Source organism: Tasmannia lanceolata, unplaced genomic scaffold, assembly GCF_043159265.1.
Source record: "Tasmannia lanceolata isolate RefF3 unplaced genomic scaffold, GAP_Taslan_0.1 ptg000020l, whole genome shotgun sequence".
NCBI classification, from domain to species: Eukaryota; Viridiplantae; Streptophyta; class Magnoliopsida; order Canellales; family Winteraceae; genus Tasmannia; species Tasmannia lanceolata.
In genome coordinates this window covers 22,882,139-22,953,475 of record NW_027518697.1, presented here as the reverse complement: position 1 = coordinate 22,953,475, position 71,337 = coordinate 22,882,139, and the positions used below count along the sequence as shown (strand labels likewise).

Here is a 71,337-nt window from a genome sequence, read left to right as displayed (position 1 = left end):
AGGTGAAATGTTTGACATAGAATTCCAAGTTCTGGATATCAAGACCTCCTTCTTTCTCCTTCTCGGCCGACCTTGGCTTCACAAAGTCGGAGTGGTTCCTTCCACTGTCCATCAGAAGCTCAAGTTCATCAAGAATAACAGAATTATCACAGTTAGAGGGGACCCAGAACCAGAGGTTGGACAGATATCCGAAGAGCAGACTGGTTCAAGCACCATAGATGTCAGTCTGACTGGGTTTTCACTCGAAGTTTCGACCATTACTATGGAAGAAGCTATGAGCGAAGAAATTCTGTTTATGTCCAGTGCAAATGCGCAGGTAGCCCGAATAATGCGCAAATATGGGTATATTCCTGGAACTGGTCTAGGGAGAAATCTGCAGGGTTTAACTGAGTGGCCGGAGCTGAAGGTCGCAAACAACCTGTTTGGGTTAGGATATGAACCCACCAAGAAAGAGATCAGGGAAAGAAAGCAGTACATGCTGAAGTGGGCAGAGTTGCGTCGTCGGGGCCTAGAGCTGCCTATGGGACCATTCAGTCTGTTGATGAATGGTAGGTACAGGAAAGAAGGAGCTTATCGCCTGTTCTGTGGTTTCCCCGAGCCGTGGTTGGATGAGTCTGGGAAAGAGCTGCCAGGTTTTGAAATCTTTTTCGCTGATGAATTGCCGGATGAGTACTTCCATGGGCAGATTACAGCTGTCGAAAAACAGGAAGTTGATTGGGTGGAGAACTTAGAACCGCGCCTTCTAGACTCCCTCTTCGAGGTTGAGGCACCGGTCATTGCCATGATCGGAGAAGATGCGCACATCCTGAACCCTAAGGGCCGAATTACCCCAGCTGAGGTACCCCTTGATAACTGGACCTCTCAGGTCATTCCTCAATTAGTCCTTCAGCATAATCACGTTCCTCCAAAAGAGTCTAAAGTTTCTAAGTATATGTCTGTTTCCGAGTCAAATATAAAGTCTGTTATTTCTAACAATTCTTTGGATGCAGGTACCTTAGGAAGCTTAGACATTCCTGGTGTGGGTGGCGAGTCCTCCGGTATAGATGCTGTCTATGAAGATGAGTCTGTTATAGAATATACCACAAAGTCCATACATAGTCCAGTTGAGTCAGGTGTCAACATTTCAGTTGGCGATACAAACTTTTCTTTTGAGCATACTGTAAAGCCTGTTGTGGGCCAATTGATCAATGATGTAAATTTTGATTCTATGAATGAAATGAAAGACTCGTTTCAGTATCTTCCTGTCTCTGTTTCTGCTTCTCAAATTGATAAAACTAATAACAATGATCAAGACTCCCCCTCTTATGAGGACGCCGACGAAACTCCCCCTGAGATCAAACACATGATCACTCAGGAGGAGCAGCGTCGGGCTAAACCACTTGAAGAAGAAATTGAAACCGTCAACATTGGTGATGAAACCTTAATCCGGGAAATACGGATTGGCAAAACGTTATCCCCGGAGGAGCGTGAAGAATTAATCACTTTGCTTAAGGAATACAAAGAAGTTTTTGCTTGGTCCTATGATGACATGCCGGGATTAAGCGAAGACATTGTCCAGCATCGTCTTCCCCTAATCCCAGGTGCCAAGCCGAAAAACAAAAACTTCGAAAATTAAAACCAGAATGGGAATTGAAAGTCCATGATGAAGTCAAGAAGCTGTTAGATGCGGGCTTCATTCAAGTGGTTGAATATCCGGAATGGCTGTCTAACATAGTACCGGTGCCCAAGAAGGACGGAAAAGTCAGAATGTGCGTGGATTTCAGAGATTTGAACAAGGCGAGTCCCAAGGATGACTTTCCTTTGCCGAGCATCGATCTCCTGGTGGATAATACAGCCGGTCATGCTTTGCTATCCTTTATGGATGGATTTTCCGGATATAATCAGATCAAGATGGCCCCTGAGGACATGATAAAAACTGCGTTCACCACTCCATGGGGAACATATTGCTACAAAGTGATGCCATTTGGGCTGAAGAATGCTGGGGCAACCTATCAAAGGGCGGCTACCACCTTATTGCATGACATGATTCATAAAGAGGTCGAAGTTTACGTCGATGACATGATCGTTAAATCCAAGACTCGACCAGAGCACGCCATAGTCCTGGGGAAGTTTTTTGAAAGGATCCGGAAGTATAAGCTTCGCTTGAACCCGAGCAAGTGTGTATTCGGGGTCACTTCAGGGAAGTTGTTGGGATTCATGGTCAGCGAAAGAGGGATCGAGGTAGATCCTCAAAAGATCAAAGCAATCCAAGAGATGGAGCCACCGAGGACCGAGAGGCAGATCCGTGGTTTCCTGGGAAAGGTTCAGTACCTCAGAAGGTTCATAAATCAGTTGACAATGACGTGCGAACCCATCTTCAAGCTGCTGAAGAAAAATTCTCCAAAGAAGTGGAATGATGAGTGTAAGGAAGCATTTGAGAAAGTCAAGCAGTGTCTAACTTTGCCTCCTGTCCTGTCACCAGTTATTCCAGACCAGCCACTGTTGCTGTACCTATCTGTCACTGACACAGCTATGGGTTGCATGTTAGCCCAGCAAGACCCTGAGTCGAAGAAAGAAAAGCCTATCTACTACATCAGCAAGAAGATGCTGGAGTACGAAATCTAAAAATTCTATCTTGGAAAAGACTTGTCTGGCACTGGTTTGGGCAACTCAGAGGCTTAGGCATTACCTGCTATCAAACAAGGTTCTCTTACTCTCACGGATGGATCCGTTGAAGTACTTGTTCGAGAAGCCCGCCCTCACCGGGAGAACATCCAGATGGTTGCTGCTATTGTCTGAATTTGATATTGCCTATGTAACCCAGAAATCAGTTAAAGGGCGTGTGATAGCTGAGCAGTTGGCTGATGCGCCTGTGGATGAGAATGCAGTTCTGACGGCAGATTTCCCTGATGAAGAGATCATGACTATAGAAGATGAGGTCCCAAGCACCAGGTGGTTGATGTATTTCGATGGTGCTGTGAACAACCGAGGTCAAGGGGTTGGGGCAGTGTTGATATCTCCGAAGAAAGAGTACATCCCCGTATCCATCAAATTGCAGTTCAAGTGTACCAACAATGAGGCCGAATATGAAGCGTGCATTGCTGGTCTCGAAGCAGCCTTAGCTTTGCATATTCAAGAGATAGATGTTTTCGGGGACTCAATCTTGATCATTTGTCAGATCAATGGTCAATGGAAAATAAAGGAGGATAGATTGATCCCGTATCACACGCATCTGGATTCCCTGGTCAAGAGATTCAAGAATGTTACATTCACTCATCTGTCGAGGACAAGAAATCATTTCGCGGACGCTTTGGCTACACTGGCCTCAATGTTAGATATCTCTGCATCAATGGAAGTTCAGCCTCTAGCAATGCGGTTACAATGGGCTCCAGCGCATGTGAGCGCTATAGAGATAGCAGCTCGATGTCCAAATGGAAAGCCATGGTACACTGATATAAAGAATCTCATTCTAGGCCAAGGGCACCCCCCTGAAGCATCAGGAAAAGAGCGGAGGTCTCTCCAGAAGTTGGCGGCTAACTTCATTATCTGTGGCAATGAGCTCTTCAGGAGGTCATTTGATGGAATCCAGCTTCTTTGCGTAGATGAAGATCGAGCAGCTAATCTCATAGAACAGACGCATGAAGGAGTCTGTGGGCCTCACATGAACGGGAAGATGTTGTCGAGAAAGATCCTGAGACTTGGGTACTACTGGTCAACCATGGAAGCTGACTGCTTCGCATTCGTGAAGAAGTGTCATAAATGTCAGGTTTATGCGAACCTCATTCATGTGCCGCCTTCTGAGTTACATTCTTTGACTTCGCCGTGGCCGTTTTCAGTCTGGGGAATCGATATTATCGGAAAGGTGTTTCCGAAATCTTCAAGTGGGCATGAGTACATCCTGGTAGCCATCGATTACTTCACTAAGTGGATCGAAGCCGCATCGTTCGCATCGCTGACTTCAGCCTCAGTTGCCAAATTCATTCGAACGAACATCATCTGCAGATATGGGGTACCGCATGAGCTGATCTCAGACAATGGATCACACTTCAAGAAAGAAGTGGTACGCCTATGTGAGGAGTTCAAGATTAAGCATCACAAGTCCTCACCATACAGGCCCCAGACAAATGGAGCCGTCGAAGCTGCAAACAAGAACATCAAAACCATCATCAGCAAGATGACAGAGACGTACAAGGACTAGTCAAATAAGCTACCATATGCTTTGTGGGCTTACAGAACGTCGATCAGGGCCTCTACGGGAGCTACTCCATATTCACTAGTGTATGGGATGGAAGCGGTCCTACCAGTTGAGCTGAGAATTCCTTCGTTAAGGGTAATGATGGAAGCTGGTTTGCCAGAATCAGAATGGGCAAGGGCCCGGTATCAGGAGTTGCAGATGATTGATGAGAAGAGGCTCAGAGCTCTGTATCATGTCCAGGGATATCAGCGTCGAGTTGAGAAAGCCTTTAACAAGAAGGTGAAGATCAGAGATCTCCAGAAAGGTGACCTCGTTTTGAAATCCTACAGGGCACCGGTACATGATCCCCGAGGGAAGTTCAGACCAAACTGGTCGGGTCCTTACATTGTCGATGAAGTCCTGCCTGGAAAAGCCGTCAGACTCCTTGATCAAAATGGTGAAAAACTAACAGAACCCACAAACCTTGATCAACTTAAAAAGTATTATGCCTAAGACACCAGGAGGCCGTCCTTGGTCGATCTGAGCTTCAAATCCAAAAATCCAATTGAAAAACAAAAGAGAAAAGTCAAAGACCGTTTGCAAACCCTTTGAGCCAATAAGCAAAATCAAAATTTCTTTGTCACCCTCAAACCAGGGGCATCTTTTATGACTTACGCCATAAAAGATGCAAAGCCTGAACTACGCCATGACCTGATCCCTTTCCACAGGGTACGTAGGCAACTTGACAACGTCGGGTTCGGTAAAATCTTTCAAAGCGGTTGAAAAGAAGAAAAAAAAAAACAAAGGAGAGAACTTTCAAAAAAAAAAAAAAGGAAGAAGTCAAATCAAAACAATCTCAACCCAAAGTCCCCAATGGGCGAACTACGCGGACCTGATCCTCACTCTTTGGAGGTACGTAGGCTATCTGGAAGGGTCCATATTCGGTCCAGTCAATGCAAACACCCTGATCCAGTTCTTTCAAACCCTAACCCACCTAGAAGTCCTCCTGGTGTGATAAGGCAAAGGTTTGTGGAGAAACAGAAGAAGAAAAAAATAATAATGGAGTCTTAGACCTGCTAGACTGAAAACCCGAAAGGGCGGTCTAGGCAAAAGTTAGGGTCATTCACCCGCTAAGCTGAAAACCCGAAAGGGCGGCTTAGGCAAAAATCAGGGTGCAGAGCCTGCTGGATGGAAAACCTGCAAGGGCGGGCAGTCGAGGCAAAAATTAAGGCAAGCGGTCCGCCAGAGTGAAAACCCAAAAGGGCAGTCTGGTCATGGCAGTGACTTCTCGTAAAGGACTAAATTTCAGAAGCTAGCAAGACCTTCATACCTGTATCGGCCTCACTTCAAGGTCTGAATAGTGCCAGCAAGGCTTCCTTTGATATTCCTCTAAGCTAGGGGTTAAAACCGAACAATCCAAAGAGTATAATAACCAGGACTAAATACCAGAAAGAGGCGAAATCACCTTAAAACACGGTATTCAAAGAGTTCCAAGAGTGGTAAGCTGTACCATCTTAAAACAATTATCAAATTAAGAAGCAGATTCGGTCTTTCCTGAAAGTCAGTCTTGTAACTCGGTTGGGTACTCACCAAAAGTCCTTTGCCAAACAGTTGTCAAGGCCATTCTTTGTCAAGTCAAAGTCATGTACTCAGTCGAGTCAGGTGTGTCCCAAAATGACCTGTTTGGTCCAGTATCCTTTCAAAAGCTGGGGTAACAGGTACCAGAAAATGAAGTCGCATCTCCCGAAGGCGAAATGACATATACATGGTCTAGAAGCGCGGCAAGCTCTCAGGCCCATTTGAAATTTCTGCAGCAGGCAGGAGGTTGAAGATGTGTCAGGCAGAATCAGTCTGCTTGGAAGTTGAAAACCATTGCAACCTGAAGTTCTGACAGTTGGTAGAAAATTGAAAGTGTTTCAGACAGAATCAGTCTCTTGTGCATTTTGAAAGCCTTTGAGGCCCGGAGCCCTGCTATTGGCATAAAAGTGGTAGACCTTTCGGCAAGAGTCAGTCTCTTGTTCCTTCAAAATCTTTGTAACCCGAGTTTCATAAAAGAAAGCTTGAATCAGTTTGAGTTTTGTTAAGACTCCTGAACTGGAAGCGAAATTATACTAGGGGCATCTTTTATGTCCTGACGAAAGTCAGACCATAAAAGATACCTAGCATGCATTGATGTTTGAGATATCAGTTTTAACGAATCAAGATTTGAGAAAACTTGAACGCATTTTTCAAATCAAATTTCCAATTTAGGAATGATCATGATGCTGTCTAATCGTTCCGCTTCGTCGATCTGTCAAGATGCTGTCTTCTCAGATCCTAAATTCAGGTTTGATCATGATGCTGTCTAATCATTCCGCTTTATTGATCTGATCAAGATGCTGTCTTCTCAGATTCTAAATTCAGGTTTGATCATGATGCTGTCTAATCATTCCGCTTTGTTCATCTGTCAAGATGCTGTCTTCTCAGATCCCAGTTTAGGTTTGATCATGATGCGGTCTAATCATTCCGCTCTGTTCATCTGTCAAGATGCTGTCTTCTCAGATCCCAATTCAGGTTTGATCATGATGATGTCTAATCATTCCGCCTTGTCGATCTGTCAAGATGCTGTCTTCTCGGATCCCAATTTAGGATTGTCAAGATGCTGTCTAATCATTCCGCTTTGTTCATCTGTCAAGATGCTGTCTTCTCAGATCCCAATTCAGGTTTGATCATGATGCTGTCTAATCATTCCGCTTTGTTCATCTGTCAAGATGCTGTCTTCTCAGATCCTAATTCAGGTTTGATCATGATGCTGTCTAATCATTCCGCTTTGTTCAACTGTCAAGATGCTGTCTTCTCAGATCCTAATTCAGGTTTGATCATGATGCTGTCTAATCATTCCGCTTTGTTCATCTGTCAAGATGTTGTCTTCTCAGATCCCAATTTAGGTTTGATCATGATGCTGTCTAATCATTCCGCTTTATAATCTCCAAATCCCTGAGTGACTTAATTAGAGGCTGTCTAATTATTCCATTCTGCAATTTGTGAGAGTCTGTCTCACTACCCCTTAAGAGTCCATCTCAGTTTTCTTTTCGAGAATCTGTCTCGTCAATTCATCTTATCATTCCCTCTCGATGAGAATCTGTCTCGTCGATCCATCTCGTCCCCCCCTTGCATCCCTTCCGTTTGAAATCTTGGGCCAGTCAAAATGTGCTGTCTGCTCGGCTTTGGCTTTCGTGCGACAAGCGCACTCTGCCAAAGAGGGGCATCTGTAGACACCCCATTTTGACAAGGCCCTAAAGTCCCCAAAATTGAAAATCCAATAGAATTCCCGAATTTCGAGTCCCCAGACGTCCCGAAATTAATCTCGAAATCCCTGAGGGGTGGCCCCAAAATGGGAAGAAGGCTCGTGCTCTGGGCATCGGGTTGTGCACATTTATGGGTACAAATCCCCCAAGAGGTTGTTAGTATTCTCGAGAATCCCCCTGCAAAATTTCAGGGCAATCGGGCGAAAAATGGAGAACAAGACGGGCGAGTGTGTGCCATCATCAAAACTGGCTGTGCTCATATCATTCCCCTCGTTCGATGCAAAATGAGGGTGCGCCCATGTCGGCCCATTGGTCAATCGGTGTAAAAATTCGGAACAGGTTAGCGCGGCTATCGAACCAGGGTAGTATTGGTGTTATCTCTCTTTATTACGAAAGAGGGGGTTGAAAACAACCAAGTGAGGGTGCTCATTGATGGAAATAAAAGCAAGTAGGGCATAATGGCAATAGGGTAAAATCGCTTTATCTTGGGGGCATTTAATAAGGATGGGCATTACTTCCTTTGCAAGCAACATACTTAGGCCATTGGATTAAAGAGATGAGGTGTAGGGCTTAGATCAACTAGGCACTCTATGTTTTTAGGGTTTCTAGGATAGAATTAGGGCAAGGGAGAGGATCAAGGGTTGAGAACAACCAAGGGAAGCAAGATGCCACATAGAGGGTGAGGATTAGAGCTAGGTCCCTAACCCTAGTTATAAAAAACAAAAAAAAGAGAAGAGAAGAGAGCTGTTTTTTTCGTTCAAGCAGAGGGAGAGAAACAGAGAAGGGAGAAAGCCCACCCTCATCACCTTCTTCTCCGGCAAGCTTGCCGGAATCCGGCAAGCCTATCAATCCCCCCCACCTTCTTCTTCTTCTTCCCTTCTTCCATTGCCAGCCACCACCATCAGCCACCCACAACCTCCACCGCCAGCAAGCTCCCCCATCCTCCACCCACCTCCACCATCCTCCACCTCCAGTACCAGCCACCACCACTACTTCGAAAATCCTCCTCTATCTCCACCCTCACCTCCCTCCAAACCCAAAACCCAAACCACCCTCCTCCACAGCCACCACAGCAAAACCCATTTAAAAAACAAACGAAAAAAAAGAAAAAAAAATAATAATATACCAAACACCATCTTCTCCGGCAAGCTTGCCGGAATCCGGCAAGCCTACCCCCCCCCCCCCCACCTTCTTCTTCTTCCCCTCTCTACACCTCCCAAACCCAAAACCCATTTCTGTCGAAAAACTCCTTTCTCTGCAACCACCTCCTCCTCCTTCCTCAGCTCCACCACCACCACCCACACCACCAGCAGCCACCAAAACCCTCCGAAAATCCTCCACCATCCTCCACCTCCACCTTCCACAACCCCCAAATCCGAACCCACTCTCTACACCTACCAAAAATCGAAACCCATAGCCACCAGCCGCAACCCCACCTCACAGCCACCCACCTCCAAGCCGCAACCACACCCCGTCCAAACCCACTTCTCAGCCACCGCAACCTCCACCACATCAAACCCATTCCACCGCCACCATCTCTCCTCCATTAAACCGCCACCCCCTCTTTTACCCAAAACCCAAAAAAAAAAAGGGGAGAAAAAGATCGAGAAAGCAGAGGAGAGGAAAAGAAAAAAAGGAGGAAGAAGAAGCTCCACCTCTCCTTCTCCGGCCGGCGGCCCACCGAAATCCGAACCTCCTCCGGCCACCCCACCGCAAACCACCAGCTTCTCCACCCTCTCTGCATCCACCGTTTTCATTCCCACCACCCCCATCACAGCCCCTCTCCACCGCCAGCCGCCTCCATCCCCGATCACCTCCCCAAACCCTTTTCTTTAAGCCACCATCGCACCTCCCTCTCGGATTTTTGCGATATTTATCGCAAAAGAAAAAGAAAAAGAGAGAGAGAGAGAGAGAGAGAGAGAGAGAGAGAGAGAAAGAGAGAGAGAGAGAGAGGGGGGTCAGTGGTTCGTCTTCGTCTGGTCACCAACCGGATTTTCGCTTCGCAACTCATGCCTTCGACATTGCAGGAATTGGTTTCCTGTTAAAGAACTCCGGCAAAGGCGATCCAAGGTCGTTCCTACTCGGTAATCCCTTTCCTTGCACTCTAATTTCATTGGTAAAATGCTTTGATCTCTAGTTAAAAAAAATCGTAAACTCAGCTTGTTTCCTCTGTTCCAAGTGATTTCTTGTCTGGACACTTATAGAACTGTGATACTCTTTGAGGGAAATGCTAATAATGTTAATGTCATTGGTTAATTGCATAGGCAAAGGCAGCAAAATCTTAATACCCACTTCGCATTCTTGATTTCTTGCACTGCCCAAGTTAAATGGTTTTACACGATCTGCTATGTATCTTATGACCAATTGTATTGCCTGTGGACTTTGGAAACAAAATGCGCGAACTATTAATTCAAGGTATTATCGCAAGGGATGATTTGTTGGCCTCCATCTCCTTATAGCAAGGCTTTCACTTGTATTGTGGTCGGAATCGGAAGGTGCCCTGTTTGGATTTGTCAATTCGCAATTTCACTGTTTGGGCTCATTTGGGTTAGCGGAATTCAAGAGGACTTCACTTTAGCGTAGGGCATATAGGAGTTTTGGATGTAATCCCTTGTTGTAGCTTTTCATCTTGATTTGTGTTCCTCAACGTGAATATTCGAACTATGCAGGCATGGGGTATTTCCTTGGGGTACTCTTTGCATCTCGGCATCCTATCGATTTTGAGAACGCCTCGTCGGGTCAAGGCTATAACGGAATGTATCTTGAGACAACCCCTTCCCTTCCTGCCTTAGAGTCTTCGCAGGTTAAGGGATTTCTTCCTCTTTAGAGTCAGTCCTAGAGAGTTTAGGAGTCAGTCCTACCATCCTAGGGTTTAGGTGTCTGTCCTTCCCCTCTAGAGTTTAGGATTCCGTCCTATCCCTTCATAAAATTTAGGATTCCGTCATTGCATCTTTCAGAGTCAGTCTTCAGCATAGGAGTCAGTCCTTCAGTCTTTCAGGAGTCTGTCCTATCATCATAGGGGTTAGGATTCTGTCCATCCCCTCATCAAGTCATGTGATTTTCATCCGCTCCTGCAAGGTATAGGATGCTGTCCAACCCTTGCAGAGTCGTGATTCTGTTCATTCCCCCCCCCCCCCCGCAAAGCATAGGATGCTGTCCAACCTTTGTGGGGATATCAGGAGTCCGTCCTCTCCTTATGATGATAGGATTCTGTCCTCTTGTGTCGAAAAAAATCAAAAACATCTGAAAAATCAAAAATCTCAAAAATCTCGAGTCATTAGAGTGTAGTTAGGAAAATCTGGTCCGAACTACGGATGGCTTGATCCCTAGCTGAGGGGTACGTAGGCAGCTCAGGCGTGCTGCTGGCACCCTGTGTTCAGTCACTCTTTATTTTTACACACCTTTCCGTCCGAACTACGGATGGCTTGATCCCTAGCTGAGGGGTACGTAGGCAGCTCAGGCGTGCTGCTGGCATCCTGAGTGCAGTCACCATCTTTGTAAATATTTCTCACAACTTTCACAATTTTCACAACTTCAAAACCTTCTAAAACTACAAAATTTCTTCAAAATGACCTTGCAAATCGGTTTCAAAAGATCTTCCCATAGAGTTAGGAGTCAGTCCTAGACTTTTGGGGTGCCTTAGAGTTAGGAGTCTGTCCTGATCTTGTGGATTTGTCATGTCTGGTCGTGTGAGTGTCCCGAGAGTTAGGAGGCCTCAAGTCGTGGTCGGTTAGACACTTAGTCGAGCCGATGGCTAGACTAGAATGCGCTTAGATAGCCCATGGTTTTCCTTAGGACACGCAGCCTAGTCACGCTTAGGGTGTAGGTCCACCTGCATTAGTTAGGGCATATAGGGAGTCCTAAAAATTACCCTTCACTTGAACTTAAGTAATGGCGCAAGAAGCTTTAAAAACTAGTCAGGTCTAGTTGATCGAGTCTTGGATAGCGGTCCTAGAAGGTTAGGCATTGTAGTTTAGCATAGGTCGCCGAACTACGTTGGCTCTGATTCTTCCCGAGGCCGGGATACGTAGTGCAGCTAAGGTGGATGGCCATCTTGGTCCGAGTCAATTATTGCATTAGAGTCTAGGGTTTGTCATATTGTATGTTTTTGCTGTGTTTTCTTACTTTCCTGTACAGATCCTATACCTTTAGTTGTAGCATGCATGCGTTTGCCCATCAGAACATAGACACCAATTAGGCATGACACTCATAACCTAGCTATCTTAGGTGTCATATCTTTCATTTCTTTTTGTGTGTGCTTCTTATTCATCTCCGAGACATGCATGATTAGCTAGACGTTATCTCGGGGATCTTCGTTCCCATTTCACATGATTTTCGCCCAAAATTCTTCAAAGTTAATAATAAATGGCATAAGAGACCAGGTGCTCGCACTTGGGCGAATTGGGGGCGCCTAACCCCTTCCCCATTCGTCATCAGGCACGGACCTTTTATATCTCTGGTTATCTGTTGCGACAGAGCACAGCATGGGATCCAGGGCCTACTTCCTTGGATGGCGACTCTTTCTTTGTTTAAGGTGCGTCTCGAATCCGGGCCAGTCCCCGAATCGAGAGGTATCTCACTTTACATCGCCGCTCATGCTGTGAGGGGCACTCTTTCGAGAGTTCCTTGGCGGAGCTCTCCTTCACGTGGATGATCCTGAGACTCGCGTGGGGGCACGTCCCCCCGCCCCTCTCGGATCGGGGTCCACACATCTTTAGAGAAAATTCCCTACCCCTGTGTTCTAAAATCATCCCATTGTGTCCTATTTCTAAGGGGTATTTTCGCCATGAGAAAAATCCAAAAATCTCGCCATCTGTAAACGGAGACCTCGCAGATGTCGTATATGTCCCTTCCTTGCGATACGTGTCCCATCTCCTCCTTCAACCTTAATACGTGTCCATTCATTTCAGCCACCCATAGTTTCAAAGCCCCGTCTCTCTTTGCAAGGGCAGCGAACAAGAGAGGAGTCGACCATTGTAGCTCACGGGTCTTGCTCTCTCTCTCTCTCTAGATTCAAAGGTTTTTTTTGTTCTCTATGATTTCCTCATTCCAGTTTCTGTGTCTCTCCTCCTTTTACTTTTTTCTTCTTGTGAATGAGTTCATCTTGATCTCTTCTCTTTGCTGCTAGATACACTGACCCCCTTCCCGTCGCATTTTAATAGGGTTTCTGTGCCTTCGTTGAAATAACAACCCTTACATCGTCTCTATTTCCTACAGCCCATATTTAGGGTTTTTTTCTTGAACTAAAATGTTCTTCTCTAAATGCAAATGCATTCATTTTTTTTTCTCATCATGTCAGATTTGATTAGAAATGTTGTGGTAGATGTCACTTCTTCATTATGTTATTTCCACATTATCTCATGACATTGATATTTATATTTATGTTTTGGCAACAGAGCTTACTGATATAGTGGGGGACTTGTGGAGATAGATGGTAGAGAGCCTTCATCAGCTCCTCCTTCCTCAAGCTTTGTGCCAGGTACTGCTCTGATTCTTCTTTCCTCTCTCTTTCTCTCCTCTTGTTCTCTTCAACCTAGGGTTTGTTCATATTACCAATATGATTAATTTTTCTACGCCTGGGTTTTCTTCTCTTCCCACATGTCCCTTTTCGATTATAAAAAAAACATTTCTGCTAGAAATTGGATTTTTCCTTTCACTGTTTTTTTTTAAACTGATTTTTTCCTCTTCACATGGGCCCTGTTTCGATTGCAAGAAATTGGGTTATTTTCCTCTTCCCATATGGCCTATTTCCATTGCAAGGAAAACTTTATGATGGAAATGTTACGAGTATGATTAATTTTTTCTAGGGATGGGTTTTCTTCTCTTCCCACAAGCCCCTTCTCGATTGCACTGGCATGAAAATTAATTCTAGAAATGCTTTTGATCGATGGTAGTGATGCCCCTTGTCATTTACTTCAGATGATTTCCCACGGAAAAGTCTACAACTAGAAAAACAAATGTAGCTAATAAGCTTATTCACAATCTGGAATTGCTTTTATGTTGTTTTCTTGATTTTTTTTTTTCTATTTTCTATTACAATCAAAGTGAGTTTTACTAAATTTATAATTTTGGATAGTTTCTGCTCTCATAAGCGGGTACGAGTGTTGTTTCTTCTTTTATTGGGGCTGTTCTGTTAATTCTTCTTTTATTTGGTCTAATACTATAATATGATTAGCTATGAAGCTTAGGAATGTTGGACTGGTTTATTTGATCTATTAGTGTAATGGGTTTTGAATTTATGAAGGGCGGATTGTTTTTTTTATTCTATCACTATGGAGAACAACACCAATTTGATTTATCGGTTTGTGAGTTTTCAACGTGAGCAAGGTTGGCTTGGTTTATTTTATCTAATGGGGAAATTTAACAGAGGAGTCAAAAATGCTTATGGAGTTGTTTATGATTTTTAAATTCTTGTCTCAGTTTTGATATTAAAAATAGTAGCAGGCACATAGCCTAAATTCTGTTTGGATGTCGTTGAAGAAAATTTAGAGGAAAAAATGGTACATGAAAAAAATATGCATTTCTCATTCTATGCCTTTTAATGGTTCTGGTTAGCACCTTCTTAGTTGCATATTTCTACTATATATTTTTTTATTAGTAAAGAAAATTTTAAATTCTTTGTTATTCACTTATTATGCCAATCTCTATAGCGAAATTCAATGAATCAGAATTTGAAACTTTGATCTATGTTGTAAATGATGATCATTACCTTTTCTAGGATCTTGATGGCTTTGTCATGGGAGAGGGAACAAGCTTGCCCGAGCGAGCCTGCGAATGAGTATACGAATGAGACAGCAAGCAGCAAGCAAACTTACGTGAGAGGGGCCCTCGCGCGCCCTTATTAGTATATTTTGAAAGGTAACATTTGATTCTTTATCCACAAACATGGTTTTAGAAACCAGTATCTACTAAAATAAATTGTTGGATTCAAATAGAAGTGCCTCACCCACTTTCAAAAATGGGTGCAATCATTTTTAAAGGTAACGTTTGATTCTTTATCCACAAACATAGTTTTAGACGCCCTGCTTATGGTCATTGGTCAAACTGTTGCAATGTTACAGCCCCTGAAGATGACCCCAACTATCATTAAAAAGGTCATAATCTCAGCTCACAAACAGTCTATCTAATTGCTTTCAAAACCTGAATTAAATACGCTAGCTTTAAGTTTTCTATTAAAAATTTGAGTATTTGAAGGAATTGTCCTACAAATTTTCTTAACAATCCTTTATGTCCTGTGGTGACCAGTTTCATCACCATCTAATCATGGTCAGATGGGGATGGGGATTGGCAACCTGCAGTGGCATGTTGTTTGATTTTTTAAGCAGTGATGGGAAGCAGGCCCAATGATGATCAGGTTTTGATCCAATGTTGGTGTTTCTTACCACCCTCCCTTTCAATGTAAATCCAGCAGTGTTTACTTGAGCAGCATTTCTCTTTTTGTTATCGAAGAAAAAAGTTGAATAAAGTGATCATGTCTTTATGCAGCTTTAGATCTACTTATTTATTTGAATGTTCAAGGACCTTAGTGAAATGCTATTCTTGCTTCGGGGTAGAGCAGTGGGTGCAGTCCAACAAAGCAGTATTGGAAGGGGAAAAGGGATTCGGAGTTCTACCGACAGGTCTTTCATGCCTTGCAAGAATCCCCTGCGCTTTATTGAGTTCCTTGAAAACATTTACATGGTATGTGTTTTATTTAATGTTTTAGGTGATTAGTTCTTATGAATTGTTTTAAACCTTCCTCCTAGATTATCTTATTCGTGAGTTTACTACCTTATTTTATGAGTAGTGCAGGTTGTATATGCAATAATTCACCGAAAGAAAGTCTTTAAAGCCTCATGTAGTGCAGGTTGTATATGCAATAATTCACTGAAATAAGGTCTCGCTTTAATGAGCTCCTTGAAAACATTTAGATGGTATGCTTTTATGTTTTAGGTGATTAGTTCCCTTGAATTATTTTAAACCCTCCAAGATTATCTTATCCATGAGAACGGAGCAGATTTGAACAATTATCTTCTTTGTAGGTTTTGAATTTCTTCAAAAACCGGATGGATGCACAGCGAATGGATGGTGAATGGTTGGTGAAGAAAGTCCTCCAAATCATAATGATTTGTTGCCGGCATGTGAAGGGATGAAGGTGGAATGGAATTGATCATTTTTAATCCTAAAAAATTAGTCTTCCTTTTATAACTTAAAAGTTCATTTTAATTCAATTAACTACATGAAATCAATCACTTATGTTTAGAATTTGAACAAATGTTTACCCAGTTACAATTCACACACCGAGAAGAACAGGACACGATCTACCACTGCGTTTGCTCCTTTCCGGCTGTCGCTTTCCTACTGTAACATTGATTCCTCTCTACCCGTCGCCTTCCTGACGATCTATCTACCATGCATTGCATTCTGCCAGCCATTCCATTCATACAGGCAACATTCGTCGAGATAGCGAAATCAACAACAGCTGACCACTTAAACAGTAAGTCACACCATTCATTTTCCTAAATCTTTCAAGAAATGAACTGAATCAATGATAAATTTAAAATCTGGTCGAAGTGGTTGATCCGATGTAAAAATTAATGGTGAAATTTGGGTTTGACTCTGTTAAAGTTGGGGTCAACTCGGTGAAAGTTGGGGTCGTGTCAAAAAATTTCGAGTCGTGTCGGAAAATGCTGGATGGTATCAGGAAAGAGTCGACTCAACCCAATTTTTCCTGGAAATGACCCGAAGTTAATTTGGGGTATTTTAATTATATATCTATGATTCACAGTTTTTTCCAATTACTTCCCAATTATGGAAGGAAAATTTTTCATAGACCATATACAATTTTAATTACTGAATTTATCCTCTAATTTATTAAAAAATCATGATTTTTCACTACAAAATTCAATCTTAATGTCTCATATTAAAAATAATCATTATGTCATATCCCTTTCAATTGATTTCATTTGTGAGATTGCCTTATAAATACCTTGAAAGTCAACTACAAAACTTGGGACCGTTTGGTTTTGTAGCGATGAAAGCAGACTAGCCTGAGAAAAGTGGGTTTTGTTTTTTGAAATGTTATACAGATGCAGCTTGTGTTCCAATATCTGAAAACCAGAAATGTCTGTTCATGAACTTCAGAAAAAAGAAAGATGGAAAACCCACAAGATCACATTGGCTGTAGTTTTGATGGGGACTTTTCTGAATTTCTCTTAGTGAGTGATCTGTATAGTGATAGTAGTCTGAAATACATATTATGTAAGTCTTTTGAGAATTGGAGAATCGGATGAATATGGTTTTTTCAAAACTAGGAGTTAATTATGGAATGTATTGACAAAACTGGAAAGCTATACTGTACATTTGTTTTTTTTTTGTGATTTGCTATACTGTACATTTGGAAAGCTATACTGTACATGACAAACAAGTGGGAGATATTTTTAGATCATCTTGACAATGAGTGAGTGGGCTTGACTGTAGTTTCTAAAATGTTTCTCCCCGCAACAACTTATGTTAGTATCATTATCCATTATTTGATTGGATGATATTGCTTAAGCTCTTGGTTATTTGCTTCGGGGTGCTCCTATGGAGATCATGCTGCAATATCTTCATATAGCTTTCATGTTTTAGTAATTCGTTAGTTTTAAACATTATGTTGTTTTAATGATCTTGCCTGCTTCCTGCATTGATGGCAAATTCTAAGATTCCCTATTTTTAGTAGTGTTGTACGTGGTAGCGAATGTGGTTTGCAAAAAATGTTCTACTCACATTGCCTGTCTGCTATTCTGAACTAGATCTGTGTACATTCAAAGTTTATGGGGATTCCTCTATTAGGTGATGAAGTGTATGGAGGAACAAAGAACATGGATTTGTCATGTTATTGGCTAAGACTCCATCGAGTTATCACAGCCACCTCTCACTCTTGGTGTCAAAATTACAAAGGCCCTGCCTCCATGCCTTGTCTCTTGGGTAAAGTCTTGTTCCCTCTAAATTTCTCTTAGGCTTTGTTTCTTTTGACGTAAAATGAGCGTAAAACAAATTAATTTTTCGCCCATTCTTTCACTTTGGTTTCTAGATGATCAACACAACATGGGTTGATCTTACATTTGCCAATGGAGGTACAATCTTGGAAAATGAGTTTTACTGTATTAAAATTTTAGATGCAAAAACATACACCATGTAACTCTCTCGCCTTGTTGAATTACCCGTTTTTTCAAATGATACACTTGTGGGGAGAAATTTCACAGAAAAGTCCTACTTTGGTTGACATAAAACAGGTCCAAAGCTACTTCAACTTCATTTTAAAGATTGAAACGAGAAATTTTGTAGCTGTACTAAACCATGTTGTAAAATATCTTGGTCGCACGTGCATTTGCACGTGCATCTTTTACTAGAATTCATAAAATTGCTAGTGGTAGAAAAATTACCCATTTAAAATTACCTGCACTTTTTATGTCGTAAAATACCTCAGTCTCACCTTATCAAGCAATAGTTTGAGAAAGTACCTGATAAAGCAATAACTAATGAAGATTCTCAATCTGTTCTATATGATTCACAAATATCGTGTCTTTCTTTATTTGTTAGTTGTGGGGAGCTTGCATAAGCAGATTAACTACATGACATTGGCATGTCAATGATTATTTAATTGCATCGTCTGCGTTTAGCGAAGTGAGGATGATGGGACATCACCAATCAGGATGCACATTTTAGAGAAATTTTGTGCAGTTCTATCATCGCAAGGATTTTCAGCGATTGAGGGAGGGGTTGGAGGCAATATCACCAATTTTATTGAGTTCCGGAGGAGGGTAGGGAAGAAATGTTGTGTCAGTGATTCCAGGGCTTTCTATGGATTCCAAGAGCGGCAAGGCTGGGTGACACCTTCAGATTGAATTTCCATGGGTGCTAAAGATAACCATTTGTTTTTCCTGGCTCAAATTGTACTTCTACCCTGTGGAATGGGGCTCAAATTGGACTTCTACCCTGTGGAATGGAGCTGTAATTTTTGTATGGGGTCATAACCTCTGGACTAATGGGTATGCGTATTAGTGATCAAATTTCTCTAATGTAGCCTTTGCATTTTCATGGGTTCAATGGATTTTTTTTGGTTGAACTATGCTTGAATTTAGTATACCTCTGTTTACTGTGAATTTTCTGAAATTTGAGTTAATGGGTATGTGAGAAAGACTGGTTTTCATTGATTTTGTGCTTGCTTTTAAATTTGTTGTATTTAAAGTTTATGCTCATTGGGTCTCCTTGAATTTCAAGGGTATTGAGGATATAAATTCATGAATTTAAGTTTTATGAGTAGGCAATATAATGAAATGATATAATAAAAAATACAATGAACTGTTGTTGCGCGTTTCATTTTCATCTCATGGGGAGCTTGTAGAGGAATTGGGGTGAAAGCAATTGGGGAAGGCCAGAGTTTCATTTTCATCTCATGGGGAGCTTGTAGAGTAATTGGGTGAAAGCAATTGGGGAAGGCCAAAGTTTTGGATATTCATGGAGTGGCAGACCAGTTGGAGATGGGATGAGGTTTTATTTCATCGGAGTTTCTATGGGTGGTTATTCTATTGCCTCAAATATATACCGCACACGCATGATAACACTACGTCACTACTGCTTTCTTTTCTTCTTGGAAGTAATGTTAAAATGAAGGTGCCCTTACAAAAAAGCCAGCTATGCCTTTGCTGTCATTAGTGGTAGCCCAGACAATAAAGGGTTCCAAAGGATCCAAATGTACATAAATGGATGCCTACTGAAGAGTTGAATATTTGCCCGAGGGTTCTAAAGGGGATACAAACGTTAATGGACAAGATTTGTACATAAATGGATTGTGCCTATTGAAGAGCAGAATCTATTCACTCGGACGATTTTATATCAATTAAATTGTGAAAATTTCTAGGAAGAAAATCTTACTAAATTTTGTTATCAAATACCTTAGTTTCACGTGCAAGCGCACGTGCACTTTTACTAGTATTTTAAAAGAATGGGTGTAGGCATCATAACCTCATTTCTTGGATGTAGAGGGGTGTTTAAGGATTTTCACCCTTAGATAAAGTTATATTTATAGTTTATTGCACCTGTCCCTTTTCTTATCTACACAAGAAGTTCTCCACGAATGGCTTCTGATGATTCCATGACCAGTCATTCAGTTTTGCAAGAAGGTGGTGGTGATTCGGATGAGAAGGATTGGCTTTCGCTCATGGTGGAGCCTCGACAAGATGGGTGTGGTAACAAGAAGGAAGAAGAGGAAGGGCATGGGTGTATGAGGAGGAAGGAGTCCTTGAAGGAGAGAGGGTTAGAGAGAGCTTGGGAGATGAAGAAGTATAAGGTCATGGATGAAGAAATGGATAGTGTGAATAACAGCAGTCCAATTGAGGAGAGAGGGATTTTGGTATTTGAAAGGCGCGGAAGGAGCTTGTGCATGGATAAGGAGGAAGTGAAGGCTTGTAGAGATCTTGGGTTGGAACTTCAACAGGACTTGATGGTGGAAATCCCAAGGAGGATTTCATGTTCCGCTTTTGATACTGATAGTGGTGGGAATTCACCCATTGCCAATTGGAGGATCTCTAGCCCTGGTCAGTCACATCTCTCTCTCTCTCTCTCTCTCTCTCTCTCTCTCTCTCTCTTATCCTAACTTATATGATTACAGGAATTTTCTGGAAAAGTTTGGAATGGAAAAAACTCTTTTGCATTTGAAAAAGCTGACTTGAACAAACCCTATTCAATTTTTACTTGGGAGGTCCTTCAATTTACAGTAATATCCCTCTAATATAACCATAATCATATCATATCTCTATAAATTGTGGAAAGAAAAAAAAATCCAAGAAAAATATTTTCATCATATACGTGCTTTTTGCCATCACAACAGAATGTAGTCAGCAGTAACTAGTAACACCCTCATTGATATTTTTATTCCAGGCGTTATGAGAGCAACCATGTTTTGATATTTACACTAACTCATCTAGTCTTTTAGTATCTAAAGAGCTGTCAAAAAATTATCCCAGAAGGTTTTTACAATCCATTTGAAAAAAGAAAAGAAAAGGTAGGACCTTGCAATTATTAAAACATGGTTGTGGTGATATCATTACCCAATAAATATTGTTTTCGGTGTCAATTGAATTTGGCTATCAATAAACTCACAATAAAATTAGTGGTAATTTCAGGTTTGGGTCCAATTGTGCAAGGCCTCAACTCTAATCCAACCCAAAATTAAATCGAGCTGACTTTTCCCACCAGTAACCCAGCTCCACCCGAGCTCAAATCAGGTAAAACCCGTGGGGTTTGGGGTCGGCCCGACCCAAGTTGCACCCCACTTTAGATGACCACTTGCATTCAATCATTCAACTCCCGTGTTATAGCTAGGCGTCTTACAAGCTTTTGGTCACTTTATCCCTCTTGATGTGGCCAAATTCACACCAGCCATTTAGAAGATTGTCCCATCCATAGATGAAAATTTGTGTCATTCGGTATTTGCATCTGGACCGTTCGATTATGGATCGGAATGGTTGGTGGGCCTAGGGCCATGATTGGACGTAAAATTTGTGAATTGAAATTAGGAGCTGTTTCAAGGTAGGGAAAAGTTTTTTTTTTTTTTTTTTTTTTTTTTTGAATTTTTTATCTATGGAAAACCAATTTTTCATTGTTTGGTAAACTCATTTTCAATAGAAAATTTTTTCCAAAATAAATATTTTTCTAGTTTTCATGGAAAAGTGCAAACCTACAATTGATTTTTTGCACTCTTGGATATCCAAAAATGGCCGATTAGATGGACGGTTCAGATCAATCTAGTGGGCCATTTCATTTAATCTGAGGAATTAGGAGCACCATTGATCACGATGACTTAATTGAGTATTATTATGTTAATTCAGGTGACAACCCGCGAGACGTAAAGGCTAGGCTCAAAATATGGGCACATGCAGTGGCGGCGCTCGCCTCATCTTCTCACATCGACGGCTGACGTTTTTCCTTTTTTTTCGTGGGTGGCTTTTTCTCACTTCGTTTTTCAACTATACTTAAATGTTATATTCTGCCTGTAAATAGTATGTGATGAAAGATAGAGATGGAAGTTAGGGGAGAACTAACGACAATTACAAATTTGAAATGACAATTATCTTGTATTTGACTGCTGTGTTAAAGAGAATATGATACCTGCACTCCCCTGTTTTTTTTTTTGTTACAGTGTATTAGTGGGCATGAATCCATAATCATGTGGTTGAAACAGAGAGCAGCTCCAACTCAGATATGGGCCTAAGCCAATCTCCACTCCCTTGTTTGAGAAATGTACTTCTCTTTCTTGAAACTCTTTTTAGTGGTAAAAAAAATTCTAGTAATGATACTCCTCCATGTCCTACTTTTAGTCAGGGTCCATTTCAAATCGAATTTTCCCAAGTTTTTAAAAAAATTACATGTTTGGATGTGCACAAAGTTTTTTCTTGAAAAAAAAAAAGGATTTGCTAGCGTCCATCGCATAAGGCATTTCGCGGATGGCATGTTGCATGTCAGAGCAGCCACCTCATGAATGAAGACAAAATATGCTGAAAAGTGAGCCCATGTGGCTGCTTGACATGCAACAGGCCATCCGCGAATGACTTCTACGAAGGATGTTAGCAAATCCCTAAAAAAAATATTTTTTCTTGGAAAGTTCTATGATGAATTTTATTCTTAGAAAATATTTTTCTACCATTTGGTTCACAACTTTCAATACCTGAAATTTGAAATTCTCACTGGTTGATGATGTTGGTCAGCACTTTCATCAAAATTATTTAGAAGAAATATAAAATGAAGGGTTCCCTTGCAGGATGCAAAACCCCAACGGGAAGGTCACCCTATTAGATCCATGTCACGGCCAACTTAACCTCACAAATATGACCAAAATATTTCTCTCATAAAGAAAGGTCAAAATGCCCTTATCCCATGAAAAATGACCAAAATACTTTTTTGTTTTGTTTTTTGAATGATCAACACTTTTATTGAAAATGACCAAAATACCTTATCCTTATCCTACAAGGACAAAATATCTTATCCTATAAAATGATCAAAATAGCCTTATCTGTTGAAAATGACCTAATTACCCCTATCTCATAAATAATCACCAAAATACCCTTAATTTCCAAGGTAAAGGGCAAATACCAGATAAGAGTATTTTGGTCATTTTCTACGAGATAGAAGTATTTTGGTTATTTTTGTGAGGTACGGGTATTCTAGTCAATTTTCATTAGATATCCGTAATATCATAGAAAGTGACCAAAATACCCTAAATCCCTATGCGGTTGTGAACTTGTGATAAAAAAGGAAGTGATGTATGTACCCCTTTTGATTACTTGGGACACCCAGGCCAGTGTACGTGGCAATCAGCCCCATTGAATCCTTCTGACGTGAAAGACACCAGCCCCTCTACAGTCATTGATACATTGTTGTTGTTGGGTGTCCCAAGTAATCAAAATGGGCGGATTTATCTAGGGGTGGTTATTCAGTTATAACCGAACTGAAATAACCGAAATTTGGTATCCGAAATAATTTCGGTAACCGAAACCGAACCGAAATTTTTACAAACCGAACCGAAACCAAACCAAAAAAAATTCGTTGTGGGAGAAAAAGAGGGGGAAAAGCAAAATCCTGGTTTGGATCGGAGGGCTAGGATCATCCGATCGAAATGATTTTTTGAACACAACCTAATTAAGTTGTGATCAGTCAAATGAACGGTTTTGATGATCCTACGGAGTGCACATATAGCACTTTTTTTTGGAAAAAAATGGTTTTTATCATAATTTTGGTTATTTCGGTTAAAAGAAATTTTTTTTAGATAACCGAAACCGAATAACCAAATCTCCAAAAAAACTAACCGAAACTGAACCGAAATGGAAATCGGTTTGGTTCGGTTCGGTTATTCGGTTATAACCGAATAATGCTCACCCCTAGATTTATCACTACCCCCTAAATAAAAGACGAGGGTATTCTTATTTTCATTAGATATCCATACCATAGAAAGTGTCTAAAATACCCTAAATCCCATTCTTATTTTCATTAGATATCCATACATAGAAAGTGACCAAAATACCCTAAATCCCTATGAGGTTGGGATAAATAACAGATGAGGGTATTCTAGTCATTGTCCAGTGATAGTACTTTGGTTATTTTCCATTAAGTAGGAGTATTTTAGATAATTTTTCATGAGATAAGGATATTTTGTAAGATAAGGGCATTTTATTTAGGCTACTGATATTGGCACTGCTATGTTTTAATAATTGCACAAACTCAACTTGTCTTTTCTTTTTTTTAATTGGCTTCTAAGAGCTTTTTGGGAACTGTAATAACCTTTGACAGCTGTTTAAATAAAAGAGACAAGAAGACAACATGTGTCAGCGTAATTATCAAAACATGGTAGTGTCCAAATCAGTAGTCTTTAGTTATTTTATGAGATAGTGGTATTTTAGCTAATTTTTATGAAAAATGATTGTTTATGTCATTTAATGATGAGATAAGGGTGGCGAAAAAGACTGAGCAGATTCAAAGAAAATGTGTGTGTGTGTGTAGGATAATGTTGGTATTCCTTTGGTCAAATGGGAAAGAGATTGAAGACCTTTTAAGAATGGTGGTCTTGGAATTAGAAGGATTAAGGAAATTAATACCGCCCTTCTAGGGAAATGGCTTTGCACGTTTGGCAAGGAGGCGAATCATTTATGGGTGAAGGTTATTGAGGCCAAGTATGGTGCTTCTCCGAGTCATTATTGGGTCATTGCATATCAGAAGAAAAGATTAGCCGCAAAGGTAGAACTGTTTGGAGGGATATTTTAGGTCTTAAGAATTGCCTTTTGGAAGGCATTCAATTAAGAGTGTGCGGGGGGGGGGGGGGGGGGGGGGCAGGATTCAATTCTGGCTTGATAAGTAGTGTTTGGATCAACCACTCAAACTTGCATTCCCAAGATTGTTTTCTATGGTTGTAAACAAAGAGGGAGTAGTTAAGGATTTTATGGAAAAAAGGGAAGGCAAGGTCGTATGGAAACCGTTATTCAGAAGAAACATTTATGATTGGAAGATTCCATCTTTGGCTCGGTTGTTGAGGACTCTTGAAGAAGGATGTGTAAAGCAAGACGGAGCAGACAAGATGTTTTGGACCTGGGACTCTTCGGGGGACTTCTCGGTTAAATCTTTCTACTTGTGTGGGCTATTAAAGTCCCCCTAGAGTTGGAGTTTTTGGTTGGGCGGCATGCCTCGGAAGGATTCAGGCCGTAAATTTTCTAAGAAAAAAGGAAAATGCTTATTGTCAATCACCGTACAATGTGTGCGGAGGATGGAGAATCTGCGAACCATCTACTAATTCACTATAAAGTGGCGAGGGAGGTGTGGGGCAATCTCCTCACTCGTTTCAGTATTTTTTGGGTCTTCCCTAAATCGTTGATGGAGCTTCTTCAATATTGGTTTGAGGTCCTATGGAGAAAGAAAGGGAAGAACTTATGGGAGATCTCTCACTTAGCTACTAGATTGGTTCTATGGAAGGAACACAATTCAAGACTCTTTAAAGGTTTTGCAAGAGGTTCTAGGTTTCTCTTCAATAAGGTGATGGCTTTGACCATTGCTTGGGCGAAAATCCTTACGAAATTTGCTTTAGTGTCAACTTATGATTTATGGGAAGGATGGAGTGATATTTGCATGAGCTCGGAGAGGAAGCAGAAGATGGTTCAGAAATGGGACCTCCCACTAAATTTTGATGGCTCTAGCTTTGGCAACCCGGGTCTGGCAGGGATACGCTGGGTACTTAGAGATGAGCATGATAATGTTATTTGGGCCTATGCGGGTCCGATTGGGATTGCGGATGCTTCAGAAGCCGAGGTTCGAGCAGCTCGCCAAGGCATAAAAACTATAGCAGAGAAGGGTGTTTATAAAGTGATAATTGAAGGAGACTCTTTAAATGTTATTAGATGGCTTCAAGGTTCTAAGAAAAATCCTTGGAGGTTAGATAACTTTTTTGATGAGATAGCGGACTGTTTCATATCAATATCCATGCCCTTCAAGAATGTTCTGAGATCTGCTAATGAGATGACAGATAAGTTAGCAAGGCTTGGGGACGATAGAATCCTTAGCCCTCTTTGATTCTCTCCCTCCTTAATGTTTTGTACTTTGTGATTCTTGTCCTTTGTTTGTATCTTGTCCTCTTTGTAATCTGACCATCTCAGTCCCTGCTTAATAAAATTTGCAATCATTCAAAAAATGATGAGATAAGGGTATTTTAGTCATTTTATGACATTGGTATTTTGGTCATTTCTTAAAAAGGTTGTTCCAAAATAATTTTTCCCTTTTATAAGATTTTTTATTTTTTTCTATTTTTCCTTAGACATAATTTGTATACACAGATAGATTAGGGTATTTTATTTTCTTTGGCATTTGATCGTGTGAAGGTGCTTCATGTGAGACGATGAAATCGTGGCAAGACAAAGACTCATTTTTTTCTAATTTTAAAGTCTGCTACTTAGGAGAATTTGTATTATTCATTAAATACGTGTATATTTATAATAATATTGACTCGTTTCATTCGTGAGAACTTGGAATGTGAGGAAGCTCTCATGCCTGGTTATGCAATAGAGAAGGGATTGAGAGATGACCATCAAATCCCAATAGAACTAGATTCTGTAAAAGAAAGAATGAAGAGAATATCTTCTAAGCCCAATGGTTCAACCGTTGACAATCTTCTAGTCATGTTTTTGATGATTCCAAACATAAGTTGATTATTTGTGTTACTTAGTTGTACTAATTGCTTTGGTATTTTAAGTTGAATATTTTCTCTTAAGGATCAAAGTCAAGGAAATGGATCTCAAGCATGGAGCAAGGTTGAAGATCAAGGACCCAAAGCCAAGTGAAGAAGATCAAAGTAGAAGGAGACTTGAAGATTTAGATTGACGATCAAAAGACAAGCTTCTTTTGTATTCGAATGTAAAACTCTAATCCCTCATCTAGAATCCACTAGAGGCATTAAGGGGCACCTAAAAGTAATGAAAATAAGTTAAATACATCAAAGAAATTAAGTGGACCAAAGCCCATAAGCCCATGAAAAGATAAAATGGAAAAAGAGCAAATTGACAATTTCTTGGTTGGCCGAAGGCCATTATCTTATGGATAATGGCTATAGGTGATTCTTAAATAATTTTTAAGATTATTTTTAATATAAAGTAAACTCCATTAACTTTTCGAAGATCATAAGATCATCAAAATCAGATAAGAAACAAGGAAGATATGCGTTTTCGAAGTTATCTGCGTAAATATGAAAAGTGAACAGACCCTTCATCAGACATCTGTAAAGACATGTAGACAGTCGTCTAGTGACCCAGATCAGACGCCTGATTGCTATAACTGCTAGATTTTTTTCTAGCCGTTAGAGGGCCGGCTAGCTTTTGCTTGGGTCATCTATATAAAGGGGTTATGCCCCCTTATACCATATACACTTACTCTTAAACATCTTTGGAACATATTATTGAGTGATTTCATACCCTTGTGCCTCTCTTGGACAACTTTTGAGGTATTGGATCTAGGAACCATTTGTATATCTTTTTTCCTGAATACTTGTGAGCTGCACTTGTTGTATTTGCCTTGTTCAAGCCTTTGTTTCATTTTTCATCTTTGTACGACGAAGAAGGGCACCTTGTGAACCCTTTGAGAGTGTACAAGGCGCTGATGATTGGTGAGTGTACGAGGCGCAGAGTTAAATCGGTTGATTTGGCGAGTGTACGGGACATGGAGCCACCTTGGTTGATTTAGCAAGTGTATGAGGCGCAGAGCGACCTCCTTTGATTTGGCAAGTGTACGACGTGCAGAGCCACCTCGATTGATTTGGCAAGTATACGAGGCACTTATCACCTCAAGTTGTAGCGGCTTGGTCTTCACCCGTTAAGAAGACCGGGTTTGGTGAAGCCACCAAAGGATTTTGGTGGAGTGGATGTAGGTCCGGATTTGGACCTAACCTCTATAAAATATTGGGTGCACTCTTTTAAACTCTTCTCTCAATATTCTTTGTGCATTCTTTTTTTTTAAATCTTCCTTAACTTCAATTGCATCATTTCTTTGCATTAATTTCTAATCGATCTTTGAAAAGAAGCAAAAGTTTTTTTAAACCCCAATTCACCCCCTCTTGGGCTGCCACTTGGGCCTAACATATCTCATCGATTTACATATAATCATACTTTGAAACCATTTACAAATAAGAAGATTACAGGCAAATAATTTTTAGATGTATTCTAATTTTATTACAAAGTAATGGAATTTTTGAATTGAGAGCTCTCATCCAAGGGAAAATACTTTTCGACTTTACCCAATTACTTCAATATGGAAGCAAGAATCCCATCTCTATAGGAAAAAAATTTAAAGGTCAGCTAATATAGATTTTTTTTTCAAAGCAACTTTATTAAACAAAGAAAGATATACTTTATTTCATATTATATTCTACATTTGACGTATTCCAGAATACTTTTCTTCGTAATTCAAGAATATAGCTACTCTTGTGAAAATAATGTGTGCAACCCAGGTGATGGCAACCAAGAGGGGCGTGAATTGGGTTTATAAAGTTTTTCCTCTTTTAAAAATATTAATCAAAATTGAAACTAAAGAACAAATTTAACATTGAAAGCAAGCAAGATAAAATTCATTGCGCAAGTAAAAGTGAAGAGCGAAGGTAAAGAATGCACCAAGATTTTATAGTAGTTTGGTCCAAACTTAGACCTACATCCACTCCACCAACAACCGTTAATGACTTTTTACTAAAATCTGATCTTAACTTTGATGAAGATCCCACCGTTACAAAATAATCGGAGAAGGCTCTGCATATCCACCACTTGCACACAAAGATGGCTATGTGTCTTCGAAGACTCGCCCAAGGGGATGGCTTTGCATCTCCAAACACTTGCTAATTTCAAAGAAAAAAAGAAAGAAAGAATGCCTTTAAAGGGTACAATCAAGGTAAAAGATTACAACTTGAGCCTAAAGTTCAATCCCTCATAAAATAACCAAGAGAGGCTGGAAAGCGGATATAATCACTCGTAAGATATTCAATATGAAGTTTAGGTGTTAGGTGATTAAGGGAGTGGAACCCCTTTATATAGAGAGAACAACCCAAAACTAGTCACTATGGCACTTCCAACAGTCATCTCAGACGTTCTTCGGATGCCCGAGTAACTAGCCGTAAGATATATAAAAAATCTGGAAAATCCTCTTCGTACGCCCGAATTGTTCCTTGGACGTCCGAGTAACCTTCAGGTGCCTACGCAATGTGACTGTGAAATTTATTGTTTCTACCAAATTGGCCTTCTAACGTTCGAACTTGTCTTCGGGTGGCAGAGAAAGTTCTATTTTTCGACATTTTACAATCTTTCACTACTAGGGCTCTCCACGGTGGGTCTCCTTCATTTTCCAAGAGTCTTTGAATTTGTTTAGACCTTTTTTAAGTGCCTTTGATGCCTCTTAAAGATCCTTGATTAGGATTGGACTTTTACACACTAAAAGACTTGACTTTGAGTTTGATCATCAACTCCATTCTCTTTCTTTACTTAAAGTATTTATTTCTTCTTCTTAGATTCATTATATTGGCTCTCTTTGATTCTTCAAGATGCATGGTTCCTTAGCCTTGCTCCAAACTTCCTTGACTCTGAACATAGATGAATTTTTAACTTAAACACAAATACCATTAGTACATAAACTCACTTGTGTTTGGAATCATTTGGCTTACATCTTGAACTCCAATGTCTGAGAAAATTCTCTAACTACACCATCATACACATTAAGCCCACAATTTGAACTCTTGTTCTGATTAATTTATTGTCTTGAGGCATCCTAGACAAAATTAGATTATTCAATTTTTCTACTTGATCGTTTGAAGCTTCCACTAAGGCAATTGTAGTGTCCATATATTGCAAATGAGAAATATTTAGGCCGCCTCCTTCCACTTTGACTCATATTGTTAGTGTTATATGCCCTCATTAGTTATTTTGTTTGGATATTTTATTTGAATTACTTGTGATTTATATTTTATGCTTCATAGTATCTTGATTATTTTTGGGTATGTTATTTTAATGTCGGATATGATATTAATATAAGGTTATTTAGGTAACATAATAGAAAGAGATCATTCCTAGTAATCATGAACTCTCATTTTCTTGATAAATCTAAAGTAGTTCTCAAGTAAGGGAAATGATATCCCCCCTTCCCCTTAAATGGATAAAATCCCCCCCCTTTAACGATTTCTGTGAGAATGGTTCACTGCTTGAGGATAAATTCACCCCCTTTAATGTTTTTCTTTTCCTTTAAAACTTAACGAGTAATGTTAGGGGGGGGGGGGGGGGGGGGAGGAGATTTTATCCATCAGAGGGGGGGAAAATATCGTTCCCCTCAACTAAATATGATGATTTTACATTTCATTTAATTATGATGAACATTTTCTTTTTCTTTTTTTTAATGGTAAAGAATTGAATTAATAAAGGATCCTGGGGACACCCGGGTGATCAAGAAGATCAAGATAGTACATGCAATAAACCAACAAGCTAAGGATAACAAACCAAGCCCAAACATCAACAATCAAGAGGGGAGAAAGTTAAAAGTTTCCAAGAATGCTCTTGCCACTCCCTCCCTAGCTATCTGATCAACTTGACTATTTGCCGATCTTCTTACATGTTGAAATGAGATGGAGGATCCCGTCACTTGATCCAAAATCTCATTAACCCACCATGCAAACCTCCATGGATGAGCAAGACTTCCACTTAGCCATTTTATTACTTTAAGGGAGTCACCTTCAACAATCGCCCGATTGAGAATATTAGGATCAAGTTGCCTTATTCCTTTATGCACCACTCTGATCTTCACATCGGTGGAGTCTACATTCCAATGGGGGCTGAGAACACCCAACTTGTTGCACACTTGTGATCACGAAGCAGACTCCCTATTCTTGCTGGCCTAGGATTTCCCAAGCACGAACTGTAGAAGTTCAACCGGAAGACTCCCATGCTAGGAGGGTCCCAAAAGCCTGTACGATGGTCACATTATGTTCCCTGCTAAAGCATACCTCTGACCAACCCCTCCATAAGTCATGCGCTGTAATAAACCTAAAGCTGGGAAGAGCCCTAACCCATGGGATGGTGAGGGCTAGCACCTTAATGAAGAGGAAGTGAGGGTTTTTTTTTACAGAACCTCTTAACACCATGGCAGTCCTCTCTTTCCATAGCACCCGCAATTTAGGAGTAGTATTATAGTACATAGAGTTTACCTTTTCAGCGCCAGGAGAACATAAACAATTTTCTAAAAGCTCTGGATGGGAACATCCATGAAATATCAAATCTACTAAGGATTTTGCTCCACACATACCTAGCTGTCTTGCAATGTATGAACATGTGGTCCACCGACTCTCCCTCCTCTACACATATTGTGCAATGATAAATAATCCACCCTTTCCGATTACGTAGGTGGTCCACCGTTAGAAGTTTATCTAGCACCACTGTCCAAGCAAAGGCACGAACTCCGGGAGGGGCCGGTATGTTGTACACTATCAATTGGAGAGTTGAAGGATTGAGTGTAGTCAAGTGATAGAATGATTTGACGTTGAAAGTCCCAGAAGAGCACTGCAGGCAAATCCTCTTGTCGACACCATACTTGTTGATGTGGCGGGCCACTTACATCTCGAATAAACTCGCTACCCTTTCCTGCTCCCAATCATATAAGTTCCTCCTAAATGAAGTCTTCCATGATATCCCATCCTCCTCCCGCTACAAACAATCCTTATCCCATGCCTCCTTGTCAATCGCCAATGTAAACAAATTTGGGAAGGGCTCTTTAGAGGCGCCTCTTCACATAACTTATCCTCCCAAAAATTGATTTGCTCCTCAATAACCCATGCCTCCTTGACATATTTCTTGTTGTTATATGATAGGACGATATATTTAAGCTATTTAGGTAGTGATCCTAGTAGACATATGATGTACGTAACATATATATACTGAACAAGATTATGCATAGGACACCCAATGGAATAATTACGGTTGTTTTATATACACGATCAAATAATCTTTGTAGATTGTTCTTTTAAATGGCATTTTTTCCTATAAAACACCTTTTGTAGGTTCAACGCTTAATTATACATTTAAAACTTTTACAGCAAAAATATCTCTATTTGTTGAAGCAAACGTTTAAAATGTGTTTTAAACACGTTTCTTTGGCCAACTTTCCAACTTTATCCTTCCATATTTTGTAATTTTGACCTTTTTTTACAATGGTTTTTTTTTTTTGGATCAGTATCGTATAAAACCCGAATTTTTCCTATCCTTTTTTGTTGAATCACGTTTTGCTAACTATGTTTGCATCCGAGGAGTTCACCTATGTATTATTTTTATTTTTGATGTTGGTAAATTGTGAAGTCCAATCAATAATAGCCTACCTTCAAGGATGAAAACAAAGATAACCAACAATTCACATACAATGAGAAAGAAAATTGAAGCTATCATCCTTTCATTACCCACGCCATTTATAACATCAACACCACATGGACATTGAGTCTCATATAAGTGGAAATTTTGCTTGGATTTCTTGGGAATGTTGCCCTCTCTCTCTCTCTCTCTCTCTCTCTCTATATATATATATATATATATATATATATATATATATATATTCGTAAGTTCCAGGTAAATCCAATGCTTCTCTCTTCCCTACTAACTACTTACACAACTAACCCAACAAAACAGGGCCTTGAAGAAAACTGTAATTGGGAGATTTCCACTAATCTTGGTTAATTACAATCAATCTCAAGGTGTGCTTATATAGAGCACTTACATAGTATGCATCGAATGAAATCAATGATGCCACATGCCTGGCATACTCAAGGATGTCCCTAGTAAAAAGAATGCTTTTATGGTGACTTTATTTTGTTTGGTTGCCAATTTAGCATCACAATCCCTAGAGATTACTATACAAGATTCAAAGGTAATTATTGCTTGTGGGGTGATGTTGCACCCTTATTCCAATACTTATACTTTCCATGCCAAATTTCTCAAAAAATGAGGATTTTTTTTATCACAAAGGGTATCCCACCCCATTTTAGGGTAGGACTAATCCCTATGGATGCACGCAGAAAAAAGAGGAATTTGGCAAGTACAATTTTGCCTTTTTTCTTTCATTCTCTCTCTCTCTCTCTCTCTCTTCTCTTTTTATATTGTTAATGATACCCGCTTGTTAGAGATTTTGCAAAATGATGTTGAGAAAATTAAAAGAATTTTCTTAAGTTTTATTTAAATTAGAAAAACAATTTTAAGACAGGGCCAGTCGACCGGGTTATCCTGGGCGACCGCGGGTTGGTACCAACCTGGAAGTATGAACAATTTCTAGAAAGGTGTGGGCGGGTGACCGCGGTTCTTTGGATTGAAAAAATTAACATGGACAGAAGCATGCCGGTGGGCGACCGCGAATGTTTGAAAAACTATCCGTTGGGTAGAAATGGACATGGCTTTTCACTTCCGTTTTTCAACCTTTTTTCATGTCTTTTGCTTCCCAACAGTCATGGATGTTTTTCAAACACAAGGGAGACCTTGTGGATGATCCAAAATACTTAAATCACAAAGGGTTGTGATCAAATGGTCATTATTCAAACCAATCCAAGAGATGTCTTGAAGGGGTGTTTCCCTTAATGAATAGACATCTAATGCTCTATAAAAAGAGTAGAAATCTGTCTTTTTCAAATACTGAAAATAAGTTATTGCTGTACTTTTCTTTCTCTCTCTGGCAATCTCTTACTCTCTTGATTTTCAAGTTATTTTATTCATTAAACAGTGCACTATAAACTGTTTTTCTGCAGAAACAGATTTAGTGTTTTTTCTTTAAGGCTTGAAGTTCTTGAAAGGCATTTTGGGTTTGATTCCACTTGTGCAAAGTGTCGTCAAACTTTTGTAGGGCTTTCCTACAAGGCTTCATTGTATCTAGGAGGCAATTCGCGGATCTCATTTGCACACAACTGGTGGGGGCGAAATTTGTGTTAAGGAAAGCCATTACGCGTCTTGAAGCAACTCTATAGATTTCATTCTAATCCAAATTCCCACCAACACTGCTCCCATTACTCTACGAGGTTGGCAAGCAAACACTACTTATCACTATTCTACCATGTAAATCCTAGGAAGATCAAACACTACAAATGTCTGTATCCTCCCTATTGACTACTCATAACACTAATCTACAAGGTAACTAACTATATGCATATGGAAATAGAAAGGGAAATGATAAATTCTGGTCACGTTGAATCCTTCTCACGTTAAGTACATCAGCCCCTCTGCAGTCATAGACACAAGATTTTAAATTTCAGTTTCGGGGGTAATTTCGGTCCTCACCGAAACCGAAATTTTAGACGAAATCCCAAAATTTCGGCCAAAATATGGTGAAGGCACTCGAAATGTTGTTTTTTTCTTTGGTAATTTCAGCTGAAATTCTTATAAAAAATTTTGGCAAAATTTCCAAAACTTCAGCCGAAATTTCGGCGATTTCGGTTTTGGAATGTTTCGGTTTTGGTCCTCACCGAAATTTAAAACCTTGCATAGACACACTCGAGGTGGCTGTCCCAAGTAAAAAAAAGGGCAGACATATTACATCTCAATAGAAAATACTAATTCTATCTAGTTTCCTATTATATCTAGGTTACCTCTACAATCCAACTTGCCTAATCTATCCAAAGTACCTAACCCAGACCCAATCCAATTGTCTAGATTTGATCTACTCTAACAGGCCTAAACAAATCATAATCGATCAACGGCTTAGTATCATCCGATGAGGTGGGCCCACCGATTCCCAATCACGTGCAAGCATACGCATATTTGGGTTCTTACATTGGGAGTCGTAAAAGGCCCAAACAGAAAGCGTTCAACGGTGGTTTTGTCTTAGGCAAAGCAACCTTACAGATTTGGTATTCCAGTGTTTCTGTCCAAAATCAAATCCACAAACCAATCCTCTCCGCCCTCCTTCAAATTACCATTTGGGTTTTTTTCTTCTTCTCATTTTACCCCTTTATTGTATCTATTTATCTGCAAAATTTCTTTCCCTTTTTCCCTAATTTTCTTGTTGGTCAAGCCATCAACCATAACATCATGTTCTCTATTCTCGGCAATTTCCCTTTTCCGTGTCTGAGTTTTTAAAATATGCGTGTTTGACTCAACACGTTGCGCAATGAAGGGGGTTGAATCTATAAAAATGACTTGTAGACTATAAGTAAGATTTCCCTTCATTGAATGAAACCCAAGTCTTTTTTCTTCATTTCCCCCATTTCCCCTTTCTATTAAACGAGATTTGTTGAATTCAAATCAATCCTGCAATACCCATTTCAGGCCTTGAATGCTTCACAAGATTTGAACAGATTAGGGCATAGTAGAATAGGATTTTTGATTCACTTTTGTGGGTAGGTTTTGGATTTTATTTTGTTCTTTTGCACAACATTTGAACCGGTTAGGGTAACATAGAATCGGATTTTTGGAGAAGGGATAGGACTTTTTTTTTTAAAATTCCATTTTGTGGTTGGGTTTGGATTTTATCTTTTTCTTGTTCTTGTGATTTGTGCAAATGGCTGCCACTGCTTGTAAACGGGCGGTGCTATTCGGGGCGAAATCTATGGCGGGCTTGACCGCATTAAGGGGCACTACAGCATCCAGCAATGGGGCCTTACTTGATGCGTCGGTCAGATTATCTGCGAATCTCCGGTATAACCCATCTTTTTCTACACAGACGTCTCAGCTTGTGAAATCTAATGGGAAACAACGGTTGTTTCTCGTCGACACATTAGCTTTGGTAGTAAATCTTGTTCCCCATGTTTGTATCTGGTTTGCATTTTTTGGATTTCTGGTGAATTGGACTGGTTTATGAGTAAAATTCTTTACAACTTATATTCGCTTGTAGGTTAGAAGATTAGAAGCTCACGATGTTCCTACGAAACAAGCGGAGGCGATAACTGCAGCCATTACCGAAGTTTTGAATGACAGCTTGGAAAATGTAGCTCAATCCTTTGTTTCAAAAGGAGAGATGCAGAAGGTAAAGTGTTTCTTGTTCAATTTTATTCCTTTCGGTTTTATCAAGTAATCTTTGTTTATCGAATTCCATTGTTATTATTGTCTTTGAATGTACAATGGTTATGGAAGAGTTTCATACTTAATGATTCTACTGCATGGATGTGTGTGACAGTCTTTCATATTCTTTAACTTTAACCCTTTATTATTGCAGAGTGAAATGACTCAAGATGCTAACCTCTCCAAATTTAAATCCGAAGTACAAAGCTCTCAGGTACTGCATTTCTTATTCCTTTTCCGTTCTCATGCGGTATTGCGAGCTATTTAATATGTTGATAAGGTTACCGAACTTTTAGCTTGATGCATTGCTTGCTGGAAGGAACATTCATATCTTATAGTTTCCTCATGCATAATGACAGTTTTGGCTAAATTTTAGAAGAATAATAATTTGGAGTTTAGGTTCATCATGATGTTTTCCTTGTGTAGTTCATCTCTACTATAGATTTTTTCACACCCATTATTTACTAGGAAAGGCCAAGAGCCCAAGAGTTCTGTATATATGTTAAAAGTCCACTAAACCTTTCATTAATCATGAGTAGCTTAGATATCATCGTCCTCTTGGATTGCTTATTCAAGGAAGTTATCATTAAAAATTGATTAGGAAACATTCAATCCATAAAGGAAACACCTATTTTTTCAAAAAAATATAGGAAACCGATACATCCTTGGTTACCAGGTCTCAAAGACTAAAACCAAGATTGGTGCTGTCACTTTTTAAGGAAAGCCATCTCTAATCTCATTTGAGTGGTTGATTTGTCAATATTACTTGTAGCTCAGACCATAGTTTTAAAAATCCCTCGCGTCAATGTGGACTCCCCTTGAGACGACTCCCTTTTACCTTGGCTGCGCTCCGCGTTTTTTTCACTCCGTTCTGCGCTTTGTCTGACTTCTAAGCTATGAGTCAAGGGGTGTTCATTCGGTTATAACCGACCAAACCGAAATATCCAATTTTGGTTACCTAAATTAAGCAACCAAAACCGAAACCGAAACCAAATTTTCTTAATACCGAAACTGAAACCGGATGAACATTTTGGTTATTTGGTTGGTTCGGTTAAAACCGAATAGTGAACACCCCCACTAAAAAGTAAAAAGCATTCCTCTCGCCTCCCGCCTCTCGGCTCTCTCTCTCTCTCTCTCTCTCTCTCTCTCTCTCTCTCTCTCTCTCTCTCTCTCTCGTGCGATGATAAATTTATAATTAGACATTTAGACTATAGTCTATACAGGTCCCACACTTATAGTTATAAAAAGGGCGATGATAAATTGATAATTCGCACCCCTGTAGGATAATTCGCACCCACTTGTTTCTCTTATTCGGTTGGTCGGTTAAACCGATTTTTTTTTTTATGAAAACTGAAACCGAAAACCGAAAGTTGTAACATTAAGAACAGAAACCGAACCTATTCACAGCATAATTGAACCAATTCGGTTCAGTCGGTTATTTCAGTTATAAAATGAACACCCTTAGCTATGACCGTGTCAACTGAGTACTCAGCCGCGTCAACCGAGTACTCGATTGCGTTGTGCCGTGTCAACTAGGATTTTCTTCGGCCGATAAAGCTTTTACTCCGGCCCAATATCCCTTTCCCTTCCAAATATTTTTGCGAATATGCCGCATCCGTGTTTTGAAACACTAGCTCAGACGATTGTTTTATGCAAAGAAAAGAACAATTGCTCCATAAATATGTGAGGGCGTACTTCTCTCTTAAGAGACTGCTAGAATTAGTATTCTAGGAGTTTACAAGACACCCAGAATCAAGAGTTAAAATTCTAGGAAAATGACTGGATTAGCAACCCAAAGAATGATATTTATTGGTGATGTCACAATAAATATAGGTGTTGGGTTGTATCGGATGATACAATGCGATTTTTTTTTGGGTTAAATTAAAAAAAGAGGAATGATAGAGGCATGGGAGCCCTTGCATAAAGATCTAGAGAAGGGCCCTTGATTGGATCCACATAATTTTCGGTTACGTTTTAAAATTGATTGAAAAAGTAAAATCGGTTACACTTAATGACGTGGATCCAATCAAGGGCCCTTTTCTGGGTCTTTATGCAAGGCACCCTTGCATAAATCATTCCTCATTAAAAAATTATAAGAATTTTGGAAAGTTTAGATGCAAGAACAATATGTTGTGATTGAATTTAGGAAAACTTAGCGGTAAGAACAATATGTTTTGATTGACGCAGAGATGTTGTCTCTAAAAGAAGGAATCAAGATCATCACTTTCTCTTTTGATGGCCTCTTTATTATATAGGTTGATTCTCTTCACAATTTAAGGTGGATACAAGTATAGAAAGAGTACCCTTGGTGACTGGCAGATGTCTTTGAGGAAGCAAATGATATTGCGACTAATTTTTAGGCTTCATTTCGGTATCTGGATAGAGATTCTAAAATGGAAGTGGATTCACTAGCAAAAGAGGGTGTTTGAAGGCCCCATATATAGACAATATACTTGCCCTTTTATGACTCCAAAACTTGCCCAAAGTAAGGACTTCTAATCATGGGCGATGCTCCACTTCAACACAAGGAATCTATGATTTGGCCGACACTTTGAATTTATTGCTGACACACGTGTCGTGTCTGACACCCGTGTCGTCACGTGTCAACACTCCTTTAGACACTTTTAGGCGTATTGCTAGAAGTGCTAGCAACTTTATATGTATGTATGTGTATGAGTGTGACACTATTTATGGGTTTCCATGTCAAATACCATGGATCCGTGTCGAAACTTGGTCGAAACTCGGCACACGAATCTGTGTCCACAAATCATGAGTATATTTACTTTCTATTTTAGCCGTGTCCCCGTTTCTAAATTTTGGAAGTTTGCCGTGTCCAACACCCCGTGTCCGTGTCGAGACGTGACACTCGTGTCCGTGTCCACAAATCATAACAAGGAATCGACTTCATTGAGAGTCTAATCACACTTTAAAATAGGAGCTTTCCTATGAAAATTAACTAAAGATCCTCTATAAATACAACTTTCGATCCTAAACTTTCTAACAATAAACCACTCCTAATTTTATCTTCCCATGTCAACTTAAACCTTCTCAATTCAAATTGAAATTTCCAGAAGCTTCAAATAACCCCTCTATTTTCCAACCCAAAGAATGATATATATTGGTGATGTCACAAAATATAGGTGTAGGGTTGTATTGGATGATACAATGTGATTTTTTTTTTGCGTCAAATTTAAATATTATAAGAATTTAGGAAAGTTTAGATGCAAGAACAATATGTTGTGATTGACTTTAGGAAAATTTAGAGGTAAGAACAATATGTTTTGATTGACACAGAGATGTTGTCTCTAAAAGAAGGAATCAAGATCCTCACTTCCTCTTTTCATGGCCTCTTTTTTACATAGGTTGATTCTCTTCACAATTTAAGGTGGATACAAGTATAGAAAGAGTACCCTGGGTGACTGGTAGATGTCTTTGAGGAAGCAAATGATATTGCAACTAATTTGTAGGCTTCGTTTCAGTATCTGGATAGAGATTCTGAAATGGAAGTGGATTCACTAGCAAAAGAAGAGGGTGTTGGAAGACCCCAAGCCACCAAGGAGTCCTAGATTTCACACCAAGGAATCTGCGGAGTCATGGTTTTGGTAGGAGATAACTACTTAGGTCATTACTTAGGAATCTCTCTTTTTAAAAAGAGAAAATGGCACATGGAAATGACCGTTTTTGTAGGACATAACCATGGTTTTAAATTCCACTGAAACTGACACGGAACGACTGAAATGTTTCCATTTCCATCCCCACTGAAGCGAAATCTCAATGGATTCGTTCCACCATTATTTCTTTCAAAATTTCAACCGAAATGTCTGAAATTCTACTGACACGGTCCAAATTTCGACCTAAAGTTTCAGGCTCCATTATTTCTTTCGAAATTTCAACCGAAATTGTCGAAATGACCGAAATTCTACCGACATGGTCCAAATTTCGACCTAAAGTTTCCTTTGATTTGTCGACCTAAAGTTTCCGTCGGTGTCGTCATCTTTCCTTTGATTTGTTCCATTTATAAATAAATTACCATTCGGATGCAAACGATGCAATTAGTTGTGTCAATACCAATTGTAAAGGTAGAAAAACATTTAAGATTTTTTTATCTTTATCAACATGTTTTGTGGACCCATCCCAGTTGAATCGAAGGCGGGCTCGTTTTTCATTTCAATGTGAAGAGTCTCTCGAATTTCAAATTTCAAAACCTAAACATCATACAAATGATGAGTTTCTGACTAAGCTTAGAAAGTGGAAATGATTTTTTTTTCTGCAAGTCATTTTACTTTGCATTTTATTTTATTTCATTAATGTACATAATAATATCTGGTAGGTAACATCATTGGACTGTACAACAATGTAACCATATCTTATGTATGAGATGCCAGATCGGCATGAGACCAATACCCTCTCGTAACTCTTTGCGGTATTGACATAGAGTTGGGGTCCTTGGAGGGATGACTGGTCGTTGTACCTTTTTACAATTCATTACATTGTACTTCTTTACTGACTTTATTGTTCTAGACATGTGAGACGCCACATGTCACTAGGTGTTCAATATGATTGAGCAATACTGGATGGCTTTCTTCCTTATGTGTTCAATATGATTAAGCAATAATGTTTCATCATTATTTACGTATGTTTACATACATTTTCACGATTTTACAAGATTTCCATCGAAATTTCCAACTGAAACTGAAATGTCTCTGTTTTTGTGCCGACCAAAACCGAAACCGAAATTTAAAACCAAGGACATAACTACTTGAGAAACTACTTAGGACTCTTTTTAAAAGAAAGAATGACACATGACATTCGTAGTTTTGTTGGACATAAATACTTATGCTATTTAAAAGAGAGAAAGACACATGACAATGAGTAGTTTTTTTAGGACATAACTACTTGGGACGCTCTCTTTAAAAGAGAGGCCGACACATGACACCCGTAATTGTCTCATTACGATGTTACAAATTCACAACATAAATAAATACATTAGACACACAAAAAAACATTATACCTCACGATAGTAGCCTATCACAAAATAACTAATAACTATGGACAATTTGTGCTCTGGAGTTCAGATCCATTTTAATGAAAGCTCGAAGATCCATCTCAATCAAAGCTCGAAATCCATCACCGAACCAAGTAGAGGTAATGACCGGCTGCTGGCACCTCTGTGTATACGTTAGTATATCAAAATCCTAGCTGGATGTCCTCATCAGAGAGCTTTTTGGGATTTTTAATAGCTTTTGATAGCAAATTAAATAATAATAGACAAGGGGAGTTTGACCCATTATCAAAACATTTCAATGAAAATATCAGTAGCATTTTGTAGTTGCAAACGAATGTATAGATCAAGACACTGAGAAGGTAAACCTGGCCTGTAATGTAAAATAGATATGGGAAAACTATTGATCTCGTGGATTGAAATTTTGTTGAGTACGTTCAAGAAGGGATGGCTTTTGGAGAAAAAGAGCGATTATGGATTGAAGCCTGTATGTAGTCTGCCTCTTCAAAAATTATTAATTGCTTCCAACTAGTGGGTGAGTTTTCAAAGAGGGAGAGGGGCTAGACAAGGAGGACCCTTGTGATGTAGGACAGGCAACTGATTACAATCCCTTAATAGGTTTTGGGCTCAGATCTGGCCGAGTTAGTTAGGGATTAAGCAGGGATAAAAGGAAAAGGTTTGGGTAAACTGTGGTGTGGGGATTTAAAGAATGTTAGAACTGTTTATCACAGTTAATAGGTCCGGACGGATAAATTGAGGGTAGGTCCGGGTAATAATTCTGTATGATGTAGGGGCTAATAAGGCACTGAGGCCAGGTGTTCAAGCTTAAGAAAATGGAAGAATTGGACTTTTACTGATGGTATAGTGGACTGTTTTGTTGATTGATTAATGGAATCTTGCAACCATAGATGGAAAATGGTCTCTAAAGATTTTAGGGTATAGGAAAAAAATAATAAATGGGCTTTAAATAGGATTTATAGGGCTGGAAGAGAGGTTTAAAAGCGGCGCTGTCCACTAGGGTGGACTGTAATGAAACAGTTGTGCCGTAGGTTTGGATTCAGGGTGCTGGGGTTTAATATAATAAAAGGAAAGGGTTTAAGTGACCTATCAAAAAAAAGAAAAAGGAAAGGGTTTTAGTGTGGTTTGGGTATGTGAATAAGCTGGTCAAGGGTTCTTGTATTCTTGAATGATTCTTGAACCTGTAATGATTCAAGAAGGCAAGGGAATTTGTTTAGGGTTCAAGGTTTAATGGGTGGAGTGCTGTAGGTGAAGGTTTCAGGTCTAGCAGTGTGGGACATAGGCGGTTTGGGGGACTGATCTTGGATTTAAAGAGATCACAGCTCAGATCAATGGATGCTAGGTGTTCAAGAAGGTTGTGGTTAGTTTTAAGGTTTCCACAAGGGTGAAAGAGGGACTGGGATTAATGGGAAACATGGGACTGGTCCGGAGTTCAAAGTTGGATTTCCAAGTTATGGGTTTAATGGCTAAGCAAAGTGAAAAGGAGTTGGGGTACGTTTGTCGAAGGTTTGATGGGAAAGGGGTTGGGGTATGCAGGACTACCAACAATATGTAATCTTCAACGATAAAACAGTTCTAAAGAACGGATGTAAGTAATCAAATTGGATAGATTTGTTAAGGGTAATGGATAGAAACAAATTTGATTGGGATAAAGGAAATAGGTTTTGATGGTTTCAGGGGTATGAAATTGTAGACAAAATTTGATTGCTGCAGCATAAAATGGGGACACTTGGAGGTTTTAGGTGAACACAGATTTTACTGGGGTTGTAAGAGACTTTTAACGGTTGTGGATGAGTAGGAAAACTACACCAGCTGATAGGATAGGAACATGGTTTTAAATTTCGACCGAAACCAACACGAAACGATCTAAATGTTTCCATTTCCATCACCATCGAGATGTATACTGAAACCAAAACCGTAAGTGTATTTGTGGTATATTATATCAGTATATGTTACATAACTCTATTATATGAATTGCATGTGAAATGTGGTGTGTGTATAATGTATGTGAAACAACCAATTACTCCAAAAGCTTCAGCTGTTAGAGAAGGTGTTATTTAACCTTTTATACTTCAACACTCCCTCTCACGTGTGGAACCTCTTTTTGTTGGTTGGCTTACACGTGGCACGTGTGGCGCCTCTTTTGGGTTGGCCATTAGATGTGGATTTTTAATATCAAGGAGTTTTGAACTCAGGACCTTTGCTCTTATACCATGTGAAACAACCAATTACTCCAAAAGCTTAAGCTGTTAGAGAGGGCATTATTTAATCTTATGTACTTTAACAATGTGTACATATTTATATGCATTATTTATGAAATGTGGCATATACTGAATTACCAGACATATGCGACAATGCATGTCACTAGGTGTTCAATGTTGTTAAACTGTCATGGATGGTTGCCTTGCTTATGTGATGATGTCTAAGGATGTATTTGTGCTTATTCTGGGATTTCTAAAATATTCATCTTAATATTCTATCATTTGCATGTGACTCCATACGTTTCCGTGATTTTTAAGGATTTCCACTGAAATTTCCAACTGGAACCGAAAGGTTTTCATTTCCCTGGCAACAAAAACCGAAACCGAAATATAAAACCTTGGATAGGATTTGCGGGCTATTGGGGTTCGATCACAGCTTACCAATCAAAAAAATAGGAATTGCGGGTTATTATAGGTAAATATATAAGGGTTTAAGGGATTCTAGGGGACTTTTGTAGGATTGACAGAGGCTACTGGTCAAACAGTCCAAGAAAAAAAACAGCAGATGTTCGGTTGGCCTTTGGAATTATGACCTTTTTTTTTGAATGGCTAGATATCATTTTTTTTTATGAGTAAGCTAGATATCATTGATATAAGAAAAGAATATAAGAAGCCGACCGAAAAGGACGACTAAGAAAAAAGAAAAAAGAACCGACACACGGAAATCAAGGAGGGAGAAAATCGAAAAACTCGAGCTCTTGTTTCTCATTTCCTTCCCTAGCAAAGCTTGTCTGCCTCCCCATTTGTAGACCTTTTAACCATAGTTTTAAATTTCAGCCGAAATATTTCTGTTTCGGTTTGGACCGAAACCGAAATTACATTGAATCGGATTTTTACATGATTTCCCGGAAGTTTCTCCGAAATTTCGCTGAACAACCGAAAGTTCTTTTTTCACCCTTATTTACAAAATTTCTACCGAATGTAAAAGATTTCCACCGAAATGTAAAGATTTCCCCGAAATTATCGAATTTTCCACCGAAATTGCCAAAATTTTGTATTTTTCGGTAAAAATTTTAAGAAAACCAAAAATTTTGTCACATTTTTACATGATTTTTGCCGAAATTTCCACCGAAACTGAAATATTTTTCGATGGTGGCCGAAACCGATATTTAAAACCTTGCTTTTAACGTGCTGGAAGATTACATTCGCTCCTCCAATACGATCCCTAATCTCATCCATCCATCTCCCAAATCTCCAAGGGATCGACTTTCTACCTTGAAGTCTTCCGATGAAGTTAAGTGAATCTCCCGCCCCGATAAGCTTAGCCAAATTTATAGATTCCGCCAGCCTTATGCCTTGCAAAGCCGCCCTCATTTCTGCCTCATTGGAGTCTGCAAAACCTATGGGACCCGAAAATGCCCACAATGAGACTCCTGCCTCATCTCTAAGAAGGCCACCAACCCCAGAAAGTTCAGGACTACCGAAGCTAGATGATCCATCGAAGTTTATTTTGAGATAGCCGGTGGGCGGAGAGGCCATTGAGGATGACTCTTAATTACTCGACCACTGCTAGAACATACCTCCCTCCAACCATACCAAATACCATGAGGCGAAACAAATTTAAAGCTAGGGAGGGTTCTAGCCCAAGCAATGATCAATGCAATCACCATAGTGGAAGTATAGCGAGTGTTTTTTTCCACCCGCTTGAACACTCGAGCATTTCTTTCCTTTCATAACATCCAGATTGTAGCCAACATAGATAGCTTCTAAAGCACCTTACCTTTCTTTCGCCAAGGGAAAAGCCCTAAGTACTACCAGCCTCCGACATATGAGCGGGAAAACCCGTTCAATCCTAAATCTTTAGAGAATCCTACTCCAAACCAGTCTAGGGAACTTACAATGTTGAAAGAGATGATCCACTGTCTCCCCTGCCTCAATACAAAGAGCACAGTGATCCACAATCAACATATTCCGACTTCTGAGATGATTAACAGTAAGGATCTTGTCCATAACCGCCGTCCAACTGAAAGCACATAACCTAGGAGGAGCTGGAATGGTTTAGACTTTGGCTACCTGTTAGGGATCTCGTACAAGGAGTGAGCTACAGATAAAAAGATTTGACAGTGAATACCCCAGATATGCACCAAAGCTAAACCCTCGTATTAGGGGTGCAACTCGGGTCGGGTTTGGTAGGGTTGAGGCCAACCCGACCTGACCCGATTTCCAACCCGGCGAGGTTCAACCCAACCCGACCGGAGGAACCCATTTTTCCAACCCGAACCCGACCCGACCCGAGTTTCTAAGCCTAAAAAAAAATAAAAAATTATAAAAAATGTTGGGTTTCACTCGAGTCGGGTTGCCAAACTCTCGATCCAAACCCGACCCGGGTTGGGAAAAGTCAACCTGAATCCGAACCCGACACGACCTTTTTTCGGGTTGAACCTGTCGGGTTCGGGTTGAACTCGACCCGAGTTGCACCCCTACCTCGTATCCACCCCAGAACGACATATGTATTGCGCTTCAATCAACTCTAAAATCCAAGCAACGCTCTCAAGTTCCCAATCCAAAAAAAGTCTCTTGAAATTGAAGTTCCAAGCTATCCCGTTTACCCTGTGAACCATGTAATCCGAAACCCATGCCTCCTTATTCACTGCAATAGCAAAACAAATTCGGGAAACAAGCGGGAAAAGAAAGCTCACCGCACCACTTGTCCAACTAGAACCTGATCTTCTCCCCAGAATAAACCCTGAAGCGAATCCCCTCGTTAAATTTATACCTTAGATTCACTATGTCTCCACACTGACACCCTTTTTTCTGAATTTATCATCAAATGACCGATAACCAGGCAATTCACCATACTTTTCTCCAATTAATCTAACCCACAAAAGCTGACTTTCCTCTACAAAGCACACCCCCCCCCCCACACACACACAGAAATCTTCCCTGAATAAGTTCGATCCTTCTAATAATACTAATAGGACGTTTGAACACCGACAGTTGGTAGATAGGGATGTTGGCTAGAACCGCCTTAATAAGGGTAATTCTACCTCCCAGAGAAACCAAATTACGCTTCCAAGAGTCTAACTTTCTTTCCACCCTCTCAACTATGGGGTCCCATTGCTTCTTTTTAGGTCTCCCCCCTCCTAGGGGAAGACCCAAGTAGGTAGAAGGGAGAAGGGAGAAGGTCAATGCTACAACTGAGAATATTCGCCATGCCTTCCAGATCCTCCTGCTTCATATGAATCCCAAATATCTTGGACTTGGAAAATTTTGATCTCTGCCCTGAAATCACCTCATAACATTTTAAGATTGCTTTAAGCTTAGCTATCTTATCCACATTTGATCTTCAATGAGGTGCTTGGCTTGCTTTGGGATCTTCAAATGTGAGCTTTGCTCTGACTTCTCCAGTTGTGGTACAAGCTCCTTGGTCCTTTGCATTGGTTCTTGATCCTTTTGGCCTTTATGATCTTCTTTGTATGTTCAATGCTTGATGTGGATGATGTTGAGCTTCTCCTTGGTTGATCCTCCAAGGTGTGTTTTGTCCAAGTGTGCTTTAGCTCCTTTGTCCATTGGTTGGTTCATCTTCAAGTAAAGGCCATCTGTGTGTGTTGGTGCTATCATGGATTAACCTATAAATTTCCTGTCCATAGCACAACACTCAAGGCAAACAATTAGTCCATAAACGACTAATCAATTTGAGTTTATTAATCATCAAAACAAGGTGATTGAATGAACCCATGAGAACCCTTGGGCTACCACATATGAATCCCAAATATCTTGGACTTGGAAAATTTTGATCTCTACCCTGAAATCACCCCATAACATTTTAAGATTGCTTTAAACTTAGCTATCTTATCCACATTTGACACGCTAAATGTAAGGGTGCCATCAGCAAACTGAAGATGAGAGATCTGTGACCTGTTTTCTCTAAGTCTAAAGCCTTCAATTAACCCCAGATCTTTACTTATGTCCAATAGTTTACTAAGTAACTCGGCGACAATCACGAAGAGAAAGGGGGAGAGAGGGTCCCCTTGTCTAAAGCCTCTGGAGGACTTAAAGAAGCCCTTAGGCGACCCGTTTACTAGGATGGAGAACCACTCTGAGGAAATGCAACTCGAAAAGTTTTAAAGGTAAAGAAATGTAAAATAATTGTTACCATTCAAAAAAAAATTAAGGTAATGATCAAGATGTGACATGTGAGGATTGGGACTTGGGAAGATATTGGGAGTTCTATGATTATGAAAATAACCAAGCTTGGGAGTGAATGAATTTCTTCTTTGTGTGTTAGTTAGTATCTGCCCTTTGTGTAATTTTTCTTTGTTCCTTTTGTTCTCAACGTTTTTATTCATTAGCAAAGAGAGAGCTCTTTTTATTCATTAGTAAAGAGAGAGCTTTCTTACAGATGTTGCAGATTTGTATGTAATCACATCTCTATGGTGATAAATCAAAAGGCTTGTTCTCAATGCATTCGCAGTGGCCACCTGAGAGCTTTCACCTTGCCAGGATTGAGAGCTTATGCTGCTTAATCCTTCCTTAGATGTCTGAGACAATACTCTTTCGTTAACACCATTCAAAAAAGAAAAGAAAAAAAAGATACTAGTGCTGTTTTCTGAACTAGGGAGTGCAGATGCCATATTCCTTTTAGCAGCCCCCAAAAACTTCATTTAAAAAAAAAAAGTATCCCCAAAAAACTCTATTTTGGATTCTCTTAACTGATGATACTTTTTGTGTTTAAATATGCTGTTGTTGAGAATAAAAATGGTTGAAATCTCCATCAGCCAAATCTTGGTTTGACTGAATTTACACATTCTTGATGCAGGAGCACCATTTTTCATTGTTGCAACGGGAGACTGAGAAACTCCGAAATGATATCGAAAAGATGCGCAGTGAATTAAGGTACGGGTTTTCTACATATAAATTAAACTGTTTCCAACTGTTTTTTTTTTCCAAATGTTATCATGTCTTCTTACAAAAATTCTGATTCAAGAAAAGCTTTGTTCTATGACAAAGGTATGAGATTGACAAAGTTACTGCTGGACAGCGCTTGGATCTAAACCTTGAAAGAGGGTAAGAAAAAAGAAACCCTATCTCTTCATCTTTTTCTTGTTTACAACTTTCAGGGCTTAACCTCTCCTTCTAAGCTGAGCAGAAGCATTCTTTGAGTTGCTAGCAACTTCAGACAGTCATGGATTGCACAATCATTCTATTTTGTTTGACCATTTAATACAAAAAATGTTTTGGCAACAGATATTGAGAAGCAAAAAGAAAACAAAAACCACTATCAATTTCACTAATTCAAGCATATGCCCCATTTAGAGTTAAGCATGCAAGTATGATAGACATTATCTGTAGCAGAATACTTGTTAGTACATACGTTTTATCCTATGTTTTATTTATGCGAGTACGAGTGTCGGATTTGGCAATCCTCAAAGAGAGAGAATTGTGAATTCACTAAAATATTTTAGGGCCCGTTTGGATGCCGAGAAGATTTTGATTTGGATTTCTCAAATTTGCAGCCCTTTTTGCGTTGTAATTTGGATAAGATCAAATTCTTGGAGTTCTAATTCAGCAGCTGACAGTGAAAAAAATCAGATTTCTAAGTTTGCTGTGGAAATAAGAAATTGGAAATCCACAGATCTGGGAGTTTCCTTCACCCTCTTTGCTCCTCAACCTCTTCCCTCCACTAGGAAGTACCGTACCCCCTTTCCTCTCTGTCTCCCTCTACATGAGCTGCCGGATCTATTCAGTTTGTATTCAAAACTCAATTCCAAATCCAAATACAAAATTGGAATTACCCAAACGGGCCCTTAATTAATTCTCAAAATTTAGTTTTTTACATAATAATGTAGATATAACATGTACAATAGGGGTGTAAACAGATTCCCTTCTTTAATAGGGGATACAAAGTATGTGAATGCCAAAGCCTGTATTTCTATATAAAAGCTTAATTGGGATGGATAAAAACGAAAACACGGGGTAATTGCAAAGTTTTTGATGTAGTATTCAGAAAAAAGATACCTATAAGTGTTGCAAAGAATCCTAAAGTATTGGAATACGACACGTGTCAGACACGGACACTTCACCCATTCAGAAGAATCGGTGTATCATGGGTTCTCTCTTTTTTTATTGACACAATACAAATTCGTGATTTTCCAACTATTGAATTTTGTTCTCACCTACTGTTAAATAATGAGTTCAGGCGCATTCGAGATGAACTCGCTAAACAAAGTGCAGAAACTTCAAGCCTCACCAACAAGCTTGACAGTGTGAGTGTTCTAATATATCATAATTCCCACATCATAGTTGAATTTCTAGCATCTAATTTGGGTGTTACTGAATATTATCCACAGGAAATTCATTTGTTGCGGGCCCGCTTAGAAGCAGCAAAATATGACGTCATAAAGTACTGCATTGGTTCTCTCGTCTCCATCTCAGCTGTCGGTCTCGCTGTAATCCGCATTTTGATGTAGAAACATTTTCACTTCCAAGATTACAGGTGACACAACCCAAAGAAATTTTAAAAAATGTTCATTTTTTTACTGAGGTTACTGGATTCTGAAAAATTGAGACGTTTTTGGCAATCCACCCCTCGGAACTATTCTAATCAGTCTGACCTTTTTTTTGAAATGTAATCAATATGAAATTATCTTTCACAGTTTTTTAAGTCTCATTTGCTTCTGTATTTTTTTTTTGTTATTTCCTGCTACTGTCACTGCATTCACTTCTTATCATGTTGGAAGAAGAAAATCAATCCTAAATTTTTTTTTGTCTGGTCGGAAGAGTCCTCCGAATATTCTGTTCTGGTCTTGTATTGGTTTCGATACTGTGGAATACGAACAGAGAAGAGAAGAGAGAAGAGAAGGTAGGCTCCTTTGTTCATGGCGTCTTGTCTCTGGAGTGAACTATCTATATTCTTTTTCTTCCTTGAAATGATAGAATCTGGCTTTGGGAGTGGCAGAAATCCGAGAAATGGGCTTTGTGAGTTGGGGTTGCTGAACGAGATCGTCTCAATTTTTCAGTTTTTCTCATTCACAGAACGTAACAGAATGTCACCCCTAACAAACCAAGGGAACATGGCTATTGTTCAGTTTTCCACTGTTTTTACTAGGGATTTATAAATCCCGCGTTAAAAGATTATCTAAAAATAGAGGAAACAGAAAACCTAGCTATACATGTTATTTTCTTTTCAAAGAAAATAAAATACTCGTCTTTGTCAACTCAACTAAGCCTTTATCTCAAACTAGTTGGGACAAACCAAGGGAACATGGCTATTGTTCAGTTTTCCACTGTTTTTACCAGGTTTTTATAAACCCCACGTTCAAAGTTTATCTAAAAATAGAGGAAACAGAAAACCTAGCTATACATGTCCTTTTCTTTTCAAAGAAAATAAAATACTCGTCTTTGTCAACTCAACTAAGCCTTTGTCTCAAACTAGTTGGGGTCGGCTACTGAATCCTTTAGAAAATTTTCATGAAGAAGGTGAAATGATCTACCCAGCTCAAGCTGACTAAGTCTAATCATGATACCAGTTGGGTTCGTCTACATGGATCATTTTCTTCGATTCTATCCTATCCAGGGTCATGTTCTCTGTCATGTTCATAGTCCTCAAGTCTTTTCTCACTTGTTCTACTCAAGTTGTTTTCGGTCTACCCCTACCTCTTTTTACTCCTTCAACATGGCATGAGTCACTTCTTTTCACTGGAGCATCCAAAGGCCTGCGTTGGAAATGCCCAAACCATCTTAAGCGGTGCTCCCTCATCTTCTCCTCAATTCTTGTCACCCCCACCTTTTTATGGATGTCTTCATTTTTAATTCGATCTAACATTGTGTGGCCGCACATCCATCTAAGCATCCGCATCTGTGATACACTCATCTTATGCACATGCTGAGATGAGATGAGTTATGACATGGGAGCAGCCATGGTTAAACAAGGGCGAATTTGTTACCAACCATAAGATTATTTTAAGTTGCTCTTATTTTTCAGATAGGACATTGAGGCCGCTTTGGAAGCCATTGCCATGTCATTTCTAAAAATATTATAGCCAGTGGCTGGGGTGGTTCCACCATATTTATTTGAGAGTGTTGGACGAGTGAGCATATTGGCTATTTCTATCATTGCAATGCTGACCCTGAGAAAACAAAGAGGTGGATTTATCATCTCCCTAATTTATTTGGGATTTGCTAGAGAATTTCACGGAACGCTGTTTCATGGGTTACTTCTGGAGGAGAGAAAAGCCACCTCAGATGAATTAAATGAATAAGACACAATCTGCTAAAAGTAGGCTTGGGTGGCTGTTCTCTCGTGCAAAAGTGAGCTGCAAAAGGGCTTTCCGCCAAATTGGCTGGCAAATTCTTTTCGCTGCTAGCAAAACGAGATTTCGTTTGGTAGATAAAGATGAAGAGTTTTTATATGATGAGCCATTATTTTTCAAAAAGTACCGTACGGCCCACAACATAGGGGATGATCCTAACTGTCCATAAGATGGGACACAACCTAAATAGGTTATGCCCCAAAAATAATTTCCATAGGTTGATCTTAACCATCCGATCTCTAATGTGCGGTCCCTCTATTGATCGGATGGTTAGGATCAGCCTATGGAAATTATTTTTGGGGCACAGCCATCTTATGGACGGCTTGGATCATCCTATTGTATGGGCCGTACGGTACTATTTGAAAAATAATGAACTCTCTCTAAGGCCTTTCATCATATAAAAACTCGAAGAAATCCCAAGTTGTGACACATGCACCACGAAACGAAAGTGTCTTGAATCAAGGCTTTCCTCAATCGTCTTGATCAAAGCTTGATAGATCAAGTGTCTTGAATTATACAAGAAGTTCTCAACGACATTTGGTCAGCATTACAGTTGCCATTCGGATTACTGATCTGATCACATAAATGAGGCAGAAACATGGTTTTAAATTTTGACCGAAATCCAAAATTTCGGATCTCGGTGGAGACCGACACCGAAATCACATAAACCCGAAATGGTATTTTATTTCGTCCGAAATTTTGGAATTTCAGTAATTTCGGCCAAAATTTTGAAATTTCGTGGGTCTGAAACCAGTATCGAAACCGAAATTTAAAACCTTGGGCAGAAGTGAGGCCCAATAAGTGTATTTTAGGAAGGAGCATAAAAGGGACTTTCTTTCTTTCTTTCTTCCGTTTTTTTTCATGACATAGGGTATCCCACGCCAATTTTTAGGGCAGGTCTATTCCCTAAGGATGCGCTCAATCACCCGTAAACCACGCGCATCAGGTAAGCGCAGTGGAATCGAACTCGCGTCAATCGGAAGCATAGCCACACCCGTACAGGTTAAAAGCGACCTTTTTTATGCATATAAGTGACTTTCTTTTAACCAATGGTTTCTAAAGTGAACTTAATGACCCATTTGCATATAAGATTAACTTGTAATAATCTTTATCTCCTCTTTGGATGCCACCAAAACCTGTCCTTATTACTGAATAATCATTTTTAACTTAGAAACAATGTGCATATAGAGTGCCCAAATCTTATATTAGAGGTGCCAAAGGCAGACTAAGGCTACTAAATCTGGTCTTGCAGGCCATGCCAAATCCACCTAGAAGCTGACCTACAATTCCAAACCCTTGTCTACGGTTAAAAATCACAGTGGCTCACGCAAAGCACAAACGTGTTGTTTAACGTTCCAACTATTCTTGAGGACTCAAGATTAACCAAACATTTTGACTTTTTTTCAAAGATTACCAAACTGCAGACTTGGCCTGTCTGCCCATGTGTTTTATAGCATTTCAAAGATAACCAACACAACTTTGTTACAATAAACATGTACCACTAGTCATCTAATCCATATATCTAGGTAGGGCTGCAACAGGGTCGGGTTGGGTCGGATTTTTCAAAACCCCAGCCCAACCCTGGACTGGATCCCATTATCTCGGCCCTGACCTGCCCTGACCCTGAGTCAGGGCCAGAAAACCTCAACCCATTGCCCGCCCTACAGGGCTCAGTGCGGCCCTGGCCCGCCCTGATTGGCCCTGATTGACCCTAGTTCAAATACCAGTTAAGAGTGCCAAAAATAAAGCAACCACATCATATAGAACAAAATGATCAATAAACAGAGAAAGGGAACAAAATAAGACTATGAATTCAGCAACATGACAGGCAGCAGAGACAATTAATAATAATAATCCAAAGAAACACCAATCCAAGATAATAGAAAACATTAGCAAAAGAAACATGCACAGATGGTTCAATTCTATAATAGAAAACTTAGGATCAGGCTGGGTCGAGCTGACCCGAGGTATTAACCCTGAACCCGACCCGACCAGACCTTGAGTCAGGGCCTAAAAAATGAACCTTGACCCGCCCTCAGGGTTGGAAAATCCAACCCAGACCCTGTTCGGGCTCAGGGCTGACAGGGCCAAACTTGCACCCCTATATCTAGCCAAATGCACAAAAAAAAAATGATAATAATAATAATAATTTGAAGGATACCGGACAATCAGCAGAGATTACCTCCCCCCTCCCTCTATTATGTTGCTTCTTTTATCATATTGTACATTCATTCAGTACCATCTTCTTGGGTCGTCTACGGTATGTGTATAGTATGTCATCAAAACTATCCTTTACATAAACACACACTCTGTTCATGTTCCTGGCCACGCCCGAAGCCACCAGACCCGCATTTCTTGTGAACCTGCATTTCTGTTAGCTTCAGAATTCACTGCTTTCAACGGAAAAGATAGGAAAAAAAGACTGAATCATGGAAACTCCAGGCTTACCTGCTTACGAATTCCTCTCCCATAGCATGTGGGGGTGGTTTGTATGGCCGTGGCTGGGGTAAAAAACAATCATCTGTAAGAAATACATGGCTATGAGTCAGTACATGGTGGCTTGTGGTTAGGGGTGCGACTTGGGTTGAGTAGGGTCGGGTTGGGTTGAACTTTTGCTAAGTAATTGTAAGGTTGTGGTAGCAATATTCAGGAAAAAAAACAATTAAAAGAGTCCTAGAAGTGCTTCTGTGAATCCTAAATTATTTGAATCCGAGATGTTTCTGACACGGATTCTTTGCCTATCCATGTAACATAGAGTATATCTATCCACATCACTCCCCTTTTCAGCACAATTAGAGAACATACCAGAAAACAGAAAAGACTTCCCTTGCCAACACAAATCAGAAAGCTTCAACATTTGAATTGTAAGTTGAACTTTCAAAAAAAAAAACATTTGAAGTGTAAGTTTATTCGCAGAGAAGTTTTGAACTTTTGATTTGGAGTTACAAGAAACCAATCTATCAAATATCACAATACAACAATCATCCAAGTAAACATTTAAAACTGTTTTTTTAATAGCTTAGAACTGTGTTTATTACAGAGAAGTATCAGTTAATCTTCCTACGTAATGAAACAGAATCACAATTATCTAGAGAAATAACAATTCTCAGTTTATTATGGGGCAAACAAAACAGCACATGTGAAAGAAGAAATCATGGACCGAGTATGCAACTATGCATGCGTGTGCATTAATTAAGAACACATTATCCAGAATTTCTACTGAGAACTGACAAAAAAAATGTGTAAATCCCAAAAAGTAGATTAAAATGGTTCTCATTGTGTTACAATATCTTCCCTGTTGTGTACATGGGCAGGAACATGGTCAGCAGCTGAAGCTCTTTTGTCTACCAAAAGCTGCCAAAAAAAAAAATGCTCATGTAAGATGGCATTTGGTGATTTAGTAGGCATACAGATTAGACTGAAATATCTAAATTATAGAGCAAGGAACTTTCTAACAGTAAGTGGTTAGTTTATAGTACAGGCTGCAGTTCTTATGTAAGTGGAGAATTAGAAACTAGAACCATGATATGAAAAGATCTATTTTCTTTTATTTCTTTTGTTCTTCTTTTTAGGTAAGCTGTGCCAAATGAAAATGTGAGAGTGTTCGTAGGTTTAAATGAGAAACCAAAAAAATAAAATAAAAATCCGTTTCTTATCTTTCTACTTTTTAACCAAAATTCCTCTGAAGAAACAGAGTGCATAAATGCTTGCATTCAACACAGCATTTGTTTTCCTCGTAAAAAGTGCAGGAAGAGTGCATGAGTTAATAAAAGTAAAAGTTTGGATGAAAGCCACCATGAACTGGAAATAAGTGCAAAAGAAATGAAATTATGAAAATGAACCCCAAGAAACAAGTGGTTAGGAAAATGAAAATGAAATCATGTGACGTACAAATAAGGGATAGGCACATAGCATTTGATTTCGCTCAATTCCAGGAGAAATTCCCAGAATGTAGCCGTTGAGCCCACTAACTTATAGACTATTATATGAATTGCTTAAGTCATCATTTAAGGTGTGTGCTTTTTTTTTTTTACTTAAAGCAGTTCATATAAGAGGGTACAAGAGGGCCCTATCTCTTCAACAGTGGTGTTTTGGTAAAGAAAGCAGAAGTTACAGGATATCAGTAGCGGAATCTGACTTGGGTAAGAAAAATTCAACTCGGTAAGCCCTGAAAATAGGATCTGCGGATTTGGAGATATATTAAGTAAATGAAAAAATAATATTTCATATAAAAACATGTTTATATATAGGTTATGTATATGTCAATGTACATAACCTATATATGGTAATATGTCAATGTACATAACCTAGGGCGGTCGAACTCAAAAGATATGGTAATATGTCAATGTCAAAAAGAAAGAAATCCATAAGTTTTGTTAAGAATGGAGTGTCGGAATCTGATGCATCTCCAACATGGGACTCTCCCCTTTTAGAAAAATCCATGTAACAAATCAGAACAGTGAACCACTGAAAATATAGCAGGCGATATTTCAGTTCCTGATATTCTGATTAGATTGGTTACTTTCACTTGTTCCTATTTTGGGGGTTTGCAGAATCCGACACCTCGAATCCGTGTCGGATCAGCTCCGTACTTTGGTTCTTCAATATTCAGTCATTTTTGTGTTACAAGGGTTTCAATCACACTACAGTCCCGTTATTTGCCTGAATCAATTAGATGGCAAGCCTTCAGGATATATTCTATTTAATGCACTTCCCCTTCCCTTGACGAATGTATGAGATCCCACTTAGGATTGTCCTGCTTTACAGCACTCATAGTAAGTATAGCCTGTACTGCCAGGGACAACCTCATCGAATCCAAGACCTGCCTAAAATTCATTCCTTTTTTAGAGTGAATCAACAACTTTAATGAGTTGTTCAGCCTTGTTTTCTGCTCAAAATAAAGCATGCCTTTCTTCATTGTGACATTACCAACACAACATACATTACCATCTGTCCCATCTTTTATGCTTAAATGAAGCACAAAGAAATAAACTGCCACTTTAATTGTGTAAAGGCTGATCTCAGAGACATTCCTATCATCAATATACTTTATACACTTCAATTGGCTGATTGTCCTTAAAAATGCTGATAATATAAAGGCTAAGTGGTTGAGTAGCACATCAGGTGTTTGTCAATCTTCACTTGCCAACTTTGAGGACTGTTAAAGATAATTGAGATAACCAGAACATTTTATATAGGCTGTTTTTTTTTGTCACTTATATACAGCTGTAATTCCAGTTTGTCCTTACGAAAGTTAGTCAGTGCTTTAGTTCTAAGGGCACTTCCTTAGCGACATATGTAAATTATAATTCATACAATTCAGTAATAAAATAGCAAACATTACTTTGGTGTGAGAAAATTTTCAGAAACCACAAGAAACATTAGAACATCACTGCAGGCTGACTGATAAGTCTCCGTGTAAATAGACCCAGGATGCGGTGCAAGCACTTCAGAAATTCACACAATAAAGATTAGCAAAATTGAAAAAAAAAATTATCCAAAGAAAATTTCATGCTAGAGAAGAAATTCAATATTGAACTCTTCAATATCCAAACATTAAAGTGTCATTAAGATAATAACCTCGATACCAACACAAAATGGAAGCTCTGCTTGTTTATCTTGCTGCACAGCAGGATCATCTTTATTATCCAAAATTACTGAATAACCAACACAAGCATACTTGAAGTCTGACAAGCTACGACCCTCTTTAGATGCCTCCACCTCAGAATCTCCTATGATATAGCTAGGAACTGCCCAGAAAGTTTGAAAATAAGTATATTATTGGTTACTATAATGACACCTACAAATGAATAATCCAACAAAAAAAGAGCATCATAATGTGAGACAGCAAAGATATGGGATGTATGAAAGCTAAGAACAGGATGGCAGTCAGAAGGTACAAAATCAGAATTTCATTTTTATATAGAGGATTTCAACAAAAAAAAGCAACATAAGTCATAAGGCCTATAGGTACCCATTGCTCTCCAAGGGGAGCTCTAAATGAAAATGAGTTAGCGAGGCAGGCAACATCCAAACAGCTTCAAGTTGTCCAAGAAGCATTATAGACTCCAAAAGAAAGGACGAGAATCAAATTACACAAACTTATTGAAACCATAGTTTTAGAAAATGGGAAAAAAGTAAATCATAGGTAAGAAAAGGAGTTACAATATGACCATTCAAAAAAAAAAGGTTATAAATTGGAGTTCAATGACATGAGATCAATGCACAGATTAGACTCACAGAACAAAATGAATTTCATGTAGAAACTTAGTTTTTCTTAATATAGAATGTAAAGTTGGTAAACAAGTTAACATGACTTGGATTGAAAATAATGATTTCAGCTACTTTTTCGTAACAGCTATAAAATATTGGTTTTCCTTGATAACAAGAAGTATTAGTTTTGGGGGAAGAATTGGTATTTGGCGTAGCCGGAAGCACGAAGAACGAGTCGAGGTTGATTAATATCAACACCGATCGGACTAAACCTTCGAATCCACGAAGGGGTGTTCGACGAAGCCATGAAGAACGAGTAAAATACCACTTTCCCTAACCAAGAAAGAAAGAAATTCTTTATTTCAAAAACAAGAATAAACAAGAATAAATCGTGTAACAAGCCTTTGCACGTAGCTATATAGTATATATTAAGTTTTTTTCTAAATCGATCAACTACAACCACCTCAAGTCTAAAAAGCAATACATAAGTTGCTTAATTTAACCGTACTCAAATAGAAATTGCTTTGAATTAAAAATATGCTGCTTCCTTTCTTCTTTCAATTTTAGAAAGAGACGTGGGCTCTTGGGCAACTTTCCAAATTATTTGCCTTGCAACCCACATCATTCCCCTCCGCTTGAAGAGAACTCGACCTCCAGTTCATTAGCGATGTCGTCATTGAATCTCCAACTTCAAAGACTTTGGCACGCCTTGCCTTGCCTTTTATGCATCGTATTTAGCATTGGACCCGGTGAGCTTCTTTTTGACACCTTTATGCATCAGCTTCCTCTTGGATTTGGCAGATGATTCCTTTACCATCAAACATGATTGCCCCTCCACTTGAGAAGCTTTGGGGTCCTCATCCGTCAAAGGTTGAAGTGCATAACTCTTGTTGTCATGGCAAACAACGAAGACATTCTCTCTTCCCTTGTGAGTGGAATCCCTGTCAAATTGCCAAGGTCTCCCCAACAAGATATGACAAGTATCCATATTTATAACATCACATACATAATCAATCAAACTCGAGGTGCAACATTTATGAAACAATATTAGGGCGGCTCAGCTTCTGTAAGAGCTTTCCCCAACAAAATTATGGATGAGAACAATTATGCTGGCAACGCTAAAAAGTTTTTGAGTAAGGAGTGATGCACCATGTTGGGTCAAGTGGAGTAGTGACTAATGAAGAAGCAATCATTCTTCCATGCGCCAGTCCAACTGAGCCAGACGTGTTGGCATCTTGGAATGGTATTGCCATATTAGGCATCTCTGGTCTTTTCCCAAGAAAGAAATGGACAAGGATGATTCCATCGGCAAGGCGAGGAGTGATGCATCATGTGGGATTTGGTGAAGCAACAACTAATAAAGGAGAAACATCATTGCGTGTGTCAGTCCAATTGATTCTACCAATGCAACCAAGATGAACATGTTGGATTTTTGGAAAGATATTATGTGTCTCTACAGTCATTTTTCAACAAAGCTATGGATGAGGATGTTTCCCTTACTTAATCCAATGGATATAAGAGAATCACATGCACTTGGACATATTTATCCATACCTTGATGAACAGATCCCACATCTTTAGAGATTATTAGGAGTTTCCAAATCCACCAAGAAGGCAACTCACAAATGACTAATAAAATTGTGATGTTAGTTTTAATGATTCAATGTCATGAGATTATGTGTCGTATTTATAATTCTTATATAGCTATGTCCACTTTGTGGAACTTTTTATGCTTTAGGCTGTGGGTGATGATAGTAAAAGCTGTTTTTAGTTTACTGAAAAATATATCGTTGGCTCAAAAAGTAGAAAAAAATAAAGATAAGAAAAGGAACATCCTATAACCTTCCCCACCTTTATTGATTCATTGTGCTGTAAGAAAAAACAATGAACAATCCACAATGGCCATTCACAAAAATGAATAATCCATAATGGCCATTCAAAACAATCCATAATGACTCAATTGTTTGAAAGAGTGATTTCTAGGGATACAACGTTTCCTTTTTCATGTCAGATGAGGTCCCATAAGTGACAAGAACTATGCATTATAACATAAAATGCAACACCTGTTCCAAGTATAACCAAATGCTTAATCCTAAAGAAAGATGTCTGCCTGACAAGAATTGGATTTAGGTAGGTTCTTTGAGCATTTAGATTTTTTTTTTTTTTTAGCATTTAGATAGATGCCTATCATTTTTTGGATGGTTGTACTGCTCTACTCCCTTAAAATATCCAACTTGATCCTAATTAGACCTCCTAAAGGGCGGCCCAGTGCACGAGGCTCCCGCCGTTGCGGGGTCTAGGGAGGGCTACATGTACGCAGCCTTACCCCTGCTTTGCATAGAGGCTGTCTCCGTGACTCGAACCCGTGACCACCAGGTCACAATGGAGCAACCCTACTGTTGCACCAAGGCTCTCCCTCTATCCTAATTAGACCTCCTAACCCAATTAATTGAAAGACTACAATTGCCATATGAAAGATTTCTACCTGATGAGAATTGTCTTTGTTTGTTAGTTGTTACGCATTTAGATAGTTTATTTGTGCATTTCGATATATGCCAGTCATTTTTTGGATAGTTGTACTGCTCTACTCCCTCATAATGCCAAACTTGCTCCTAATTGGACCTCCTAATCAAATTAATTGAAAGACTACAATTGCCATATGAAAGATTTCTACCTCAAAGCCTACAATTCCCATATGATAGATGTCTACCTGACGAAAATTGTCTATGTTCGTTGCGCAATTAGAAGTTTCTTTGTGCATTTAGATATGTGCCCATCATTTTTTGGATGATTTTTTTTATATGGTATCATTTTTTGGATGATTGTACAGCTCTACTCCCTCAAAATGTCCAACTTGCTCCTAATTAGACCTCCTAATCCAATTAATTGAAAGACTGCAATTGTCATATGAAATATATCTTCCTGACGAGAATTATCTTTGTTCGTTGTGCATTTAGATAGTTTCTTTGTGCTAACATTTAGATAGTTTCTTTGTGCTAACATTTAGATAGATTACCATCGTTCTTTGGATGATTGTACTTCTCTACTCCCTCAAAATGCCCAACTTGCTCCTAATTGGACCCCCTAATCCAATTTAATTGAAAGTCTGCAATTGCCATATGAAAGATGTCTACCTAACAATAATTGTCTTTGTTTATTGAACATTTAGATAGATGCCCATTATTTTTTAGAAGATTGTACTGCTCTACTCCCTCAAAAGGCCTCCTAATCCAATTAATTGAAAGACTTCAACTGCCACATGATCCAATAATCAATCAAACCCCAAAATAAGATCAGTAGCTCATGAATACCACTTCAATGCGTAAAAAGAAATAAATGATCAGTTCTACCAAGCCAACCACTAAACCCAATACAAAGATGTGCATATAGAATCCAATACCCCCTTTCAGAACTACAAAACAAATATAGAATCTAGAAAAAATTGGCACAAGGTTATGGCAACTAGGATGGTCTATAAATATAAGCAAAAGGAAAGTATCACAGAAAGAGGGAGAGATTCCAAAAGGAATAATGCATAAAATAAAAAGGAGAGATGGAAAGAAAACCTTGTGGTAGGGTTCTTGTGACACCAACACAGAGAGGATTTCGGGCTTTTGATTTTAAAAGGGTTGAATAGTAGAGACATCCCTTACAAGATTTCCCCTTGAAAGAACCCTTCACGGGATTCTGCCCTTCCTCTCCTTCCTCTTCTTTCGCCATTCTCTCTCCCTCTCGACGTTGCGCAGTGTTATTTTATTGGCGAGAGGATGGAGAGAAGGTACGGAATTTCGTTGCTTAGTGGGGCCTGCCTAGGTATGGGATTAGGTGGGACCTAACCTAGTATGGGACAGATTTAAAGGGCCTAGCCTACCCCGTTCCATCATTTTTTTTATGGGTATAAGTTAGGTTTTGTGTTTTGAGTCACGGAAGGGGCGACTGATGGAAATGACTACCTAGAAAAGCTATAGTCAAAGTCACTATAGTGAAGTTGGCATAGAGTGGGCCACCGTGGAATGGACGACCTGTGAAAGTTGTCACTGAGTGGGCTGCCAAGGACTTCGGATTTAGAAGCATGGTGGTATATTATAGTCCTGGATGAGGTCATGCCTAGGTATGCGACTAGGTGCTACCCAACTCGATATGTGGGAGAGGTTTAAAGGACATAGCCTAACGCGTTCCATCAACTCTGGAGCTTTTGGCATATTGGTTAGTATTTACACCCATTGTGGACGTGGTACTTGTTTAAAAGAGTGTTGGAATTTGTAATAGGTGAGCGGTCTGATCTATGGCTTAGTTGAACCTAAAAACATGCAACTCGAAGCCAAAAACTGCTACTTGAATCGAAATCTCTTTTCTGTTGGAAATCAAAAATCGAAATAAGAAAAACTGTACTTATGTCTTTTGGAGAAAACCTTTCTGAAATTTGATTGAAGAGGAGAAGGCTGAGTCGTGCCACTTGGTCTCTGTAGACACCCCATTTTGATCGAACCCCAAACTATCATTTTGAATAAAAACAAACCATTTATATCATTGAACCAAAGTCCCAAGCTTTGCCCTAGGGTAGATTAGGATCCCAAGTAGGTCCTTGTAAAATTTCATTAAAATTTGTTGAACTTTGCCTAATAAGACGAGCATAGTTCGTAGTATAGTGTAATATACTGTAGAAAGAGGGGAGCGGTTTATCCAGTTTGGGTGAGTTTCAGTTAGATTGATTTGTTACAAGTGATTGTCCCTTGGCACTTAAAGGGGGTAAACAATTTTACCTAAATTTTTCATTAAAACTTTTACCTTGGGCTACCATTGTCAGTCGAAATAAAGTGAAACAACATAGAGAGGGGTGTACCAAAGTAACTTATGAGGGGCCAAAATTTATTGAAACTTCTATAAAAAGGGTGTTGGCTTCTCTTAGAAGCTAAGAAATTAAGATCTTTTTCCCATTTTCGTCAGAGAGAGAGAGAGAGAGAGACAGAGAGCATGAAGAAAAAACCAAACCCTAACTCAAGCTATATTCCTTATCATCTTCCTCAAGATTCCTGTCATTTTCCGGTGGCTCTTCAGGCCGTTTACATCCTCCGGCAAGAACAAGCTTTGACCGACATATCTTCTTCATCTTTTCACTTCAAAGCTGTTATTTTTCTTTGTTCCTCTCTGTGAAACCCTAGATTTCATAGTGAAACCCTAGATCTTCTCTTTCCACATTATAACAACCCTAACTCAATTAGAAACCCTAACTTCTCCCCTTCTTCTTCAGCAAACCCTAGCTCAAACCTTTAATCTCTGATTCTATCTCTGAAAAGCCTTGATCTAGAGTTTCTTCTTAAACTAGAAAAATTCAAAAAGAGAGACAGAGAGAGAGAGAGATAAACAGATCTTAGGAAGGAAGCTTGTGCAAGAAGAGAAACAAAGGTTTTTCTAAAAGTTGAAGAGAATATGAAGAGATTTGAGAAGCAAAAAGCAGAGGATTACCTTGATCTTGTAATTTGGATTCGATTTCTCTTAGTCGTTCAGGTTCTCCATCAATTTAGGAATTCTTTGCAACTTCAATCGTTAATCTATTATTGTTTTGGCGAAAGCTTCATCATCTCAGGTTATTCCAATTGCCATCGTCTAAACAAGAGGTATTATCCTCAGTTTTTTCTTTAGAATATGGTTTGTTTAATTCTTATTGTTCATTGAATTTCTTATATATGTTTTAGTTTAGAAGAAATCCGAGATTTGAGTGTTATTCGATTATAATTTTTTTTAAGCTTCAAAATTATATGTTAGAATTTTAGATTGGCTTACTAGACTCATTTTGGTTCTGTTTCTAGTGTTGATGTTTGTATTAGAGTATGAGATGAATGTTTTAGGGACTATTGATTCTATTTTGGCATGAATGTATGCTAGAACTTTAGGTCAGTTCATCGTATTCATATTTAGCTCTGATTTTAATGCTGATATTCATGTTGGAGTGTAATGTTTATGTTTTTAGCTTCGATCGTTAATCCTAATTTTAGCTTTGATGTGCACTAATTTTAGCTTCAATCGTTAATCCTAATTTAGCTTTGATCGTTAATCCTAAAACTTGTTAGAAATAATGAGAGAACATTTTCATAACAGGTTTTGTGGCATGATACGAATTTAGAGAATAAGGTTATCAATCTCTTGATAAATATTGTGGTTTTAAAGAGATTAGCTTGTTCTAAAGGTTCTATCATCTTAAAAATGACTTTTATTAGGGTGTTCCTAGCTCATTTGCCTTGTCTTAAGTTCTCCTACTCTATCAGTATTTTCACCTGTACCAATTACTTCTGTTTGATCAGTTTGTTATCGTAATACAAGTAATATCTTTAACATTCTTATGAAATGCTGAAATAAGTATGGTTGTATCTCTTTCTTTTCAGATGGAAAACTTGTGTTCGTATAATGTTGTCTAGAATTTGTTGAAGTTTTTTCTATGATTTTGTAACATTTTTTTTAGATATAACATCATCATTGTTTTGTAAGTTTTACACAAAACATAATTGGATAGATTTTTTTTGGGCTTGAATGAGCTGTGGGTACAGGGGTGATTCATTTCTTTACACAATGGGGATAGTTTGATGAATTCCTTTTATCCATTCAGAAATAGCTTATATTGTTTATATATTCTGATGTTCTTATATTTCTTGATAATATGCTTGTTTAAATAAGACAAAATGAATACCTATGCTAATGAGTACTGGGGTAATATGGCTTATAGTCGTATCTTGAATAACATTTTGCTATTGATATACTTCATGAGGAATATAAGGCATTTTGTTGGGAAATGCTTGGTAAGTTGAAAGTGTTTGGATTACACTCATGGAAATGTTTGGGAAACATTGGATAAACATGCCCTGTACTGTTGTTCATAATCCTTTGATGTGTTCTACCCTCTAGATAAGAGTGATTCTATTAAGTTCATTTTGAATTATTTTAGATGGTATTCATACTAATCACTTAATTATTTGAGTTTTAAAGCAAAGCAACATACTACTTTCAGCTCTGTAATTGTATGTTCAGAAAAATTGTAAGCCCAATGGTTCCCACCTTGGCATTCCCATCTTATTTTGATGGTTCCAATACACAAGTGATTTATATCACTAATGTGTTTGATTGTCTAAGTTGTAGATCATAATGGTGTTAAGACAAGATTGCTTGGATTGAGGCCAAGAAGCTCTCATTGGACCGCTTATGAAGGCCAAAGACATCGGAGATCCAAGACGAATGAAGACTTGAAGAATCAATTGAAGATCGAAGTCAAATTAGAATATATAAGATCCAATCTTAGTTTTAGATTTTAAGAGGTATAAATTAAGTAAATAAACACACACCCTAAATGTTCAAGTGATTGTCCTTGTGGTGTTCCAACACTTTGGAACCCTCATAATAATTCCAACTTGGTGTCAAGTTGGAAGCCCAAAAACAGAATTGAAAATCTGCTTGGCATAGGCTTCTCGGAGCTCCGAGCTCGGAACTCCGAGAAATCCTCGGAGCTCCGAGATTTGGTCCAGTAGCTTTTTTCCAACTTCTGTTTGTATTCCCGGAACTCCGAGATAATTTTCGGAACTCCGAGATCACTATAATGGGAAGAAAAATGTGACCGTTGGGAACTTTACCAGATTTACGACAATGCCCCTCAAACAGTCATATTGGGTTTTCTTATATATATGGGTATTCTAAACTTCTCAATTATCAATCCTAACACTCTAAAACTCTATTTGAATATCCCAAGAGTGAATCAAAGCTTGTTTATGCCTCTCATCCTCTAAGATTAGGATTTGGATCATTAGGCTCAAATTTGTACATCTTCTACAAATTGTAAACCCTTGTGAGGGATTTTTTGTTTCCTTCTTTCTTATTCTCAAGATTGTATTTGGGCGAGTGTTCGGAGAAGCAGAGCCCACTCTCCGTGGTGAGGATTGCCACCAAGGTTAAAGCAATTGGAATTGTAATCGGCACTGATCTTTGCCGGAGTTAAGAAGATCAAATAGTGAAGCCATCAACGGGTTTGGTTGGTGGAGTGGAGTAGGCCTCGCGTTTTGCCACTTTAAATCTCGGGTGCACTCTCTGTTAAACTCTTGCTCTTTATTTGCATTGCACATAGGATTTAACTTGTGTGCTTGAATTTCATTCTTGATCTCTTAATCTTCAAAATTGGGTTGGAAGTTTTCAAAAGGTTAAAACTTGTTAGCAACCTAATTTTCACTCATCATAAGTTGCCGTACTAGGGACCACCCTTGGAATTTCACTTGGTATCAGAGCCTTGGCTCTTAAAAGATTTTCTTTTCTAAAAATCTTTGAAATTTTTTTTAAAATTTCAACAAGGGAAAGATCATAAAATCTTTGGCAACTTTCTAATTATGAAATGGCAGACAAAAATGGAACCGGACTTCCGAAAGGCCATTCCACAACTAGACATCCTTTCTTTGATGGGTCCAACTATGGACATTGGAAGACAAGGATGCGCATCTATCTTCTTTCGATAGATGTGAAGCTTTGGCATATTGTTGAAAATGGATACATTTTGCCTTCCAAGCCATTTGAAGAATGGAATGCTGTAGAGAAAAGACATGCAAATTTAAATTACAAAGCTATAAATTCTTTGTTTTGCACCTTATCTACGGAGGAGTTTAATAGAGTAGCTCTTTTTTATTTCGCCAAGATTATTTTGGATACACTTGCAGTTACCCATGAGGGAACATCACAAGTCAAGGATTCCAAAATAAACTTGTTAAAGAGCAAATATGAAATGTTTAGAATGGGTCAGAATGAAAGTATTTCCGAAATGTATACCCAATTTTCTAAAATATCTAATGAATTAGCAAATCTTGGTAAATCTTATCCTACTGATGAGCTTGTGAGTAAGTTGCTTAGGTCACTTCCTCCTTATTGGGATCCAAAAGTCACAGCCATCCAAGAATCAAAAGATCTCAAGACACTAACTATGGAGGAGCTTGTAGGATCTCTTATCACTCATGAGATGCTCCTCACTAGCCGTCAAGAAGAGAAGAAGCCGAAAGAGAAAGAAAGAGAAAGTCGATCTCTAGCTCTAAAGGCCTCCACGACTCATCATCCTCAAGTGAAGCGGATAGTGATGAGGAAAAAGCGTTAAGAAAATTTAAAAGCTTATGGAGAAAGCAACATAAAAAGGATAAAAAGAAGAAGATAGAAGAAAGTGAAGTAGAAGGAGGAATAAGGTGTTACAATTGCAAGAAGACGGGACACAAAAGACCGGATTGTCCTCTTCTCAAGTCATCTTCCTCGAAGTACAAGGGAAAAAAGGATTGGAAGAAGAATAAGGCTCTTGTAGCCGGTTGGGATGCTTCTAGCACCTCGGGAAAGAGCTCAAGTGAAGGGGAAGATAAAAAAGATGGTCTTTGCTTCATGGCACTCACCCATGAAGATGAGGTAAATTCTAACCCCTCTTGTAATTCATCAAGTAGTGATAGTGGAAATATATCTTATGATGAATTGTGCAATACCTTGCATTCTCAAATTTATAAAAATAAAGTTCTTAAAAAATCTATTTCAAAATTAGAAAATGAACTTGATTTTTTGAAAAATGAGTCATCTTCTTCCATATCTAAATCTCAAGCACAAATTGAAAATTTTAAACTTGAGATTAAAACCCTTAAGAGTTGTTTGGATGAGAAAACTTGCCAAATTGTTAAACTTCAAGATGTGGCAAGCTCTTCCAAATCTTATGAAGATGACACTAATGATTTTTTAAATTAAATAACCCATCTTCATAATGATAATGAAAGGTTAAGATTATGTCTCCATGGATTCTTAAATGGTGATAAAATTATTGACATAATCTTGAAGAAGACTAGTCATAGACCTAATCATGCATTTTATGATAGGACTAGTCTATCTAACCCTCATGTTAGATGCCATTATTGTGGAATTAATGGTCATTACCAATTTCAATGTGCATCTAAGATTAGGGATTGTGATGGAACCAAGAAATCTTGGGTTCCCAAAGCCCCCATATGATTCTCTTCATATGTGCTTAGATTAGGGGCTTGTTGCTTAAAAATTTGTATATCTTTGAATTTTAAAATTCCCTCTTGTATTGAATTTGTTTTCTCAATAGGGGAGTTCTATGTTTGTCTTTTTCCTTGAAAAGGGGGAGCTTAAAAATTGAAAATTTTATCCCTTTGTTTTTCTTGTACCCCATCTTTTTGATAGATGCCAAAGGGGGAGAGAAATCTAGTGTAAGGGAATTAATGTGTGCTTTTATTGGAAAATCTCTTGTGCTTGTCATCATCAAAAAGGGGGAGATTGTAAGCCCAATGGTTCACACCTTGGCATTCCCATCTTATTTTGATGATTCCAATACACAAGTGATTTATATCACTAATGTGTTTGATTGTCTAAGTTGTAGATCATAATGGTGTAAAGACAAGATTGCTTGGATTGAGGCTAAGAAGCTCTCATTGGACCGCTTATGAAGGCCAAAGACATCGGAGATCCAAGACGAATGAAGACTTGAAGAATCAATTGAAGATCGAAGTCTAATTAGAGTGTATAAGATCCAATCTTAGTTTTAGATTTTAAGAGGCATAAATTAAGTAAATAAGCACACACCCTAAATGTTCAAGTGATTGTCCTTGTAGTGTTCCAACACTTTGGAACCCTCATAACAATTCCAACTTGGTGTAAAGTTGGAAGCCCAAAAACAGAATTGAAAATCTGCTTGACATAGGCTTCTCGGAACTCCGAGAGAATTCTCTAAACTTCCCAATTATCAATCCTAACACTCTAAAACTCTATTTGAATATCCCAAGAGTGAATCAAAGCTTGTTTATGCCTCTCATCCTCTAAGATTAGGATTTGGATCATTAGGCTCAAATTTGTACATCTTCAACAAATTGTAAACCCTTGTGAGGGATTTTTTGTTTCCTTCTTTCTTATTCTCAAGATTGTATTTGGGCGAGTGTTCGGAGAAGCAGAGCTCACTCTCCGTGGTGAGGATTGCCACCAAGGTTAAAGCAATTGGAATTGTAATCGGCACTGATCTTTGCCGGAGTTAAGAAGATCAAATAGTGAAGCCATCAACGGGTTTGGTTGGTGGAGTGGAGTAGGCCTCGCGTTTTGAGGACCGAACCACTTTAAATCTCGGGTGCACTCTCTCTTAAACTCTTGCTCTTTATTTGCATTGCACTTAGGATTTAACTTGTGTGCTTGAATTTCATTCTTGATCTCTTAATCTTCAAAATTGGGTTGGAAGTTTTCAAAAGGTTAAAACTTGTTAGCAACCTAATTTTCACTCATCATAAGTTGCCGTACTCGGGACCACCCTTGGAATTTCAAAAATAGAAGTGTGTTATATATTTGTTTTAATGAGTTTTGAAGTACGTATATGTTTTATGTGGCATTGGACTCACTTGTTGGCATCAATTTGTTAGAAGTAGTGACTAGGGATTGAATATGTGCATTTGGTTGCTATAAGTTGGGTAGATTCTATGGTGTTTATTGAAACTAAGTTCAAACTTTAGTAGACTCTTGCCCCATTTTGTAGAACCTGATTGTATTCATGAAGGAGTATGAACGTTGTAGATATTAGTTGACTCACTTCATAAGGTCGAACATGGTTACTTTTTTTTGGGAAGTTTGCAGGGGCCATGTGTTTAGCTAAAAGTTCATGACATCGCTCTTTCTATATGATATTGAGTTGATAAAATTAGTTTGTATTCTCGTCCAAGTGAATTTAAAATTTTGTATATGACCCTATTGAATTTGTATCCAAAATTTGAGATGAATGGGTTTTGGTTCATATATTTGGGCGATGCTTTTGGACGTATCTATTGAGTTTTTAGTCTTAGGCTTATAGTGTTTTGGTTATGAGCATGACTTCATAAAATTTTGTATTCATTTATTTGAAATGTTTTCTTTATTATTCACTTATTTTAATTTGTGGGTTAGATTTTATATTATTTTTCTAGTAATATAATTCTATTAAAATATGTATTCTTGAAAAGGTCTATTTTTCTTTTCGTTATATATTTGTGCAAAGCAATGCTTTTGAGTGTATCTAATCAATTTGTAGAATTTCAAAACTAGACTCATATAAAAAAAAGATATTTAGTTGTCAGCTGCATGAATATACTTGTTGATTTTTTTAAAAGGGGAACCCTGGGTTAATTAAATATCATCCCTTGATTGTAGAACCTGTTGCTCATAGCGGAAGATATGAGTTAGGTTGAGCTTATGTACTGAGGTGTACATGTCCTTGTTCTTGGCTTTCTTGCTTTCGGTTTTAAATTTGGTAGAGACAAAATAACAACATAGAATCAGTATATTAGCTTCATTTTAATTGTTGTCATTTTAAAAATTGTTAGATTTTCTATTGTTGTGAAAGTCATATGCTAAGTTCGTATGGAGGCTAGGGTATAACAGTGTTAATGACTCTTTACTATTGTATATTTAGGGAGTTGATGCCTTTATTTTGTTTCTTTCAAAATGAAGTAAATTAATTGTCATAATTAGACAGAATGAGTGTTTTCATGACTATGGGTAATAATCTCAGTATAGCTATGTATCATTACCACCTAGCCTTGGTTTGTTTTGTATTTGGAAGAGAATGACATTAGTTCAGTTGTGTATTGATAATTGTATCATTCACCTTGTCTTTTATTCTTAATTGGCTTGTAAACCTAATGTTTCTCTTTTTTATTTTAGTAGACTAACTTAGTCTTTTTAGTTGTCCTACCCTATCTATCATTGCAAGGGCAATGAAAGAGTCATCTAGAGCTCCCGTTATGAGACATGTTTTGTCTCACAAGGTAGTTCTTCTTTGGAGACAAGCCTTGTTTTATTAGCAAAACACTTTAGAAGACCAACTTGGTCTGTTAGTTGCCTATAACCCTATTTATCATTACAGGGGCAATGATAGGGATACTTAGAGCCCACCTCTGTATCTAAGAGACTTGTCTAGTCTTATTAGCACCTCATTTATCTCCTCTCTTTTTAGGAGACATTCATTGACCCCCTTTAAGGGTTGTTAGACATGTTTTGATTTATTTGCACCCCCTCTTTAGTGGTACTTATTTAGGAGTTTATCATCTTGTTTAGGAGTTTATCCTTTAGTTTAGGAGTTTATTCTTTAGTTTAAGAGTTTGCCTTTTAGCTAAGGTTTAGCCTTAGAGTGCTAGAGTTTACCTATTAGGTAGGAGTCTGTCTGTTAGTCATGACCCTCTTCTTTCTTTTTTAGACACTATCTCAGTCTTATTAGTTTTTACCTACTTGGGATCTTACCATGTTATTTATTTTCACGGACGCTAGCTTGCTTGTTTAGGGTTTCCCCTTTAGCCCTAGGGATTTTGCCATAGTGTGTTGTCTTTTATGTTCCCTTTGGCTAAAAGGGTGAAACTTTTATTTTGAAGATTCTAAAAAATAATGAAATACCTTGAAAATTCAAAAAACATTTAAAAATAAAAAACATTGAAACGTTAAAAGCTTAAAAGATTTTAGGAGCATACTAGGAAAGTTTGTTTCCGAACTACGACGGCTTGATCCTCTTCTACGTGTAGACACCCCATTTTGATCGTACCCTAAACCTCCCATGTTTGAGCAAAACCTAACCAAACCAATGTTTTAAAACTCAAAATTTCATCCCAAGCTAGTTTAGGGTCCCATCAAGGTCCCTGCAAAATTTCGTCAAGATCCGAGCATGTTTGCCTAGCAAACAAGCCGAGATAGTGTGCGTAGTGTAAACAGAAAAGGGGGGTGTGTTTATCCTGTGAGGGGCGCGAATTTATTCTGGAATAGTGCGATTTTTATCCGAATGGGACATGATTATGTCGCACGTTCATCAAAGTTTCGCGCAACCGCGCGCCAATCAAAAGTGGTAGTGCCAATATCATTTCCAAAAAATTTCTATAAAAAACGAAAATCAAAGCTTTTTAAAATAAAAAGAAAAAAATTCGCAGAGGAGAGAGAGAAAGCAGATCTGAGATTTCAAACCCTTTTCATTCGTATTCTTCTTCTCCGGTGATGTTTTTCCGGTCGGTTGTCTACAAAACTCTATTCATCTTCTCCAGTTTTCTTCTTCTCCCTCGGTTTCTCTGTGTTTCGACTTTAGATTTAGATCTTGAATCCCCA

The 71,337-nt window shown here is 38.8% G+C and overlaps 4 protein-coding genes, 1 long non-coding RNA gene and 1 other non-coding gene across 20 annotated transcripts; 5 read left to right on the top strand and 1 right to left on the bottom strand.

The window, feature by feature from the left end:
• The first annotated feature begins 14,294 nt into the window (after positions 1-14,294).
• Positions 14,295-18,621, top strand: LOC143855058 (uncharacterized). Of its 15 annotated transcripts, none has more exons than XR_013237669.1 (8): positions 14,295-14,534; positions 14,686-14,794; positions 14,926-15,120; positions 15,232-15,353; positions 15,462-15,574; positions 15,706-15,916; positions 17,214-17,388; positions 18,004-18,619. It is a non-coding gene; the product is annotated as an uncharacterized LOC143855058 (long non-coding RNA). The 15 variants fall into 15 exon arrangements; XR_013237665.1 differs by having other exon boundaries at positions 14,686-14,807; XR_013237662.1 differs by having other exon boundaries at positions 14,686-15,120; positions 18,004-18,621.
• An 889-nt stretch (positions 18,622-19,510) lies between these two features.
• Positions 19,511-21,578, top strand: LOC143855190 (uncharacterized). Its single transcript, XM_077365410.1, has 2 exons — positions 19,511-20,000; positions 21,294-21,578. Exons 1-2 carry the CDS (start codon positions 19,541-19,543, stop codon positions 21,380-21,382), a joined length of 549 nt encoding a protein of 182 aa, XP_077221525.1. The 5' UTR covers positions 19,511-19,540; the 3' UTR covers positions 21,383-21,578.
• A 3,124-nt stretch (positions 21,579-24,702) lies between these two features.
• LOC143853895 (uncharacterized) lies at positions 24,703-25,515 on the top strand. The gene has a single exon (XM_077363594.1). It carries the CDS (start codon positions 24,703-24,705, stop codon positions 25,513-25,515), a length of 813 nt encoding a protein of 270 aa, XP_077219709.1.
• An 8,741-nt stretch (positions 25,516-34,256) lies between these two features.
• On the top strand, positions 34,257-49,474 carry LOC143854256 (protein FMP32, mitochondrial-like). The gene is made up of 7 exons (XM_077364129.1): positions 34,257-35,208; positions 35,317-35,448; positions 35,638-35,697; positions 47,524-47,600; positions 47,715-47,771; positions 48,904-48,970; positions 49,055-49,474. Exons 1-7 carry the CDS (start codon positions 34,984-34,986, stop codon positions 49,172-49,174), a joined length of 738 nt encoding a protein of 245 aa, XP_077220244.1. The 5' UTR covers positions 34,257-34,983; the 3' UTR covers positions 49,175-49,474.
• Positions 47,133-47,253, top strand: LOC143855355 (small nucleolar RNA SNORD14). Its single transcript, XR_013237849.1, has one exon. It is a non-coding gene; the product is annotated as a small nucleolar RNA SNORD14 (small nucleolar RNA).
• Positions 49,475-53,140: 3,666 nt separating the features above from the next.
• LOC143854891 (uncharacterized) lies at positions 53,141-61,017 on the bottom strand. Its single transcript, XM_077365021.1, has 5 exons — positions 60,795-61,017; positions 56,597-56,766; positions 54,309-54,370; positions 53,465-53,539; positions 53,141-53,379 (listed from the first exon to the last, which is right to left on the bottom strand). The coding sequence occupies exons 1-5, from the start codon at positions 60,946-60,948 to the stop codon at positions 53,232-53,234; spliced, it is 609 nt and encodes a 202-aa protein (XP_077221136.1). The 5' UTR covers positions 60,949-61,017; the 3' UTR covers positions 53,141-53,231.
• Between the last annotated feature and the right edge of the window lie 10,320 nt (positions 61,018-71,337).

Coding starts and splice junctions, on each gene's coding strand:
- LOC143853895 (XM_077363594.1), top strand. CDS start 24,703: ATGTGTGCGGAGGATGGAGAATCTGCGAACCATCTACTAATTCACTAT.
- LOC143854256 (XM_077364129.1), top strand. CDS start 34,984: ATGGCTGCCACTGCTTGTAAACGGGCGGTGCTATTCGGGGCGAAATCT. Junction 47,601..47,714: donor AAGATGCGCAGTGAATTAAG/GTACGGGTTTTC, acceptor TCTATGACAAAG/GTATGAGATTGACAAAGTTA. Junction 47,772..48,903: donor GATCTAAACCTTGAAAGAGG/GTAAGAAAAAAG, acceptor TAATGAGTTCAG/GCGCATTCGAGATGAACTCG.
- LOC143855190 (XM_077365410.1), top strand. CDS start 19,541: ATGGCTTCTGATGATTCCATGACCAGTCATTCAGTTTTGCAAGAAGGT. Junction 20,001..21,293: donor TTGGAGGATCTCTAGCCCTG/GTCAGTCACATC, acceptor ATGTTAATTCAG/GTGACAACCCGCGAGACGTA.
- LOC143854891 (XM_077365021.1), bottom strand. CDS start 60,948: ATGGCGAAAGAAGAGGAAGGAGAGGAAGGGCAGAATCCCGTGAAGGGT. Junction 56,767..60,794: donor CACAAGAACCCTACCACAAG/GTTTTCTTTCCA, acceptor CTTTCTGGGCAG/TTCCTAGCTATATCATAGGA. Junction 53,540..54,308: donor GCCCATGTACACAACAGGGA/AGATATTGTAAC, acceptor TGTATTTCTTAC/AGATGATTGTTTTTTACCCC.